Here is a 57,759-nt window from a genome sequence, read left to right as displayed (position 1 = left end):
TAATTACCGAAGCCGTTGTAAGAAATTGCTGGTGATGAAGAGAGGGAAAAGCCTTTTCGCCCTCTATTAATAAATGTAAGATCGATAAGTATGTGTACATAAATAATCGACCGTGCGCGGATGGATGTGCTCGAACGTTACGAACCCTGGCTGTAATAAAATAATCCTTACATGGTACATTTGGTTTACTGGCAACATTCCGAAATATCAATGATCGATCATGACGTTATCATTGACCATCATATTCGATGGTCAAATTCCATCAGAAACTGCCCTAAGCATCTCAAATATACGGATGTTAGTCATCCTTTACCATATAACGCTTTGTTTGATTGATTTAAACTGCCATGAAAATGGCAATATCAAGGTTTGACGTAGTATACAAGATACCACGGTGTTTTCTTCATCTTTGGCACAACAACCGCTGTCGGTCAAGACCTGCCTGAACCCATTAGTGAAGTGAGCTTGGCTTTCAGTGACTTATTGTTACCATAGCAGAATAGTCCGTCCTACGTATGGGGGCACGGTCTATTCGGGACTTGAAACCATGATGGACATGTTGTTTCGTCGTACGAGTTGATGACTGTACCACGGGACCGGCCCAAGCGTAACAACCACTACGAAGAAAATGCATAACAACGAGCATTGGAACTAGTGTTGGGTAAAGTACTTCCGCACAGTTCTAGCACAGTGTTAGCACTTTCGCACAGTGTGCTCTCTGCATAGTGCGCTTTTTCAGCACAGTGCGCTCTCTCAGCACAGTGCGTTCTCTCAGCACAGTGCATTATCTCAGTAAATCTGCATGCAGTGTGTGTTGCCTTACAGTGCGTTCTGACCGTATTAACACTTTAAGCGCCGTGTCATATAAATTCGCATGACGGTTTTGCTTTGCATCTGACGCTCAGTGATTCTCTCGAGAACGAATGAGGTAAGAAAGAGAGAACGAGAACGACATGTGCTACGCCATGAAACTTATTGCCATGAAACAAAAGAGTGATAATAGTCGCACGAACAATAGTCGCTCTCTTGTCATGCGCTACGTGCTCACTCGCAAACTGTGACGTCAGGCCGGCGGTCAAAGTGTTAAGCAAATACTAGCAAAATACATAAAACTTCTTGAGCTTTCTTTTATTGAATCTTGATTTTCGTCTTCCAGAATTAAATAAATAAATTTTGATTGATTAGTCAGAAAAGAAAGCTATTTAATTTAACCTTCACCCAGTCATCGCGGGCCGCATTAAAGGCTATTGAGGGACGCATGCGGCCCGCGGGCCGTAGTTTGGAGACCCCTGTTCTAGACGACCAACTTTTTGTACCGCGACAATTTGACAATATCATTTTTTTTTTTCGATTCATTTCCGCACTACAGTAGCGCACCCATATTTTGCGCATACGGCTCGAGCAAATCCTTCGACAACAAACACAATACACTCACCTTCTACGATAAGCTCGCTCAATTGCAACACCACAGCGCCAACTAACACTATGCAACAAGCACCTACTGATCGAGCGGCTTGTATCACTGTGTACTATCAGAATGTGCGTGGCCTGCGTTCTAAAGCCGATGAGTTCCGTTTGTCGGTTCTTGAGACGGAATACGATGTATTGGTACTCACTGAAACTTGGCTCGATCCCTGTATTCCCACCGCTCTCCTTCTAGGAGATGAGTATCGTGTTTACCGATGCGACCGGGATGCCACTAACAGCTCTCACTCTCGTGGGGGTGGTGTTTTAATTGCATGCAACGTTTCTCTTCTCTCTTATGTGCTTCCTACGTTGCCGCAACTGTTAGAACTCACTTGCGTATGTATTCAGTTATGCGACCACCGTTTGTTTATTGCCGCTGCCTACCTGCCTCCTAACCATAGCATGAATGAGGAGAAAATAAGTGCATTGATCGACTTCGTTGCTAATATCTGCACTACTCTTGGTCCGAGAGACAGGTTCATGCTTATTGGTGATTTCAACCAGTCTACGCTATCCTGGACATCGGCGTCAGAGGAAAATGGAGCTGCTTTTGATTTCTATGAGCCTCATGCACGCTCCGCGCGCAGTGTCCAGTTCGTTGATGGTTTGCATCAGAGTGGACTATACCAGCTTAACTTCAATACTAACTCATCGGGGCGAATACTTGACCTAATTTATGCAAATTGGCCAGCTGCATCTACATGTTCTTCAATACGTGTCTGTGAATATCCCCTTACTACTATCGACGAACACCACCCTCCGCTTGACTTTGATTTGGACAACGTAGCCCCAGTTACGATCGCTACAGCCATTGATGCTGATAAAAGGCTGAATTATGCTCGTGTTGACCTTCCAAAATTGGAGCGATTGATTTTATCTTTTGACAATTCTTTTAACTGTTCGGACTATTCAACCATTGACGATGCCACAGAGGCTTTTTGTGAGTTCATGAGATCTGCTATATGTGAATGCACTCCTGTTAAAATTCCTCGTCGTGGACCACCATGGGCTGATCGCACACTAAATGCATTAAAAAAAGAAAAAAGAAAAGCCTATTCTGATCAACGAGCACAACGAAACAGCACGTCACGTCTTTATTACAACAGAGTTCATTCTCTCTATCGCCGATATAATAGATCCTGTCACCGAAGTTATTTGAAACAAACTGCACGTTCCCTCTGCAAGTACCCTAGGCGCTTTTGGAGTTATATGGACAAAAAACGAAAATCTGCTGGGCTACCAAGCATTATACGTTATGACGGTGACAGTGCCTGTTCCCTGCCAGAAATGTGTAAATTATTTGCCTTGCGCTTCAAGGACAACTTCGCTTCTCAAACTACTGGTCCAGAAGATGTGGCCGATGCTCTCTCTAACACACCTGTTGGTGCACTGCTCCCTTTGCTACCAGTCATCACTGTCGATACGATCATCTCTGCCATCAAACGTGTCAAATCCTCATATACCCCTGGCCCAGATGGTATACCGGCCGATATCCTAAAGTGGTGTGCTTCTGCGCTTGCTCCCTCGCTGATGAAGATTTTTAAGGAGTCCCTGAGATGTGGAACCTTTCCTGCCACTTGGAAATCTTCCTGGATGACACCCATCTACAAGAAGGGCTGTAAGAATGATGCTGTAAACTATCGTGGCATAACCTCACTCAGCGTGTGTGCAAAGGTGTTCGAAATGCTAATCTACGAGCCATTGTTGGCCTCGGCCTGCAACTATATTAGTGTGAATCAACATGGTTTTGTACCCAGGCGATCTACAACGACTAATCTACTAGAATTTGTTAGCAAATGCCATAAATCTATCGATAACGGTTTACAACTAGATGCTATTTATACGGATATCAAGGCAGCATTCGACAGTGTATCGCACTCCATCTTGCTAGCGAAACTCGACTTACTTGGTCTCCCAAACCCTATGATAATGTGGCTTAGATCGTACCTTACAGATCGTCAATATTCTGTGAAGTTAGGCCCGTACATGTCAAGTCCAGTGCATGCATCTTCTGGAGTCCCGCAAGGCAGCAACCTGGGTCCTTTGCTGTTCCTTCTTTTCATCAACGACGCCACATTGATCCTTCCGGCTGATAATCATCTACTGTACGCAGATGACGCGAAAATTTTTCGTGTTATTCGTGAACCAGAAGACCACGCCCGACTGCAAACTTCCTTGCATGAGTTCCAGTGTTGGTGCAACCGTAATGCTTTATCCCTATGCACACATAAATGTGAAGTCATCACTTTCACTCGTTCTCGCTGCCCATCATTGTATGAATATGCGCTTGATGGACAGTCCTTGGTGTGAAAACTATGTGTTAAGGATCTAGGTGTTTTGCTCGATACAAAACTATCATTTAAGGATCAGCTGGATCATGTAGTAGCCACCAGCAATAGAATGCTAGGACTAGTTATCAATATGACTCGCGAGCTTAATGATATACCTTGCACCAAGGCGCTCTATTGCTCACTTATCCGGTCGTTGATGGAATATGCAAATATCGTATGGTGGCCAACTGCAGCGCGTCCGTTAGCTCGATTGGAATCAATCCAGCGCAAAATTTCACGATTTGCACTTCGCTCATGGAACCAAAGGCTCGATTACCGGACTAGGTGTTTACTACTCGGGCTACCCACCCTAAGTGAGCGATTACGAAAAGCCAGGTTGTCGTTCATCACGGGACTTCTCGACGGCCGTATTGACTCTCCGTCACTACTGGCTGCCATCAACCTGTACGTTCCGGCCAGGCCGCTCCGGACTCGGGCAATGTTGGCCCTCGACGACCGTAGAACGCAATTTGGCTCCTCTGACCCGTTCCTACTTATGTGCCGTGCTTTCAACGCAGTCAGCGACGCTTTTGATCCGAGGATTTTGCCAACTGAGTTTAATGATCGTGTTTCTATGTTAAATTTGGTTCCATAGTGCACATTTTTATGTTCTATGTTATTGTAATCCATTGTAAAGAACTCATTGTAAAACATTGCTAAAATGGTTCGAGAGGGCATTATTGTCCATCGATAGACAAATAAACAATAAAACAATAAACAATTTACAACTGAGCACGCAACGTCAGTTTGGAAAAGTTGCCAGTGGTTGTGCAGAAAAATATGAATAATTCACTGTTAGTAGGGAAGTGTACCAATTATTATATTTTGTCATCAAGATACCGATTTTACGTCTGTAAAAATAAGTAATGGGTAAAATTTTAAAAGTCTATATGTTTTCTAGAAGCCTATAAGGTGTAGAACACGAGAGTATTTTTTATTTTGACTCAATATTTAACGAAACAATAGAAAATTTCGATTAAAAATTGCGTCTCAAGTTAGTTATGGCTATAGTGTTCCTAGTAATTCGCCATAGCTGTACCAATTGTGGTTTTAAGCCAAAACTTGTGGATATTTACACCGAAAATCTATTTTGGCCATTGTTTTAACTCAAATTAAGTAGTAATAAGTTCACTCAAATGTCCGTTTTGTACCACTATTTGTATTGATATCCACGCTCAATTAATCGCACAATTTATGGGGCGATACAGCAATTTACCCCCCCCCCCCCCCCCCCCCCCCACTCCACTGTTGTATCTGTGGCTGAAACCAGTTCGTCTAAAATGTTATGGACTTATTCTACTGATAAAACTTCATATTCCTTCATTTGGGAGCTATACCGAAACTAGCTACCGTTTCAGCACGAGTCACAGAGGAGCGCAAATCAGGGTGGGCTGTTTAAATTGATTTAAATCGTAGAAAAATTGTAGCCATTGCCCAACTATCTTCAAAGTACTTCTGGTCAAATATGCTTTATTATCGATCAGAGAAGAACGCACTTGGCAATAGTACGACACGAGCGGCATTCAGATTACACCTTTTTTCGTGAAAGTCACTCAAGACTGCGTTATTTCGATGAAACTTATGCTCGATGGATGTAGGGCTGTTTGTTATAGGCCCTAACTGTTGTTATAGGAAACTGTGAACACGATTGCCAATTTGAGCATACATCATTGAATAACCATGGCAACGCCATACACAAATAAGAGGGACACACATACTAAATGTTCTGTGTCTTTCTTGTTAGTATGGACCTACCATTCACTTTCAACCTCGGTAATTTGAAACCCCCTCTTACTCGACAGACCCATCGCCTCTCAAATAAGAGAGAGTTGAATGTTATACTTTATACAGTCCAAACTCACTGGCTGAACTTCGATTCCCTGCCAGCTATTTGCTTTTTAGTTGGCACGTTTTTCCATACAAAAAAAAATCATTGAAAGAACTTTTTCTGGGCATGCCATGAGATTTTTGAGAATTTTTCAGAAACCGGTTTTCCCATACAAACGCATGCTTTTTAATTGAACTATCAGCCAACTATTGAGCGTTCAACTAAAAAGCATGTCAACTAAAAAGTGTTCAACTATTTATATCTGACTGTATTTCGAAAATAACAACGAGAAACCCGCATTTTTTCACTTGTCAACTAAGCACTACGAACAAAACCACACTTGTCAACAAAGCATCCATAGCATGCCACGATATTTGGTACACCGAAGGATAGTTGTACCAATTATGGACATACCGGAAAAAAGGCATATTTTCGCTGAAATTTAGGTAGATTTTGATGTGTAGTCGTTAAATAACTAATATTTTGCACCAAAATGATGGTTTAAAGAAAAAATATGGTTAGGTGCTTGAAAATCGCTAATATCCTGCAGTGCTGCTCTAAGCAAAATGATAAGAGATACCAAAAATCTTGGCAACACAATTTATAAGGGTGATATTTAACAAACGACAGTGAGCAGTACGGAACCAATGAAGCACAAATGTGTTAAAATGTTCATATTTGAAATGAAAAATCCTTCCGTGGGTTTAGAGTGCAAATAGACTGTTTTATAGCAAAAATAGTATTCGTTATAGCCATAATTGGTGCTATAGCCACAATTGATACACTTACCCTACATGAAACAAACAATGAAAACACTAACAATAAGTGGACTTAGTTTATTTGCTCTTTTGTTTCGTTTTTAGAGAGCAAACATGTATCAGGAAGACTCTTTGTTCTTCATACAGCAAAAACAAATGCGTGAATGCTTATGGGACCGACGTGATTTACACTATAAAAATAAAATACAACAGGCCGACGAATGTGCTTCAATTGGAGAATTTAATGGGAAGCTCGTTCCGACACTTCAAGGATGTTTACAAAAACAGCGAACAAACGGGATCTGGTAAGTTCATTAAGTGTGCTAAAGAAATAGATTACGTTACTGTAGGCTAAACAAAACAATTGAGCACCTTGAAAACCATGCCTGGCAGTACTATGTATTTCAGTAATTTCATAATCGCAATACTTTTTTTTCAATCGAAACCGATCCAATGAATGGTTCCATTGCACTTTCTTTGGTGTATAACTGGCCGACTGCTCTATCGATTTAAGAGTATCACAAACCGTTATGGTAATTTTATTCTAACCTACCAAAAAGCTAACAGTGTGGAAAAGTGGGATAAATAGCTAAATTGTATTAAGCGATAAATTCGTGGCTGCCCCTGCACCGTTGCCCGGTAAACGGATTCCCAACGGATGCTTCCTCCAGACCTAGCTTCCCGCCCTTCAGCAGATGATCGGTTTCGCATTCCTCCTTCTCGTCGTCGAGGTCGAATGATTTGAAACTAAAGCTGGGAACGTAGCTGGACTTGGAGCGAAAATTATGACGTCTCCTAGGCATCAATGGATAAGGAAAGGATGCACACCATTACGCATGATGCATAAACATTATAAAAAAAAACAACTTTTTAACGAAATAAGCAATTTCTATCCAGCTTCCTAGACGATGTTTAGACTAATATTATTATTTTATTTTATTTTAGCTGCGCAACCCAATAGGAAAAAATGGTCTGCATATGATGCAATGAATTTCATATCGGTGACCAACGAATGTGCAACTACAGTAGATACGTTGGTAAGTGTATAAAGTCAATCTTGTTTATATTTATTTTAAAAAAGAAGGTAGAACTAAAGAAGAAAAGAGAATTTTTTCATAGGTTAACGGATACGCTGAATCGTTCTAGATATACACATACTTTTACACTTATAGTTCACGGTGTGATATTATCCTTTCTCTCCCTCTCCATTCGGCGTAACTAAGCAGCCGGATAGGTGGTATTTGCTACGGGTAAACGATCCGAATGTTCTTAAGGAGAGGAGTCGTTTATCTTATTGGTACACATACACTTGCTGTATGTTGTGAATTTATGTATTTATTTTGTTATTCAAGTAGTGACAGTCCAGCTGTTTTGCGTTACATATTCATAGAATGAATTCATTCCGTAAATAACCCAGAAAATCATTATGATTAATAATATGATACCGACGAAAAACTATTTGCAAGATACATTGTAATATAATTTACTCAACTACATATAAAGTATAAATACTAAATTATCACTAGCCTCTTCGGATAAAGTTCTGCAGGTTAACTGCCGCAAGCGTTACTTAGCTGGCTATGCCTGGTTCCAACTCCATAGCCTTTCTTAATACCCTAAATCTTGCGCTAAAAATCCCAAATGCTCTTTCTACAACGCGACGAACTCTAGAATACAGTTCGTTAAATTTCCGCTGACTTTGATTGTGCCGTTCTGGGTCGCCTCCACAGGGTCTTATACAATAATCTGTGAAAGCAAACGCACTATCACCGAGTAACATAAAAGGCACTCTTACATGTTCTCCTTCTCGTATTGGTCATGGTTCAGGTATATGTATCATTCTTTTTTCTAATAGCTCATATAGCCGAGAATGCTTTACCACCCCACTATCCGAAATTCTTTCCTTTGCACCAACATCGGCAAACAAAAAAACCGTTGGCGTCAACAACGGCAAGAAGCACAATGCTGAATATTTTTTAATTAATATAATCACTTCCACTCTCACTCTCATTTGACTTGAACATGCTTTCCATCAATAGCTCCGATGGCATTAAGGAAACCGTATTGTTGCTTAAAATCATTGGAAATTTTCAACCATTGATTCTCATTGATTTCTCATTGAACTCATTGATTTGATGAATATATCCATAGTAAATTCATATTATCTATATCATCCAGCTTAAAAATCAAAATCGTTTTAAAAATTGCAATATAGACACTCATGAATATTTTTTAGAGACCTCTACGTGTAATGCCGACTTCACAAGAACGCCATCTCCGGAGGAATCGCTAGAAATTGAATGGCATTGTCCCGAGGAAAACTTGATAGAAGGAACATATACAGAGGAGCAAATGACCAACACGCAAGACTCATTGCATCGTTCGAGTTCGGCTATTCAGGACCCACAAATGGCCAACGAGTCGTCGCCTTCGTCACCAGCCAACAACGAGCAAACCGCTGTCCTTGAGCCACCTTTGCTCGCAATTACGCTTCACCAACAGGCTGGAAAAACGAAGAAGCGTCGGGTAGAGGCAAATTTGACGTACAATGTAGAAGTCCTTCAGACGCTAAAAACAGTTTCATCAGTTTCACAAACTCTCTTGAATTCAATAAATGACGAGGGCAGTGAGGAAATGCGTTTTTTTGTCCGAGCTGACAAAGAAATTGAATCATGGTCTCCAAAGAGGCGTAATAGAATAGTAGCCCGTGTTGGTACTATGCAATCTATTGAACGCACGGCACGTTATGAAAATTATTGCAACTAAGAATAAATTCCAATAAATCCCAAAAAGATTTGGGATCCTTCAAAAGTAATATTAATGTTTTTTTTTTTAATAAAATTCGGGCTAAACTACTTTCGTTCATTGATCAAAACATATAAGTCTTTGTAAACGAATATTTGCGGTACATACACACTACTTTTTTTATTGTTCTTCAGTGTACAAACGGACGCCTTTTCTTCTTCTGAATACATACTTATCTTTAACATACATGTACATAACTGCCAAGAACTTCGATAAAAGCATCGCAAATCTCTAGGATAAACGTAGATATTGATTATGCCGAAACCTATTGGATGACATACAATACAGATATTAGTTGTTGGTTATAAGATTTATTTTACAGGAAACGCACTCGATGCGAGGCAATCGGAATGGATTCCCATCTGTGGGTGCTCCGAGTTTACTCCGATCTGGTCCGGTCTGGTTGTACAGTCGTCAACTCGTACGAAGAAAAAAATGCCCGTCATGGGTTTAAGTCCCGAATAGAGACCGTGCCCCCATACGTAGGACTGACTATCCTGCTATGGTAACAAAAAGTCACTGAAAGCCAAGCTCACTTAACTAGTGGGTACAGGCAGGCCTTGACCGACAGCGGTTGTTGTGCCAAAGAAGAAGAAAAAGAAGTCACTCCGATGGATGCAAGAAACCATGATCGACTTGTATTCCAACTGTTGTCTTGCAGTAACGGAACCTACTTGTACCTTTAGGGTCTCTGGAAAGACTCCGGCAATATTCTTGTTTGCAGTTGTACAGAATACAGTTGCCAGCGAACGAAGCTTCTACGTTGCTATACGATTTCAAAATATTTTGAAGTCTTTCATATTGCCAACAACATTAGACCATTGACTAACGGATGACTCCAACCTGGCAGACAGGTTGATCCGGAAGTCAGTAAATATCTACTTATATAAACATGTCAATAGCTAAATACTTACGTTGAATGTATACTCCAAACTTCTATAGTTGTCTCCATTTGCCAAAAATCTTTAAGTTATTATCAAACGTTCTCTAGCACTCATAGCATTTCTCATCTCCGTTTCTTTTTTGCAATCATTGGAGTGATTAGAGCCAATAAATAATCAAAATCTTCTATTGAAAGTCGAAGGAAATTTACGACAGTGTTTTCCAATTCTTCTTCTAATATTTTGTTGTACTTATGTCTTATGTAGTAATGAAGATGTACTACCTCGTAAAATAGGTCGCATCCACAACCGCTTTTTGGGTTGTCTCAGTTGCAGTGTATGCGACCGAATAAAATTGATCCATGCAGCTGTATATCCCAGCAAAACATTTGTTAGATTCATTTTCCTGCTAAGTATATTTTAAATTAGGAAAACTAATACAACATTTCATTAGATGAGTTGTGTCTACGTTATATCTGCTTATACCGAACAATCAATTCAAGATTGGAAAAACAGCTTCATCACAAGTGAATACAATTTGACAGCTCTAAAACGATTTGCGACATTTGCTTTCTAGACGTCCATAGCAAAATTCAGCAACATTTTCGATATTGACAGCAGATTTAGAACAAAGACCTGTCAAAAAAATTGTCACCGAAAATTGTCGCGGTACTAAAGTTGGTCGTCTAGACCAATGCTGGTGTCGATGTCTCGCTCGCACTAGTGCAGCGAGTGTTCCTCATGCACTTCTTTCTTACTACCACACAAAATCGGCAGTACAGATCAAGCCTTCGCATTTTGAAGCCGCGAGCGTTTAGGCTTAAGTCTCGGGCGCCTGATGTAATATTAAGTGAAGTGTTGAAGTGTTATTTATTTAAATTCAAATTATTACGGCTTCGGCTGAATTTTCAGGCGTTGAAGTGTTGTGCGCATTGAAATAAAGTTGCTTTAATCTTTTATCATTCTTCATGTATAAGTGATTTGCGCTGCTTTATTTCCAAGTTATTTTTTACAGTATTCAACATAAACAACCAGAAACAGGCAGTAAGGCGGGTGCGCGATATGGCATTCTACTATGGCGGACTATACGAATTCGACCGAACCTCTTCTTCCTGTTTCTACATTTCTACGACATCGGTTGTTGAGCCAAAAAAAAAGAAAAAAAAAAGAAAGAGTATCATTTATTAGCTAAATACAGTTGGAAACAACAAGAAACCATTGAAACCTGCACCTCTGATACTATGGATCAAGACGAAGTTCGAAGTATTGTAAGATTAAGAATTAGACTTAAGTATAAACTAAGGATGAATTGCAAAAGTATGTGTAAGAGAGGTAACGCGCTAATGTGTAAGGGCACCGCCTTTACGACAGAACGAAATAAGGAGCTAACGGGTACAGTTCAGTAATGAATTTACTGTAGTAACTCGTCGGAAGAAAAATAACTCCATTCGAATGTCTACCGAAACATCCACCGGCCTGCCAGTCCATCCACCTGCAGTACCTATCGCTCCATTGGCACATCGAAATGAGTGTACATCCCCTGGACCAACTTACAAACCACTACCAATTGTTGTGAAAACAATATCCATTACTGAGCTTCGACCGGAGCTTCTATCATGCGGGTTCAGGCCGACATTCCGGCTCAGCGGAATTGGTACTTCAATCATCTCGTGTTAGAAGACTGAATATGAAGGTGTTATAAAATACCTGCATGAGCGCAATGCTAAATTTTTCACCCATGATGCCAAACAACACCGTCCATTCAAAGCCGTTCTACGAGGACTTCCAGAAATGGAAATTCACGTAATAGAAGAACTCCGGGGAGTACACCAGCTTGACGGCTTTGAGACGCTTGAAATTAAAAGGCATATTAATACAATTAATTCCAGATTGTATCTTGTGCATTATAAGCGTGGAACCTGTTCACTTAAAAAATGGAGATGGTCCGAACCATTGAACAAGTAATCATCAGATGGGAACCATACCGTGGAAACAAAAAGGGTCCAAAACGCAGAGTCACCGATATCAGAACTTCGGTCACGGTACGCGGCACAGCTAAACCAATCCACGATATTCTCTATGTGCAGTTCAGCCCATCACTGACATCTGTCCAACCGAAGACCAACCAAATGTTCAAACTGCGCAGGCCCTCACCAGGCTGATGATCTAACCTTGTCGAACCAAGTATGTAGAGATTAGACAACAGGCGACTCGTCGTCCGACAAAACATCAGAACTTGCCAATCCTGGGAATTCGGACTATAAATTTGAGACTACTAGCTTTAGCTCCACCAGCGATAACATCTACTCTAGTGACACCGTCTCCCACCGTTCGACCGTCCTCTCCTCACAATAGTATAGTGTTACCAGCAAATCGTACTGTACCAGAAGTAACACGCTCCCCACCTGGCTTCACCACACTCGCTCAACGTTTAGAGAATGCGCGAAACTCCCCAGATGTATCAACGTCTGCTGCTGATGGGGAACTTGTTTCTATGGAGGAACTTTTTAACATTTTTTTAAAAAGATGATATCGAAAATCCTTCTATGCCGCAACAAGACTGAGCAACTCGCCGTTATCGAAGAATTATTCATGCTTAATGGATAATCTTTGAATTGCGCTATGGAACGCGATGTCTGTGAGGGCTAAAAAAATCCTATAAATGATTTTCTTCATCGTTGAATTGATTTCTGATCAACACTGTGATCTTGCAACCATTAGCTGAATTGTATTCAGATCACTTCCCGATTATAACTAAGTTTGGTTTTGAGACATCCCGCGCACCACCAGTGAGTCGCTAAAACTATTAAAATGTTTATTGGGACCGATTTGGTGCATTAGTTGACCGAGGCATTTCATCAACCAAAATACTTCAGGCGCCAACGGCAATTGAATCTGCCATTACTATGTTGTAGAACTCCATCAAAACAGCGATAAATATGTGTCCTTCAGTGGCCATTTTAACGGTAAGCAAAGTAAGCAATTGCGGGGGGCCCCGTCGATGAGCGGCCCCGTGTATCTGTATCCCAGCATCTATAAAAGTTGGTCGAATACGGCACTGTATTAGCGAGGCGGGCCCCGTGGATGATGGACGTTGGGGCCCCGTGTTAGACGAACCCTAACCACCATCATCACTTCTCCCCCTCCGACAGCAACAAAAATTAAGTTAAAATGTTACATTATTCAAGACGGGTGCTGATTACCCCTCGGTAACCATGTAAAGACGGCCTCAACTAATCTTACTGCTTAGGGCCCCCAACACTGTAAGCCCGCCACTGGTGCTTCTATTATCAGAGTACGTGGAGGGCTTATCACCCTGGATGATCATACTCATCAACTGAACCAACGACGAAGTACACTTCGACGTCAATTCCTAAGAAGTGGAGACCAGCAAATAAAACAACAAGCGACTATGCTCTTGCACATCATGTCAGACCGAGTCGCTATAATCCGCAACACAAACTTTGCAAGGTAAGTTGAACAACTCCCAGCACATTAACCAGCCTTTTGGAAGATGCCAAAATTATTGAAGGAAAAACCTCGTCCGATACCACCATAAAACAGCGCGATTGATACAGGGTTTCACAGTTTATCTCAAGACCGCGGATCTATCTTAGTCAATGTCAAGACTGCGGTATGATGCTTGAAAACGTTGATGATACCTGAATTCATCGGATGCAATGCTGAATCTGCGGCACATTTCTCGAACACATTGTTCCGCGCCGAGGACATGCAGTCGAATATGTTTTTACACGTATAACCTTTGTGTACATCAGTGAACTGAAAACAGCTAATTTTTTTTTCGTGTTTTTATAGACGATTTTAGTTAGAGGTTTATTGCCAATTGTATCATACAATTCTTCGAACCTCATCCAGCGTGGGGCCTTCGTGATTAGACGCAAAAAACGATTTAATCCCAAGACTTTGTGGATGCTTGTGTAACCACTACGTTGTCATACAGGGATGCCGTACGTTGCCGTTGGTAAGATTATCTGCTTATGTACAGCAATTTTGTTTTTTGGACACAGCCGGGAATTACGATTCAGCAAAGGGTAAAGTTTTTTTCAGTAGTGTGATCATTCGAGTTGAAAGTTCTTTAATGTGATGGTTATATAGGAGCTTATTATCAATGATGAGACTCAGATATTTCACCTTCTGAAGCTAATGGATTGATATTCCACCCACAATCAGCTGTGGGTTTCACTAGTTTATGACTTGGGTAATGAGGGACAATCATGGTTTGTGTTTTGGTATTATTAATTCGGATCTTCTATTCAAAAGCATAATCTTGCAAGATGGCCAAGGATCGTTGCGCACTACGCCTTAGTTTTGCTGGTGCTTTTGATTCTATGGAGGAACTGTCTTTTGATGCAATAGCTGTGTCGTCTGCGAACAGAAACAACTCAATGCCGTTCGGAAGAACAGGGATATTCGCCATAAACAGCAAATATAAAAGCGGCCCCAGAATACTGCTTTGTGGTAGGCCAGCTGGAACACGTTGCACCTCAGACACATAAGGCCCAAGGACAACCTGAAAGGTGCGCTGATGCAAATAATTCTTGATCATCTTAATCAGGTATAATGGAAGTTGGTACTGAAGGAGCTTGTGGATGAGCCCATCATGCCATACGTTGTCGAACGCCTGCTCTACATTTCGCATCATAATTTCAGTGGATCTTGAGATACGCTTATTCTCTAATAAAGCATTTTGTTGGTGTATTAGTTGGTGAGTTGTTGAATGACCCGGCCGAAAACCAAACTGTTGTGGTGGTAAGATTTGAGACTCGTTGATAATGGTTTGCAGTCTCCAGAAGATAATCGTTTCAAACAGTTTGCTAAAAGAGCTCAGCATGCTGATCGGACGATAGCTGGAAGGTTGTGTGAGATCTTTACCGGGCTTGAGAATCGGGATCACTTTACCACATTTCCAGGATGGTGGGAAAATATTTTGTTCAAGGCAACCGTTGAATATATTCATCAATAAAGACAGAGCGCGGCTAATTCAGATGGTTATGGCAGATGTTGGAAATACCATCAAAGCCTGGAACTTTCATGTTCTGAAAGTGTTTGACGGCGGCTTTGATCCCTGTGAATATAACATATTGTTCAGGTGGTACACTGGTGGACATAAAAATAGGAACTTTTTTCTGTGACCGAAAGACATAGTTCTTGTCAGAAATATTTGGTAGCCCTGAAAAGGACTGTTTAAGTGGTTGTTGGGAGGAGGTGTTGCGGTGTTCCACTGAGCAAAAACACATTCTAACGGTCAATCTGGTGACCGTTATTCGCTATCACTTCCTGACAGCGTTTGGCCATATCGCCGATGAGCTTACGGCATTCGCATCTGGGTATGCGTTCCCACATAACCTTGCAGCGTGTCCATAGATCATCGGCTGAACGTGCAGGCTGGTTCTTAAGCTGACGCTTGAGAGTTGACCACAGATTTTCAATCGGGTTGAGGTCAGGACTCAACGCAGGCCACATTTAACTGTTCGCGATGTGTGCTTAGTGTCGTTATCATGCTGAAAGATGTAATGCTCTTCGTCTCCGAATTGTTGTCGGGCGTATGGCAACATCTTACGACTAAGTATTTTTCTATACCCTTCCGAGTTCAGTGTCCCGTTGATACGGAACAAAGGACCCGTGCCGTGCCAGGAGAAGCAACCCCACACCATTACGTGGCCGCCTCCGTGACTAAGGGTTTTTATCGTATTTTTCGGATGATACGCCTGATTAGGAAAGCGCCAGACGTATTTAATGCCGTCCGAACCATCCAGATTGATTCTGGACTCATCCGAAAAAATGATTTTGCTCCACCAAAAGATGGATGCAGCTAAATGTTCTTCGGCAAACCGAATGCGCGCTTCTACGTGGTGCGGCTGCAGCTTACGAACCTTCCTCGGTCTCCGGGCACAGAACCCAGCGGCGTGTAAACGGCGAGACACCGTTTTCGCCGAAACTTGTAAACCAAGCTCCTGCTTGATACGAGTGCAAGTTTTGAAAGGATCCGCCCTGATCATCTCAACAATCTGCGCGTCAACGTCGGCCGTTGTTTTTCGGGGACGACCTGTCGATTTACCCGTAGCCTCGCTACGAATGGCGTTGTCCACAAACGTCCGCGAACGGCCGAACGCCTTGCAGATTGTCTTGATTGGCACGTTTCACAGTTTATCTCAAGACCGCGGGACCCCTTCCCGAATCTGTCTTAGTCAATGCCAAGACTGCGGTATGATGCTTGAAAACGTTGATGATACCTGAATTCATCGGATGCAATGCTGAATCTGCGGCACATTTCTCGAACATGCTGTTCGCGCCGAGGACATACGGTCGAATAATTTTTTACACGTATAACCTTTGTGTACATCAGTGTATTAGAAACACGCAATTATGTGTCTGAGGTGCAACGTGTTCCAGCTGGCCTACCACAAAGCAGTATTCTGGGGCCGCTTTTATATTTGCTGTTTATGGCGAATATCCGTGTTCTTCCGAACGGCATTGAGTTGTTTTTGTTCGCAGACGACACAGCTATTGCATCAAAAGACAGAGCACCAGCAAAACTAAGGCGTAGTGCGCAACGATCCTTGGACATCTTGCAAGACTATGCTTTTGAATAGAAGATCCGAATTAATACAGGGTTTCACACTTTATCTCAAGACCGCGGGACCCCTTCCCGAATCTGTCTTAGCCAAAGCCAAGACTGCGGTATGATGCTTGAAAACATTGATGATACCTGAATTCATCGGATGCAATGCTGAATCTGCGGTACATTTCTCGAAACACACTGGTCCGCGCCGAGGACAAGCGGTCGAATATTTTTTTTACACGGATAACCTTTGTGTGCATCAGTGTACTGAAAACAGTGAATTATTTTTTCGTGTTTTCACCAGAAAAGATTATTTAAACAGTTCAAACTACTTTCTCTTTTCAACCTTACTAAAACCGCCATTTGGGACAATTTTGTCCCATTCGTTATGTGTACATATTTAGACATGTTTATTATTTCCTAAGGGTTTCATGTGGCAAAATAATTAATAAACTCCATAATTAGGTATAATAAATCTTTATAAGACGACGAACCAGTGCTACTAATAAAATTGCGCTAGAGTGTACGGTAGAATGCTTTTATGGACTAGCCGATTGAATATAGCGAAAACATAAGCACGTAGTAAGCAAGAGTAAAAGCATGTATGTAATTGAATACTTTCGCGCACTTTTATTGTTCTATTCGTATTGACATGCCTTGTCACGAAAACGCGTACAAGCCAGTGCTGCCAGACTTGCAGAAGTACACGCGTCACTCGTTGACAGCAGGGATGCCAGCCATCACAATCAATTTTGCTTATGGGACAAAAATGTCCCATATGGCGGTTTTAGGTTGAAAATGAGTTTTTTTAAATACCACATGAGGTACAATTTTGTTCATAGGTGCACTCAAAAGATTGTTAAAAATAAATAAAAGTCAGAAATTTTCAATGAGTTCACGATGGCAAGCGGAATAACACACCTTTCTCGAATACGATGGGACAAAAAAGTCCCATCGGCGGTTCTAGTGTTAAGTTAAGTATCGCAGTTCCGTGGTTCCGTTACCCGTAGCAAAGACTGACTTTCTGAGTGCTTGGTACTTACAGGGTTTTCGATGATATCATTGACATGATCAGCGAATTGTTGATTCGTTCGAGCATATAATTGACTCTTTCAGCGAAATATTTTACTGTTCGAAAGCAGGTGTTGACATCTTCGGCGATACTATTGAGCTCTCGTTTGTTTTGTTTACACCCTGTGCCGAAGCGTGTTATTTTTCATTCTTAGATGTCCTAAAACTAGCAAATAGCCATTCCCCAAGCATGTTAATAGATATATCAGTTAAAACCAGCACATTTTTACGTAAACCGTTTACCTTCTGATGGGAAAGATCCAAGCTGCAGTCCAAGGGGTACGAAAGTGACAGCGAAAGTTAAAAACACCAGATGGCGCTGTTAAACAGACAATGACAGAAGGATAACCCTTAAGGCGAGACAACAAGCGTATCAAAAATAGGGCCAATAGGAAGAAAGTTCGGCAGCGGTCGCGAAACAGGTTCATGTGAGGTCAAGGCTAATCAGCTGATCGAGAATAGGCGCCATCGAGAAGGACAGTAGCAAAAGTGATTCCAAAGAAGAAAGACTAATTTTTAAACTGATCGGCGAAAATCCATACGCGAAACGACAGTTCTAAGAAAGTCCAAATAAAGCTACTCATATACTGTTACACACGTAACAACAGAGTATCTTCCGGTAAACTAATGCAACTAAAAAATTGCGTGGATAACGCAAACCATCTTTGGAGCCTGGTTCCACTACAATTTCATCCCGGCTGAAAAATAATTTTCAAATGAGAATAATCTGAAATCTAAGATGTTGCTGCTGCTTGATAATTGCACTCCTCTTTACGAAGTGAACCAAGAACTGACATCAGATAAAGGCCATACAATTTTCACTTTTTTATGTCCCTTAAATCCCATGATACAAGGAACAACTGAAAAACCGTATAGCCCTCATAGATATCTATGTAGTTCTTTCTTCATCAGGACATCCAACTATCGCTTTGCATTTCTAACTGCGCTATTACATCGTTTTTTCGTTTCAGTTGCATCCAGTGTTACAAATTTACTTCATAAATAGTAAAAGATCGTCACGTGGATCTTGTATCCATGATTTCTATGAATGATTTTGATGTAATAGCAACAAAATTATCAGCGAAGAAACGAACCCGGGTAATCTAAGCACACATTATATTGAGGAAAGCAAAAGTAATTACAATTGAACGAAGTTCAGAAAAGCTTCAGAATTTTAGTTGACCTTCAAATGTTTACTTAGAATTGAATAGTTATCAAAAGCAACTTAACATTGTTTACATGGGCTCGACAACACTGTATATGGACTTTGGAACCGTCGATCAATTCATGTGCAAAAATACAAATTAGATCTACCAAGAAAAGGAATATTGGTAACGGAGGTTACATTTTATTTAAGAAGAAAATCTATACATCCAGTGCAAATATATATATTCAATATTCATAATATTCAAAATTGATGGCAAATAATCTTGAGTCTATCATTATAGAATAGCAGGAGAATCGACTGATTTGATGGAACCAAACCGCAAGCTAACATAAACTATACTGCGATTGTTTTATACACGCAGATGGAAAATTCCAATTCGATTCCGAATGGTTCTGTAAAAAAAAAAGAATTTAAATTTCCCCTATGAAATAATCAAAACTATTTATGATAAATTATTAATTGATGATTAATTAATCTGAGCCATTCTTTTAATTGAGTGAGTGAGTCAATTCCCATGATACGAAAAAATCTACTCTTTTGGAGTTGTTCATTTTAAACCTAGTTCCTTTAAAAACCAAAACCATTTTTTATACCAGCATCGTTCCAAAATAAAAATTCCTTACTGCGAATAATACAGTTATTTACTCACTTGAATAAACCAATTCATTTCGGCAAGGAATTAGCAGTGTCATTCTGCAAATATTCTACTCCGAAAAGATTCAAATCCGCAAAGATTCAATCCCTCTAAGATTTAATTACAAAGTTAAAAGTTAAAAGAGTTACAAAGGAATAAAAAGATTCAATTCCAAAAAGAATCGCAAAGGAGTAACAAGTTTCAATTCCGTAAAGAGTAGCAAAGGAGTAAAAAAATCAACTTCAAAAGAGAGTCAATTCTGATTGAGATTAATACGGGAGTCGTACAGAGCAAAGCGCAGTAAATTAGTGAAATGGAAGAACACCGGCAGAGAGAACTGAAAATGAGAAGATTCCTCTTAAAAACAATGCTTTTACGCCCCAAACCAAGGATCACAGTGAAAAACGAAAAAGTTATATGCAGGTGACGTCGGTGTCTGACAGTTGCTAATCGAAAGCGAATTGTGCCGAATCTGACAGTTGATAATCGAAGGCGAAAATTGTGTTATTAAATTGGACAGAGTAGCTTACACCATCTGCCGTGTGAGCAAGTGGTCAACAGCGGTGTCTATTCAAAACTACTATTGTTATAAACAAGTGGACAGTTTATTGGACAGGAAACCCTGTAATGTTCGATTACGTATTAATTTTACTCCAAAAGCTGTTTACACGATTTAGATATTCAAGATCGTGTAGTTGGGAATCGTTGGAAATGTGTGTGTAACGGGTATCAGAAAGTAATTAAAAAATACAGTAGAGCGTCGATTATCCGGGGCTGGATTAACCGTTGGTCGGTCTCGTAGTACAGTCGTCAACTCGTACGACTTAACAACATGCCCGTCATGGGTTCAATCCCCAAATTGACCGCGCCGCCATACGTAGGACTGACTATCCTGCTATGGGGGGGGGGGGGGTTAGTCAATTAGTCAGTGAAAGCCAAGCCCACAAGTGGGTACAGGCAGGCCTTGACCAACATCGGTTGTTGAGCCAAAGAAGAAGAAGAAGAAGAAGGATTAACCGGCGGGTGGCTTAACCGTGCGACTAAAATTTACAGTTGTTTAAATGTGGAGAACATGAGTAGCGATTGACAGGTTGGTAAAAATGATTTTTCTGAGCTTATGTCAAGATGCTTTTTTAAATTTATATTAAATGTGCATCAAACCGTGAAATAATACTTGGATTATGTTAATACATGATTTTGTATCATTCGATTGTTTACATTCCGAATCAATATAATAGCATGTTAGTTTCACGTGAGCTATTATGTTGTCTTCTGCGGTTTGATGCAAGCCTATAAGTCACATTGATTTTGTTGAGGAACCTTGATGATACACCTGTGTTGAATGCCGTCGGCGAAGAAAGAAACAGCTTTCAAACGTAAACAAACAGTTTACTATGCTCTTGCTTTCAGCAATCCAATGGTAGCGGCACACGATTCGATCGTAGTGGCATATGATTCGACCATAGTGGAATGCGATTCAACCGTACTGGCACGCGATTCAACCATGGGTGCACGCATTCGATCGTAGTGGCATGCGATTCGAAGCAGGCGGTTTGCGATTCGATGCAAACGGCACGAGATTCGAACGTAGATGGAAACAGGTGTAAATTATAGCCATGTTGACTCGGCGCTCTAGCACCAATCGAACACAACATCGAACATGAAAAATGTATGGGATTAAACTTGTTCGATATGTTGGTTATCAAATCGAACAGGGAAAATCTCATACAGTTTTCATGTTCGTTGTCGTGTTCGATTGGTGCCAGAGCGCCGCTCGACTTGCAGATGTTAGTTATATGAGTGATTTGATAACAAAACAGGACAAAGGTTATTTCATGCACAGATAAAATAAACAATTTATTCCGCTTTCAGTGTTTTGTACATGACAAAATAATTAGACCTGTTGCAATTACGACATCGAATAATCACAATCATCGATCATCATCATTTACCGCATTTACTAGCATGGAAAATACCAGTGTGCCAAAAAGTAAGAGAGTGGTGTTGTCTGTGGAAGAAAAGTTAAGCTTCATTCGTAAATTTGAGAAAGGCATATCAACATCAAGTCTCGCCCACGAATATGGCGTATCACTACAAACAGTACGTAACATTTTAAAACAAAAAAATCAATTGCAAACTTTTGTGCAAGATTGCGATAGTTTGGCTGGTCCTTCCAAGAGAAAAAAAACCATGAAGATGTCGTCGTATAAACATCTCGATACCGCCGTTTTAACCTGGTTCAAAGAAAAGCGTTCAGAAGGTGTGCCCATAAGTGGTACTATTTAGACTGAAAAGGCAAAAGATTTTCACCAAAAACTAGGGTATCAGGGGAACTTTGAAGCTTCGACTGGATGGCATAAGAGGTTCAAATGCAGTTGCGGCATACGAATGCTCTCGACGCAAGGAGAAATTTTGAGTGGTTGTGTAGAGAATGCCGAAGATTTTTGTCAGAATTTCCAAACATTTCTCGAAGAGGCAAATTTAACCTTAGATCAAATTCACAATGCAGACGAGACAGGACTATACTGGAAATGTCTACCAAAACAAACACTGGTAACTGGTGCTGAAAAGTTTGTACCCAGATTCAAAGAACCAAAAGAAAGGCTAACTGTATTGTGTGCAAATGCGTCAGGAACGTATTAGATAAAATTTGTTGTGATAGGGAAATCAAAGAAGCCAAGAGCGTTTAAAAACATAAACACAGATGATTTACCCGTTGTCTACTACAACCAGAAGAGTGCTTGGATGAATAAAAACGTATTTACTGAAAACAAATGGGCTCCAGAAGTCAAGGCGTTTTTGGCATCAAAAGGCATACCTCAAAGAGCCATTTTACTATTGGATAATGCTCCATCACACTCACAAGAGTCGCTTCTCAACACGGATGATATATTTTCGATAAAATTTCTTGCGTCAAATGTGACCAGCCTAATTCAACCAATGGATCAAGGTATGATTAGTTTATTAAAACGATTTGCTGCTGTTTCGAACGATGTGCTAGATTTTCGGAAAAAGCTCACGATTTTGGACGCTGTATACGCTTTATCGAGTGCATGGAATAAAGTAGAACCCATCACTCTGATACGATCCAGGAAATACATTCTGCCAACAATGATTTCGGTAGTAGATGATGAAGAAGAGAATGAAAATCATGTACACAAAATGTATGCAGGGCTCAAAACGTTATCATGTTTTAGCGAATCTCTTCTCATTGAACATGTAGAAGAATGGCTACTTGTTGATGCAGATGCCCATGGCTTTGAAACTAAAAACGATTGTGACATTGTAGCAATGGCAAATTAGGAGGAAGATTCGAGTGGATCTGAAGAAGAAAATATTGCCTATGAAAAAAATTGACTTCAAGACAGCGAAAATTCATGTAGACGGCCTTCTAACTTTTATGGATCAGAAAGGCTTTGAATATTGCGACAAAATAGCCGTATGTAAGATAATAACTGATATCAATCAGATGATACAGTCTGCCCAAAAACAATAAAAGATTACGGATTTCTTTGATCATAATAAAAATTCTACTTAACATGAATATAAGCAACGTGCATTCCGACAATACAGCAATGAATTGAAAATAAATCTTAGCTTGGAATGCCTATATAAAAAATCTCCGGTGTTTTTGTTTACATTCTAGCAGATTTAAACCCTTAAGATACAAACATTTTTGAGTTTCCGAAATTTCTGGGACTATTATCCGTGCAAATCGATTAACCGGAATCCGTTCGGTCCCGAGCATGCCGGATAATCGACGTTCTACTGTACATTAGTTTCTCCTCAATGACAACTTTTAACTGTCAAAATCAAAATCGTCATATCTGGGAATCGTCGTATCTGCGAATCGTCGAAACTCGGGGGACGCTTACGTTGTTTACGTTGCGTTGTTTTTTTACGTTGTTTTTACGTTGTTTTTTTAGTGATTTTTTTTACGATAGCAGTTTGAATTAGCAACTGTTAATTTTCGTTTCATACATGATCTTACGTTTTCGGAATATTAATCCCAGTAGATTACAGACATTTTCATGTATTTCCGGATCTAAGTTATAAAATAATCGATGCAAAAACTAATAAAACTGCTATGCTTTGAAATTAAAATTGATTGCAGGTTGTCTTATTTTGTCGATCACTGTATAAGAAACATTTACTTAGGCAGCGGTAATCGCTGATGCGGGCGTGCGTGCGTTTTCTGAAAATGTATGGAATTTGACACCCGCAGCGGGTGACAGTTTGCAATCGCATGCGTCAGAATCAAACAATTTTGATTTTTTCGCACGCACACATCAGTCATTACCGCTGCCTTAAGTTGAAGCAGAACATGTGTGTCTTTTTCTTTCATCCAGGGTATTGCCCAATCCAACGTGGTTAAAAGAGGTGGGTAACATTAACCGTAGTGATTGTAGTAGCCAAAGCATAATCGATTAGTGGTGGGAGCTCAGAATCGAACCTACCAGATTTCGCGATCAGAATCGGCTTCGGAATCGGAATTGACCTGGGAATCGCAATTTGCCCCGATAACGGAGTCATAATTGACTCAAGAATTAGAATTAGCTCATGTAACGTCCGGACTAATATCGCCCACTGTGCACTCAACCCGAACCCCGAACGCAGCAGTATAAACGTATTATACTTTGACCGCTGGAGCACCCGGTGTCCAAGATGAACTGTCATAGAATAAAGCTCTTCTTGGCGCGACATTGAACTGAACAGACGTAAGCCACTGACTTCTGCGTCTAATTATTTATGTGCTCTTCCGAATCGTGCTATATATTATTGAAACGGTCAATTAACCTTCTGCTACCCGTAGAACGCTTGGTCGTTACACTCCGGAATGTGAATTAGTTCTTGAATTTAAAATATAAGTTTTAAAAGCGAAATCAGGCCGGGAATAAAGATCAGGCCGATTTCGCTCAAGCCGTGTATAAGAATGATTTTTTTACAAGTAAATTTTGATTTTATGCGGTTATCAATACGTAGGTTTTTTTTTTAGTTTGACATTATTACGGATTGGACGGGGCAGAATAGAAAAATAAAACTTAATGTATTATTATAGGTTAGGCGCTCACAAGGAATTTCTGAACACGTGGTCTCTGACGAAAGGTTGTGAGTTGTTCACAGATTATAGGTTACGTTGTCACACGCGGTTTTTCACATCCCGATTATTATTTAAAGTCTTTTTTTTTCGTAACACGCTTAGCTATTTTAACACGATATGAATACGATGTGTATATATATATATATATATATATATATATATGTATGTAAAAATAAATTTATAAAAAAAGATTTATAATAATAAAATAAAACATTGAAATATGAAGGGTTATAATTTTTTTTTTTTTTTTTTTTTTTTTTTTTTTTTTTTTTTTTAGTTTAGCATTTCTTTGAACTGACCTTGCGTTTCACATTACCAACCTTTTTTTTTCCAGACTATTGCGCTGCTTAGGTTGATCTTCACCCGCGATTGCACTGCTTTTTTTTTTGCTTGTCGAAAACTACTCGCCGTTCGCCACTCTGCTTCAGTTGTTCTCTCATAGGGTCGTCTCCGGTCACACGAGGTCCGATTTTGGCACGACACGGTGCACTTTCACGGCGACAGTATCACGTCACAGTGTGTATTGAACACACTTTCAGTCGTCTTGTGAGAGAGCGAGGATTGTAACGGCACTCGCTGGATCACAATTCTCACACACTACGGGGCTATTGCAGGCGTTCATCTAATACGGCTGTAATTCGCACTTTCGGTCGTCGTGTGAGGGAGCGAGGATTGTAACGGCACTCGCTGGATCACAATCTCACAAGTACGGTGTTGTTGTAGCCGTTCGTTCAATACAGTAATACGCTTCTGGTGTCATACAGCACAATGGCGCGTGCCGTATGATGCCCTAGCGTTGCACGTACAATGCGAGGGTTTTAACAACTCGCTATATATATTTTGCTCTTTCGACCACACTCGATGGTATTTTCGACCACAAGATGCGAGGATTGTAACGTCACTCGCTATGTTCGTCTTCTCTTTGGTGGTATTTTCGCTTACACGAGGATTATAGCGACACTCGTAAGATACCACTTCCGTTTTTCTTTTTTCTTACACGTGGTTTTGCTTTTCGGTTTTAAACTGGCAGGATCGCCATGTAATGTTGTAGGTGTACGGACGTGTGTTCAGTCGAACGTCCAAACGGAAAAAGAGAGCCCGCTCGGGTTTATTAATTTCTTTTATACAAATTAACACTAACACTTACAGATTAAACTTAACGCATCTAACTTAACGAATCTAACTTAACGAATCTAGCTTAACGAACCTAAATGACCTAATTAGATAAGAACGCGGCTACACTACAGATTGAACCCAAATGCCTTTTTTATGGCGATGCCGAAACTAATTCTGTTTGGAAGCCGATTCTAATTTAGGAGCCAATTCCGATTCGAAAACCCATTCCGATTCCGGAGTCCATTCCGGAACAAATTCCGTATCCGGAGCTGATTCCGGAATCTATTCTGGAGCCGATTCCGGAACCAATTCCGGAGTCGATTCCGATTCTGAAGCAAAAATCGATTCCAGAAACTGATTCCGGATCTACTATCCGGAATGGATTCCGGAAAACTGCGGAGCTAGCCGGAATCGATTCCGACAAAAATTTCATTTTCCCATCACTAGTATGGTTCATACAACAGTTCAATTGGCATGAAGGAAAAGAATGTGCTCTTATCTTTTTGGTGAATTGTTTTTCTTCAAAAATAACCTAAATGCTGATATACGTTTGCGACATAACATGTTATTACGCAGTCAGATAACCGTTAGATCATAAAGATATGAAAAGAGTTGATTTGAGATACAACATTTATAAAAGAGTTATTAGATGTGAGCCCAACAATCAACTGTTAATTTGTAGCGCATACGCTTAATGCGTTTGTGATGCCAATATCGATCAATTATTAACAACTATGAGGGTCCTTTCCGTCTTAAGTTGATAGGCTGAAATTTCAGCATGTCAGCTGTTAGCATTGTATATCACTTTTCGAGCTGCTATCAAAGTGGGTATAATATACAGGTGCGCTTATTCCAAGATGTATGAATTTAGAAGGCTGATTTTTATCGCCTCTGCTTCTGAATGAGGATTTTAAGAGTGTTTTGTTTAGTCGTCAAGCCTCCAGAAAGTTGGTTTGCACAAAAATGTTCACCCATCGTGTCAAAAAGTGATATCCTAATTTTGTTATATTAAACATGCTATAAGACCACCTGGAATACTTACACATTGATTCTGGATTCCATCACCAGATCTCTTTAATGCGCCTTGGGATAAATGTAAACACCACCTTGTTTTGCCACTTTTCGAGCAGATACTCGGATCTAATTCTAGTTTTGAGGCTAGAATAATCTAGACTGAAAATTACAGACTAGTTTTGTGTGTGGTTTTATACAGAGTGTTTACATGAATTCAGCCTCCATCAGTTAAACTGCATACAAAAAACTTACTAGAATGATAAAGGGCCCCATGGTTATGTTTCAACGACTGTTCATTTTTAACTATTTCTTTGGTAATGCCGACTAGTATTAGTCGCTGGTTCCAGGCGTTCAGAAGGTTTAGTGGCAGTCAACGTATGCAACTTACTAAACACGATATAACAATAAAAAAACATGAAAAATATATTTTTAGTGTAGGCTACCAATCAGCGCAACAAATATTCAAATTTATTATTTACAAAATTGTACGAAAAATTTGCTTCAAATATCATAAAACTAAGAAATAATGCTATTTTGACACTTTCAGTGGCACCTTCAACATGTTCAGCCCCAGGGCCTGTCAGTGATCTTTCCCGTATGTCGATGGCAGGCCCTGGGATCTGCCATTGGTCTTGTGCTAGGGAAACAAACAATATTATGAATAACTGTACTCTTCACACATGAATAGCCGCAGTCGGCAAGTAAAAGAAAAATATTCTAAGAATAATTGCAGTTGATAAAAACGTCATCCCACACACAACAGTATTGATGAACAAAGTAGGCAAAATATAACATGAAACTCACCACAAAAACAAGCAAAAACCGTGGTACAATCCTATCATCAAGATAGACTGGTCGATGCAACACATCAGCAAGCATAACAACAATAGTTTGGTCATACTACAACACTTTATCGAAATAGCCGATTAATACGAAAACCACTACAAAATTTACACCGATGGTTCCGTTCTACCACCCAACGCCGGTTGTGCAATATACACACAAAATAGAAACCTAAAACTCAGACTACCCTGTCACCACTATCTTCTCAGCGGAAGCGATAGCTATCATCAAAGCAGCCGAAGAAGTAGCACCTCAAAACACCGAGTGTGTTATTTTCACAGATAGCGCATCCGTCCTAAAAGCAATAGAACACGGACATTTCAACAATCCATACATCCAACATATAGAACAACTTCCCAACATCAAATACATCAGCTTCTGCTGGATCCCCAGCCACAAGAAGATTCCAGGAAACGAACAGCCGGATAGACTGGCCAACGAAGCCCGATTGTTACTCGCAGTACAAAGCAACAGATTGTCCAGAGCCGACTTTTGTCGTTGGCTTCACAACCAGACTAAAATGCACTGCACGATATAATGGCAACAATCCCACAACAAACAGCTTAAATATATAAAAACAACAATAGATCCATGGACAGACCACCCTTCACGAAACCATCTGAGAATCTTCACCAGGTTAAGAATAGGTCACACCTAGTGTTGGGCATTGTGCGCGAGTGCGCACTGTGCGCTCAACACACCTCATTGTGCGCACTGCACAGCACACTTTGTACTGTGCGAGCACACTTCGCACAGTGCGCGCACTTCGCACTTTTCGCACAGTGCGCGCACTTCGCTCTTTTCGCACAGTGCGTGCACTTCGCACTTTTCGCACACTTCGCACAGTGCGGGCACTTTTCGCACACTCCGCACAGTGCGCGCACTTTTCGCACAGAGTGAGCACACTTCATACTGTGCGAGCACACTCCGCACAGTGCGCGCAAGCCTGCGACGCGAATAACAGTTTTCGCGTGAAACCAGCTGTCTGTTTTATTGCACAATCGCAAAGCGGTGGCTCCGAGTACAAGCACAGACACGTCTCATCTCAGCCAAATTCAAGAGAAACCTCAACCCACTGGAGCGTCGTTTACCTACGACATTCACAGTTCATAGTAGTTTTAAAGAGACGCGTGCTTGGTGTCAGCCGATTTTTCCTGATAATTTCTCCGGCTACGAACCGCTGTGTTGATATTGTGTTTCGGGGCCTTTAAATTTTTGTCTGGGTGTGTTGTATCCTTGTGTTTGTGTTACGGGTTTTCAATGGTGGTCAAGCGCAGCATTCTGTGCATTCGATTCTCGCAGCAAATGTCTCCGCGCGGTTTCGGTGTGCTCGTGCACCGGCCAGCCACATTTGCAAAGAAATATGTTGTTTCTCGCTCTACCCAATGCCTTGGGCCAACGATGATTAAATTGTATCGATTTCAGCAGTGCGCGCGTGTTTCAGCGTTCTGCGCTTTTGCCATGCGTAAAAGGGTGGAAAAGAAGAGCGTGGAATGAAGTGCAGCTCGTGGAATGAAATGGCCCTCAACATAGTTATTTTTGAAGCAATGCGGCCAGCGAGTTGAATAGTTTGGAGGCCCCTGCTTTAAAGGATTGTATGTCACATGTATGTAGGTGTATGTGAAATCGATGGGGTTTCCAATATTTGCATGGATCTACACATGCTTTCTGTTGGGACCAATAATAGCCATCGTGGATGGGCGGGGGGGGGGGGGGGCTTGAAGAGGTCAGGTGTCCGCCAAGTTCATCCACTGTTAGACGAACCCGATTGCTGAGTAAATGAACTCTAAGAGAAAAAGCTGACACTGGTCGTGTTTTCGTGGTCTTTGTGTACCTACCACCATAGTACGAAGTGTGCTCGCACAGTGCAAAGTGAAGCAAGTGAAGCTTGCACTGTGCGAAGTGTGCGAAAAGTCCGGACTGTGCTCGCACTGTGCGGAGTGTGCGAAAAGTGCGCGCACCGTGCGAAAAGTGCGGAGTGCACGCACAGTGCGTAGAGCGCGCACAGTGCGAAATGTGCACCGCACACTGAGATGTGCGTGCGTGTGCGCACAGCACACCCAATTGTGCTCTTTTTCCCAACACTAGTCACACCCGTCTCACACATCGCCACTTTTAAAACAACGAGAGCCCTTCAAACTCCCTATATAGCGCCGCAGACATAACAGTCAAGCACTAACTAACCGAATGCCCAGAATATGAGAACATCTCAACCTACCAACCTACCAACCAAGAGCCAAACTCAACCTACCAAAGAAAATCGAACAGCTTCTAAAAAACGACACAACTATAGAAATGAAAATTGTTAATTACCTGAAAGAGACAATGCTACTGAATCAAATATAACCATCGAAAAGAAGCGAATGAACTAGACCTCAAAGTCTCTATAAAAATAAGAAAAAGAAAGAAAAAAATACAGTTGAAATTATAGCGAAAAAACTCCTTTTTTGTACATGCATCTTTGGATCAAAATCCACTGCTTGCGCTGTAGATGCCGGCGGAACGGAAAGTTGATAAAAACAGCGCCGGATTGAACCGGGCTGAATATGTTAAAGCACTGTCAGATTTCAGAAAACGTAAATATCGGTTTTGGCGTTTTGTGGTGTAATACAAAACACACTTAACATTCCACTCTCGTTTTTTATTTACATTAATGAAACATCGAAAATTGAATCAACTTCTATTTAGTTGGCACTAAATAACTGGCGCGATATAAAGATACTTGATATAAAACTGATACAACTTGATATCAAACTGATACAACTTGATATCAAACTGATGAAGTAATCGACAAACCAATTTGTTTATAGACTATTTACCTGTTCTGATTGCCTTGATGAACTTAAACAGCTTCACGGAAAAGCGTCGCTTCATCGTTCACACACAAAAATGCACCGCTCCAGCTATTTGGAAAATACCTTTAGTGGCTTTCTTAATCCACAAAACGGGAAACGTTTACCGAATCCATCCTCTTGCTATACATTGTACCGAGCACTATTGTTACAACTTCTCGAATCAAGCAAATTGCAAACGGCGAATAAGTGCCCACATGACCCACATGACTAAATCTGCCAGCTGCCAGCTAAATCAACAAATCTTTTCGTTGGCCTGCTGAGTAAGGCGGCGCTCTAGCAGCAATCGAACATGACATCCGACACGAACAAACCCATATAATCATATGGAGGTGCACTGTCAGACACAAACAAACAAACAAGACAAACGTCGAGTCGAACATGTCAGTTGATTCTGTCTGTGAGAGCGTTTCTACATACACCGAAACTGCAGGTGAGAGATGGCTGTGAGAAAATTGACAATCGGTTTCTCACGCCGGTGTGTGTAGAAGCTCTAAAAAGCCCCGAGATGAGACTTTTAAAATGATGTTGAAAAAATCCATTTGAATCGCTAAAATGAACTCAAAAAAGTTTCTTTTACTTTTTAATAATATTTTTACGATTATTAGACGGCAAAAATGTAAACTATAATTGAACGTTCGCCATAAACTGCCAATTCAATTTTTTCTCAGCTCCATCGTTCTTTGCATGCCGAAGAGATTTCTCTAGCCGAAAATGCTGTGAGTCGCTGTCAAAGCATGCTGTCAGTAACTTTCTCAGCTGATTTCTCGGTGTATGTAGAAACGCTCTGAGCGCGTTTCTACATACACCGAGAAAGCAGCTGAGAGATGGCAGTGAGAGAATTGACAACCAGTTTCTCACGCTGGTGTGTGTTGAAGCTTCGGAAAGCGCCGAGATGAGGCTTTTTAAAATTGTGTTGTGATGATGATGATGATGATGATAAGTCCCAAATCTTACCCCTACACAAGTTTGAGAAGGACGAAAGTATCTATAAGATAATTCTACTCTAATAGTTGTTATGAAATAAAAAACGAGCAAGTGGTGGCTTCGGAATACTCTCAGAGGAACCGTCCGAGTCATACACACACCCAAGATGACCAACATAGTTTCATCAAGAAAAACGGGTCATACTCCATCGAATACAATAGTATTCCCTAGCATCCTTTACGTAGTTCGCCAAGAACCAATACATGGATCCGGCGCACCACTTATCAGGACACAACTGCGACATGCATATGGCCAGTTCCACTAGTGCCAACCGCTGACTCCAGGGTCTCTGGCACCAACGGCTGGCTCCAGGGAAATGTTGTAAAAATTTGAATCGCTAAAATGAAGTAAAAAAAAATTCTTTTACTTTTTAATAACATTTCTACAATTATTAGACTGCAAAAATACAAACAATAATTGATCGTTCGACATAAACTGCCAATTTAATTTTTTCTCAGCTCCATCGTTCTGTGCATGCTGAGGAGATTTCTCTCACCGAAAATGCTGTCAGTCGCTGTCAAAGCATGCTGTCAGCTTTATTCTCAGCTAATTTCTCGGTGTATGTAGAAACGCTCTGATGTTCGATACCCACCTGTGCTGTGAGTACCTTGGCTGTCAAACGCTTCACAGCTACAGTAGATAGAATTCAATTCGGGACATTTTTAAGTTTGTTTACGAAGTTTGTCTCTTTTTCTTCTTAAAATTGCGTGAAAAATATTTAAAATAGCTATCAATAATTATTGTTAAACTTTTCAATCAATTATAACATCAAATATAAAGGATCAAAACCTATTAAACCATTGTGTGTACATAATCCATGTGTATGCACTGTATGTGTTTTGGCATGGACGTTTGTTTACATTTTTCAATATTAAATTTGAATGATTTCTATGTTATTATACATGTGAATAACTAGTAAATTATGAGTTGAATCTTCCCCTTGTAGGTGGATATTCATTTAAACTATGAAAATGCTTCATTTTCGAGACGAAAAGAAAGGCGTATTGCAGTGCATCATGACAGGTCTATAAGACATAGAACAGCTGACGAGCACCTATCGAACAGAGTCGTGTTTGTTTGTCTCGTTCGATTGGTCCCAGAGCGCCGCCTAATCCGAACGAACTTGACAGTTTGCACGGCCGCACCAAGGTGGATAGAGGAGATCAGGTGATAACCCAATAAATAATCCCGCTAAACAAAATCAATCAGTCTGCGAACTCCCATAGTAAAAGCGGTGGCAACGCTTTTTCGCATGCGATTTTATCGGACGGCCTGTCAAATTTTTATATGGGATTTGACAGATAACGCCGGACGACGAAATCGCACGTCCGACGTTATCTGTCAAATCCCATATAAATCTCGTCCAAGGATAATGTATTTAGAAGGTTGATTTTATCGCTTTTACTGGGCGACATTGTGGGGGACATCTGTCACTCTCTGCATACAAATTTCATTACCCCGCGCCAGCCCTCCCCGATTTTTATACCGGAGCCCCCGGAAGAGATATGTCAAGTCGAGAAATGTCATTTTGCTCTGAACAACTTCACCTTGTCATTTATAACACCTTGATCTCGTCCGATAAAATCGCATCCGATAAACGTTGCCACCGCCCTAAGGCCCGTGTGTGTGCTTCAGGGCGGTGGCAACGCTCATCGGATGCGATTTTATCGGACGAGATTTGTATAGGATTTGACAGATAACGTCGGACGTGCGAGTTCGTCGTCCGACGTTATCTGTCAAATCCTATACAAAAATTTGACAGGGCGTCCGATAAAATCGCATGCGAAAAAGCGTTGCCACCGCCCTCATCGCATGCGATTTTATCGCACGTGCTGTCAAACGCTTTTTCGTATAATATTGCAATTATTTGGATGATTTTAATAATACAGTATAACTTCGATTATCCTGGGATGGATAAACCGGCAAGCGGCTTAACCGTGCGCATAAATCTGACAGCTGTTCATGCGTACGTCGAAAGTTTGCAGCGATACTCAAGTGGGTAACCAGTTTCTTGTGCAGCTCTACACTCAAGTGCCACAAATCCACAAAACGACCACTAAACGGCTTCTAAACGACTCAAGTTCTCTACCTAAACGGAATATAGAAAGACTTCGTTTAGCAGACGGCAAACGACTCATGCATTCTAAAAATAGCGAAAAAGCTGGTGGCGCTCTCTGTTGGTGGGATACCCCAACCAGTTGAGCTTCATCGCTTGGAGGAGAGCTTTCTCATTTCCTCTGTACTGTTGTATGGTTTCGCATTGAAGTTATGCATCGCTAGAACCAGAACGGCGATACGATTGTTTAAATACAAAATCCAACAGAAACCACCAGCACTGACGCAAGTGAGATTTGAGTAATGGTCGTTGGTGTTGATACCCGTGTATCTGACCACACGACCATTCATATAGATTTTTGCTCAGAAAGTTAGAAGGCTATATAAGTCATGATAAATTGAAACTTGTCGAAACACATTGCAAGAAAAGGATAGCAATATAATGATGAGTTGTAATACGCCATCTATTGTTCAAACCAATGAAGCTGTGGAGCTTTCATTTTTGTTCTATGGATATTCAATTTTCCAGTCGTTTAAGCTTAATCTGTGGCGCTTGGGCAGTGTCTAGTGGTATTCTCGAAATTCATTTTTGTTCATGAACAGTTGTTAAACCTATAGTTTTTGAATAAAATAATATAATACTAATGATTAATCGATTAATTTCATGTGAATTAATCATAAAACTAGTGAATTGCATATTTTTTATATGCGTTTGACATTTCTTGAACCATTATCCGTGCAAATCGATTAACCGGCAACCGTCCGGTCCCGAGCTGCCCGGATAATCGACGCTCTACTGTATAACGATTGTGAAAAATTAATTTGAGATTGTTCCTACAAAACACCACACATTTAGTTTGACAGATAAAATCGGATGCGGCGTCCGACGAAATCAAAACAATTTGATTACGTCAGATCGTCGCATCCGATTTTATCTGTCAATTTAATCATGCAGTTTATGTAGGAACAATATGAAATTATTTTTTTATAATGATAAAACCATTCAAATCATTAACATTTTCGCAATATGAGCCGAAATAGCGTTTGACAGAAGCGTCCGATAAAATCGCATCGGATGAGCGTTGCCACGGGCCTAACCGTTCACCGCCCAAAAAGACATACAGCGACAACGTCGCGCGCGACAAAAAGTAGCTCAATTTTGCAAACAGAGCTACTCGTCTCGCGCGACATTTTTGCTTCATTCGAAATAATCGAATTATCTAGTTTGTTTACAAGCCAGATTAATGCCAAACGCAAAAATAAAAAATAGATTAGAAAAAATAGAATAGAACATTTTTTAGTAGGGTCGAACATGCTTGTGAGAAAACCTCACGAATGTTCATCTACGTGGTACAACTCGTTTTCTTTCCCGAAAATTACAAAAACTTGTGCCGGTTATGAAAATAAATGCGACTCGTTCAAATGTCCGTTTGCTACTGTATATTCAATTGTCAAGAGTTCATTACATAATTCATTTTGAGTTCATTCTGTTATCCTTATCTGTGCCTATGAGTTCATTTCCTATCCTATTTCTAAATTGAGTTCGAATTTCGAATTCGAACTAATAAATTCAAATGATCAATCTCCAACAAACACATTGTAACCTATTTTTGTGTGTTTTCAAATAAAAAAGTTGGTTGATTGTGTCAAATGAACTACTTTGATCTCCACAAAGTGAAATTTTGAGCTATTCCTCGCCACGCGGGACGTTGTCGCTCTATGTCAATTTGAACGGTGACATGTTCGACTCTGTAAAAATGCGGAATTTTCGGAACGGAAAAGACGAAGAATCGGAAGGTGTGCGCTGTTCTGATTCTCGATCACGAATAGGCGAAAGGCCATGAGAGTGACAAAATGCTAACAAATTTTTCAAAACGTGAGCTTTTGTAAAAAATTTGTAACCTGGAGCAGCGCGATAAGTAAAATATAAGGAAATAAAGTTGACACAAGTTGACAAAAAATGACAAAATTTTACGTTCGCGAAAAAAGCGTAAACAAACAGCTATTTGGCGCAGTTGTGACCCATTGCTATGATTATAATGCTAAAATGCATGATTCTAATTGATTTACGTATCTATTTCGCGCTTCTTAAAAGAAATATCGATGATATTCAGATGTTGGATCTTTTTTTCGTTCTTGTGCATGTTTTTGGTGCGGCAACAAGAAAAGCTCTTTTTTGCACTTGACAAGCAATTTTGACAAACTTGAAATTTTTTTCAACATTTTGTCACCTCCATGGCAACTTGCTAAATGCCGTTTTATTTTGGCGTTTATGCGTTCGATACTTAAATATTAACGTATGACCGCAAACAAGGTGTTCATGTTTTCGAGATGTATTCACATACAATTTTCGCTTGCTATAACTCGATGTTTAATTCTGTCGCCAACCACGAAGCGAATCGGACGTTATCGATACGCGCTCCAGGTGGATGATTACGGCCAAAGTCAAGCCACTGACCCCGACCATACACACCACGAAGATTTGCGTACGCTTGGTTGAACGTGAAGCGATCTGTGCTTGCTGTGCGTAAAAGTTGTACAGTGTTAAGTGTGTGTAGTGTGTTTAATTGTCTGTGCGTTACCTATTAGAGAGAGTTGAGCGCATCGACGATACAAGTGCGTACGGCTTGCATCTCTTGTGCGCTCGCATCTCGTGCGCTCGCATCTTATCGTGTGCGCTCTCCTCTCATTTGTCCCGTGCTTGGTAAGTGTTACGCTCTTATCCTGTTATCCTTGTTCCCCATACAGTTAATTCGTTGGCTAGGGCTCTCCCATGGAGGCGGAGCCCATGGATGAATCCGATGAAGGCTTCATTACAGTGAAGCGCAAAAGTTCTGACCCAGGGCAGATGGCCAAAAAAAAAGTGTTACATGAACCTTTGGCTTCAACATCGCGAGATGATTCTGCTAAAGCGAATTTAAAATCAAGGGCCAAAACATATCATGCTTCTTTTAACGGGGCACATAATGTTTTTTTTATGCCTCGTACCAAGCCGCTTGACGTTAGATCGATCACAGCATCGATCTACAAAAAATACCCGGGTGTTTTGGACGTCATCCGACTGCATCCAAAGAAGTTGCGTGTCACCGCAAAGGACCGGGTGCAGGCCAATACAATTGTGGCCGATCCGGACTATACGGAGGATTACCGGGTTTATATTCCCGGTGGATTGGTGGAAGTCATCGGTGTGGTAGATGACTTTGAATACCCCTTAGAGGATATCCTTCAATACGGACAAGGGGCATTCCTTTACCAATCCTCGCCTCGTGTCAAGGTCCTCGAAGTGAAAAAACTGTACGCTTCGAAAATGGTTGACGGAAAGAAGGTGTTCCGTGAGACTTCCTCACTCCGGATCACTTTCGAGGGTACAGTACTGCCGAACACGCTGTACTTCGAGGGTCTGCGGGTACCCATCCGTCGACCCTTTGTTACAAAGGTGGCTACCTGTTCTAAATGCAGCCAGATTGGACATTCCGAGCCTTACTGTACCAACTCTGTTAGGTGCGGTAAGTGCAAAGGACCGCATTCTACGGCAGAATGCAAGGCTGACACCCAAAAGTGCGTTCATTGCAAACAGCAATGGCACGAAGTGTCTACTTGCTCAGTGTACCGCAAAACGCAGGCCGAGCATAAAAAAGCCGTCCTTTTTAATTCAAAGAGGTCATTCGCCGATGTTTTGAAGAAAACCTCAGAAGTGAATCCGTTCGATACACTCTCACTTCTTGAGGGTAATGAACCGTTGCCCAATCTGGCCCCTCTAACAGGAGTGAAAAGATCGATTACACCGAGGGTGTCAATCAAAGGGATCCGGAAAAACAAAACTGTTCCCCCTAAAAAGGCACCTCGACGTCACGTTGATGCGACCCAACGCCAATCCCAGGGTCCCATGCCCCCACGTGATGTTCGTACTCGTCCACCTTCCCGTAACCCTCCCAATCCTAGCAATCTGGCTTTCCCCAGTGAACCCAGATCCTTCTCCAGGCAATCCCTCCCAAGCCTGACAGAAATCTTACAATCCCTCCTAGACTCCCTTTCCCTCCCGGAACCCCTATCCGGGCTAATCCCTTTGGCATTTCCTTTCCTAAGAGGAATGGTCAGGCAATGGTTATCAAAATGGCCATGTCTCAGTATGATGGTCCGCTTGGATGATTAATGCCTCCAATGACCACTATACTACAATGGAACTGTAGAAGTTTTTTGGGAAAAATTGACTCTTTTAAAGTATTGATAGGGCAACACAATTGTAACGCATTTGCCCTAAGCGAAACTTGGCACTCACCCGACAAAAATATTACCTTCCCGGGATATAATATTATTCGTCAAGATCGACATGATCCAGCTAGTGATAGGCGTGGTGGGGGAGTGTTAATTGGTATTCGAAGTAGTCACAGCTTCTACAGAATACCCCTCCCCACACCCGAGGGAATCGAATACGTCGCTATACAGACAAAACTAGGGGATCTTGACGTTTCTATTGCTTCAATTTATATCCCACCGGGAGCCAATCTGGACCCAAAGAAGATCAACAAGGATCTTGAAACCCTAGTAACGGTACTACCAAAACCGTTTTTCATCCTGGGCGACTTTAACGCCCATGGATCAGATTGGGGTTGTACGCATGACGATAATCGTGCACCAATCATTAGGGATATCTGCGACACATACAGTTTGACGATTTTAAACTCTGGCGAAGCAACTAGGGTGCCCTCACCTATGGCACGACCCAGCGCAATAGACCTATCTCTTTGTTCATCGTCTTTAGGGCTGGATTCTATGTGGAAGGTAATCCAAGACCCGCTTGGCAGCGACCATCTGCCAATAAAGATCTCGATTATCAAGAGGAGTCGCACAGTTGATCAAGTCCCCGTTAATTGTGACTTAACGAGGAACATCGACTGGACGAAATACGGCAACCAAATGACCGCTTTGCTAAGCCGCGTAGAACCCAGTTTCTCCGTAAATGAGGAGTACGCAAATCTCGTTATGGCGATAAACGAGTGCGCCCTCGGTGCCCAAACGAGGCCGCCCCCCCAGGCAAGGATTTTTAAAAGACCACCCACTCCTTGGTGGGACGCGGATTGTAAAGCGGCATTCTCAGCGAAGCGGAAGGCTTTTGCCAGGTATAGAGACACCGGCTCCATGGATCTATACATCCATTATAGAGGCCTGGAGCGTAGGTGCAAAAACTTGCTTAAAGCAAAAAAAAGGTCATACTGGCCGAGGTACAGGCGGTCCCCGAGATACACGGTACCTCTTATACGCGGATTCGGAGATACGCGGTTTTCTAAAATTGACAATTCTTTGAGCAAATTGTACTGATTTGACACATCAATTGCAAATTGCCAAATAATTTCCGTTTTGATCGAATGTTAAAAACTATTTCAAAAGGTTTAAAACAGTTATATTCAGTCAGAATCATATCAAATAATTCATAAAGTGACTAAAACCGCCCCCTACTTGCAAAATTACACGAAAATTTGTGATATTTTAGCTGGAAATCACGAGATTCGACTTACGCGGAAATTCGAGATACGCGGTATTTTGCGGCCGTTTTCGGTCCCCATTAACCGTGTATCTCGGGGACCGCCTGTATGTCAAAAACCTCAAGCCTTCCACTTCGCTAACGGAGCTTCAGAGCATGGCGAAAAGGATGCGCAACAGCAATGCAACAAACGAGAGCGAAAAGGTTTCTGGGGCATGGCTAGAGCCATTTGCACAAAAAGTCTGCCCTGATTTCGCTCAAGCACCACCATTTGAACAGAGTGCTCATGGGAGTGATCCGCAAATGGATTCACCGTTCACAATGGTTGAGCTATCGCTTGCTCTGTACTCCAGCAATAATTCGTCTCCAGGACTGGATCAGATTCGGAACAAATTGCTCCATAATCTGCCAGATCTGGCGAGGAAACGGCTGTTGAGATTATTCAACATTATGTTGGAGCTTAACACCGTCCCGTTGGAGTGGAGAGAAGTGAAAGTAGTCACCTTGTTGAAACCTGGCAAACCGGCATCAGACTATAATTCTTATCGACCGATAGCAATGCTATCTTGCTTGCGAAAACTATTTGAGAAAATGATTCTTTTTAGACTGGACAATTGGCTTGAATCCAAAGGCCTCTTGTCAAGTACCCAATTTGGCTTTCGCAAAGGCAAGGGTACCAACGATTGCTTGGCGCTGCTTGTGTCCGAAATCGAGATGGCTCATTCTCGTAAAGAAATGATGGCATCTGTATTTCTTGACATCAAGGGGGCTTTTGACTCAGTATCAGTCAATGTTCTGTGTCAAAAGTTATCATCTGCGGGCTTAACCCCATGACTGAATAACGTCTTATTCAACCTCCTTTCGGAAAAGGCAATGAATTTCGACAATGGCCACATGAAAATTCGGAGAGTCAGTTACTATGGACTACCACAAGGGTCCTGTTTGAGCCCCTTGTTGTATAATTTTTATTTCATTTCATTTCATTTCATTTCATTTATTAATACAATATCCGCCATCAAGGCTAAATAAGGCAGACTTAAAACTAAATAAACCCTAACAAATAAACAAAATAATTCATGAAAAACTAAGCCTAACTAAACTAGTCTAGACCTAGCAAAAAAATTAAAGAAAAAAAAACAAAGGTAGAGCGTAGAGACTATCAAAACTTAATGAAACTTAGAAGAATAATTAAAGAGAATTAGAAGAAAAAATACGGTTACGGAAAGAGTTGAGAGAGGAGTCGAAATCAAAGAGATAGTAAAAGTGATAGTTTATGTGAACGATATTGATGCATGCCTTGCACCTGGCTGTAACCTAAGGCAATTGGCGGACGACGGTGTTGTATCAGTCGCCAGCAACAACATCGCCGACCTTCAAAGTCCTTTGCAAACCACACTTAACAATTTAGAAGTGTGGGCCACAAACCTAGGTATCGAGTTTTCTCCAGAGAAAACGGAAATGCTGATATTCTCTTTCTTTTACAACACTGAGAGTAACAGACGCTTGAATTTGGTTGACCCAAAAGTCGATATCTTTTTATATGGTAAAAAGATATCCATTGCCAGATCTTTTCGATACCTAGGGGTTTGGTTTGATAGCAAAAATGTATGGAGGACACATATTGACTATCTGGTACAGAAATGTACAAGAAGAATCAATTTTCTCAGAACGATTACCGGACTCTGGTGGGGTGCACATCCCAAAGACGTCCTTAACCTATATAAGACAACGATACTGTCCGTCTTGGAGTATGGTTGCATATGCTTCCACTGGGCAGCCAAGTCGCATCTAATCCGACTTGAGAGGATTCAGTATCGTTGTCTTAGAATCGCACTAGGTAGCATGAAGTCGACTCACAACATGTCACTCGAAGTGATGTCCGGAGTGATGCCGCTAAAGCTTCGTTTTGAGCTACTATCGCTTCGCCTTTTCGTCCGCTCTACAGTATCAAATCCCTTGATAATCGAGAACTTTAAAACACTGCAAGAGATAGGTTCTAAATGCAAAATCATGAAGGTCTATCGTGATTTTGTTTCTCTACAGGTGCACCCTAGTAGTTTTCAAAACATTAGTAGTGCCAGCTTACCAGAGTCCTACAGTTCCATTTTAAGTGTAGATACCTCGTTGAGGGAGGCAATTAATACTATCCCTGATAATCTTCGCTGGATGACAATTCCCAACATTTTTGTGGAAAGACATGGCCAACCAAATGTAAACCATTTTTACACTGACGGATCCTCATCAGAGCAGGGCATTGGTTTTGGTGTATATAACACGTGTACCGAAGCATATTTTAAATTACGCCAACCATGCTCAGTTTATGTAGCGGAGCTCGCCGCAATCTTTTATGCCTTACTGTTGATAAGTGCATGCCCTCCGGATCAGTATGTAATTTTTTCAGACAGCCTAAGTGCTCTTGAAGCATTAAAATCCGTGAAGGCTATTAAGAGCCCAGACTATTTTGTAAAAGAAATTCTAAAAGTCCTATGCTCCCTGTTTGAAAAATCGTTTCGAATATCCCTGGTATGGTTGCCTGCTCATTGCGGCATCTTAGGAAACGAGAAAGCAGACCATTTGGCCAAGAAGGGTGCTTCGGAAGGGTCCTTTTACGATAGACCTATCCTCCCTCACGAGTTCTTACGGGCCCCACAAGCTTTCTGCATTGCACGCTGGCAGGGCTTGTGGGACACGGATGAACTTGGGAGGTTCCTGTACTCGATCTCTCCTAGAGTTTCTTTGAAACCTTGGTTCCGCGACATCTCTGGAGAGCGTGCATTCATTCGAATGATGTCTAGACTTAGGTCTAATCATTTCGCATTGGGCGCACATCTCCAGCGTATAGGACAGGTCGACACAAAAGCATGTGGCTGCGGCCTTGGATTTCACGACATAGACCATCTTCTATGGTCTTGCGTGGAATACGAGGCTGCACGACCCACTTTGTTGGATGCAGTCGAAAAACTGGGAAGATCTCCTGGTGTTCCCATCCGGGATATACTAGCTGGGTCAGACTGGAGCCTTCTAAGGATCATCTTTGAGTTCTGCAGGGCTAACGGATTAACTGTGTAATATTCCTATAACAGAGCTATTGTGGCTGGCTGTGTATTGGTTGGTCGTTGTCGTTGTCATGCACTCTCACGCCGATGGCATGGATCGCGGGGTGCTATGGAGGGACTTGCTCCCTCGTAGCATCTTCGCGGTTTTTGGCAGCGGGGTGCGGTCATGTATCATCGTCGTGCGGCTTGCTCTTGCATGGCTGGCTGAATGAGTTATGTATCCCACTCCCACTCCATCTGTTTGTCTTTGTGCTACATGTTGTAAATCGCTAGTTTGCTTGTGATGAATGACTGTACGTATGAATGAATGAATGAATGAGCGTGGTTTGTATGGATCTTGGGTCAGCTACAGCTTGAGACAGAAGGTCTTTGCATGGACGAAGTCCTTGTAAAGATAAACTATTCAAAAAGAGTTCCGCGAGAGTTCTCAAAGCACCTCAACTCTGCTACCAGAGGCAAGAATGCAGAATGATACAAACTAACCATCCCAAAGAGCCCTGGAATATGGATTGGATTAAGACCCCTGCAATGCCCACGGACAAGAGCTACTTCAACGGACAAGAACGAACCAGAAGAATTCGAGCAAGCCTTGGAAAATTTCTTTTCCACAGGATAATGACGAAGCATATGATCTCGACCTCTGCCCCCTCTTATTGGACCACTCGACAAGGACAAGGATCGGATTTTGACAGCAACGTCCGAGCACACCCGGGATATGGTGCCCTCCTAAAGCTGCGAGAAGGAAATGTCTCGCAACAGTCATGCATTAAAGATTAATCTGAATTTATATGTACTCTAATTTTAAGCAATACGGCAAAGCCGTCCCTACTGAATAAAAAAAAAAAAAACTCGATGTTTGTTTTGATTGCTTGTGTCTGACAGTGCACCTCCATATGATTACAGCAATTTTCCGCAGTAGCATACATCGGGTTACGAGCGGCGACGAGCTAACAGATCGAGAACAATGGAAATTTGTAGCTGTCATTTGTAGCCGCATACATGAATGCAGCGTGTAGGGCCAGCTTCAGATTGCGCATATATTCGTTTTATCAAAACATATGTCATTTCGCGTAGCCAACCCTGAGCTATAAACGTCATTTCCATACAATTTCAGATTGCGCATAAATTTTCAAGATTATATGTCCGAGATATAAATTTTTTTTTGACAGATAAATACTGGCGTCCCCCGAGTTAGGCCCGTGTCTGTGCTCCATCGCATGCGATTTTATCGCACGTGCTGTCAAACGCTTTTTCGTATCATATTGCGATTATTTGGATGATTTTCATAAAATAACGATTATGAAAAATTAACTTGAGATTGTTCCTACAAAACACCATACATTTAGATTGACAGATAAAATCGGATGCAGCGTCCGACGAAATCAAAATTTTTTGATTCCGTCGTACGACGAAATCGCACGTCCGACGTTATCTGTCAAATCTCATATAAAATTTTGACAGGCCTTCCGATAAAATCGCATCCGATGGAGCACAGACACGGGCCTTACGACCCCCTTGAGTTACGACGATTCGCAGATACGACGATTTTGATTTTGACAGTTAAAAGTTGTCATTGACAAGAAATTGATGTATTTTTTTGAATATCTGGGCTGATAACCGTTATACATACATTTCCAAAGATTCCACAACTACCCTATCTTGATAATCTATATTGTATACGGTTTTGAAAATATAACTATTAAATTATCGAACATTATTTTAAATAAAATACACGATATTATAAATTCCAATACTTCAACTTGGATATAATCTTTAAATTCATATATATTCGACATACGACTTTTTCGACTTACGCCTTGCTTGGGACATTTTTTCGGTCCCAAATACAGTCGTATCTCGGGGGACACCTGTATATCAAACCGATCCGTTTGACAGATAAATATATGCGCAATCTGAGATTGCGCATCGTCTATTGCTACGGTTATGACCAAAGTGGGTATAGGGACTAGATGCAAGGTGGAATGTATAATGAGGTGTAGTTATAGCGGTTTCGGCGATCCCCCCCCCCCTGGGCTCCGATTTTGACAGATGGTTTTCCGCTTGTATATGTATTGATGGATTGTTTACGTTTTGCATGGTCAATATTTGGTGGGGATCAATTTGGGTGAATATTTTAGTTTATTAGAACACTGCCCGTGATTTAACCGTAGAGTTGGCAACCAGATTTACATACGTAAGTTGGCAACCGGCATACCCGGGTATTCCACACGTTTTGATGCAAAAAATTAACGATTTTCATAGGTAAACAATGCTTTCTATATTTTAATGCTGTAAGCAAGTAATGCCGACCATATATTCTCTTCTATTTCATTTATTCATTAAGTTTTTTTCATTTTAATATAAAAATAACGGTCATATTGAAATTAGGAATCGCTTGAATTTGACTCGAAAATAAGCACAATACGAAAAGAGGAAGAAGAGAAACGTCATTCTCCATACAAAATGTATGGAATACCCGGGTATGCTGGTTGCCAACTTACGTGGTAAAGTTAAACAAAAATTCAAAATAAAATACTTACAGGATGTTTAAAATTACAACTCATGCACCAAAAAATCATAAATTAAAAGTTGGGAGGCTACGGCAAATTTCAGGTCAATAAAAGCAATGAATCAAAAGTTATGGCAGTTTAAAGTTGAAAAAAATACCCGGGTATCCGGTTGCCAACTTAAAGGTTAAAATGGAAATTTTCCTTCGAGAACTTGAAGCGTTCGCCAAACGCGGAAAACTAACTGTCAGTTTTCTTCGTCGATTCTTTTTCAACCTAGCTGTCAAAACGGGCAAGTTATAATAATTGATGGATTGTTTACGTTTTGCATGGTCAATATTTGATGGAGATCAATTTGGGTGAATATTTTAGTTTATTAGAACACAGTCCGTGATTTAAAATGCTACGATGAAACTATTGAAGCTTTTTCATCCAGCTGTCAAAACTTTCCCACGCTTTTTGATCAAATGTTCTGGATGGCTCGACCTCTGTATTATATGGACTTTGGTAGCATACATTGAGGTTTTAGTTGTTGTGCATGCAGTGGTCTGAAAGCATTTTCGGCCATTTTTACATCGTTTGTTTATAATATTGTACTTTAAAAAGTTGACGAATATCAAGAAAAGATAGAATTATTGTGAAATTATCAATTACAACAAGATCAGTGCCCGAAATTACGACGAAATCTTGTGCAGTTCAAGAGGGTCAAAGCTAAGAGGCCAGATTTCTGATTGTGGTCATTTTTAAGTGATGAATTACTGAAAAAACTACTCCATGCCACGTTCATGAGAAAGAAATGTATAGTTAAACTAAGTTTTGAGCACAAAATGCACAATTAGCCCTAAAACGTGTACCCAAGCGCCACAGATTAAGCTTAAACGACTGGAAAATTGAATATCCATAGAAAAAAATGAAAGCTCCACAGCTTCATTGGTTTGATCAATAGATGGCGTATTACAACTCATCATTATATTGCTATCCTTTTCTTGCAATGTGTTTCGACAAGTTTCATCTTATCATGACCTATATAGCCTTCTAACTTTCTGAGCAAAAATCTATACGAATGGTCGTGTGGTCAGATACGTGGGTATCAACACCAACGACCATTACTCAAATCTCACTTGCTTCTGTGCTGGTGGTTTCCGTTGGAGTTTAGTATTAAAACAATCGTATCGCCGTTCTAGTTCTAGCGATGCATAACTTCAATGCGAAACCATACAACAGTACAGAGGAAATGAGAAAGCTCTCCTCCAAGCGATGAAGTTCCACTGGTTGGGGTATCCCACCAACAGAGAGCGCCACCAGCTTTTTTGCTATTTTTAGAATGCATGAGTCGTTTGCCGTCTGCTAAACGAAGTCTTTCTATATTCCGTTTAGGTAGAGAACTTGAGCCGTTTAGAAGCCGTTTAGTGGTCGTTTAGTGGATTTGTGGCACTTGGGTATGGTTGTTTGGAATCGTTTGCAAACGCTTTTTCATCTAACTGTCAAAAATAAGCTTTCAAAATGGTGGAATAAAATGGAGCTATGCATCGACCTCTGTATTATATGGACTTTGGCTCTAATGTGTAAATTAACATACAGGTTGACAGGGCCAAATGAGCTACTTTGATCTACGCGGAATTAAATTTTGAGCTACTTTTTGTCGCGCACGACGTTGTCACTTTATGTCTATTTGAACGGTTATCTGTCAAATTCCATTAAAATTCATCCGATAGAATCGCACCGGATCAGCTACCACCCCTGTTGTCTATGAAAAGTTAGCCATATTAACATAACGAGTATTGTTTTATCTATTTATTTATTTATTTATTTACCAACACATTAATGTTAGGAGATTCGGGATTCGGAAAATGCGATGATTCAATCCCTAGAAAGATTGAATCGGATCGATTCCCGTTTGTAGGATTTGAATCCCTGAAAGATTCCACTGCGATTCGATTGGGATTCTGATTGGTATAAGGATTGGGATTGCGATTCGTTTGGGATTGGTATTCCATTGGGATTCGGATTGGGATAAGGATTGCGATTCGACTGGGATTGGGATTTGTTTGGGATTCTCATTGGGCTAAGGATTGCGATTCGATTGAGTTTGGGATTTGTTTGCGATTCGATTGGGATTCGATTGGGGTTAGGATTGGGATTCATAAGGGATTGTGATTGGGATTCGATTGGGATTTTGATTGGGATAAGGATTACGATTCTATTGTGATTCAATTGAGATTGGGGTCCTGATTTCGATTGTAATTCTGATTGAGATTGAGATTCTGAATCGAATGGGATTGGCATTCACTTGGGATTCCAATTGGGAATCTACTTGGTATTGGGATTGCGATTCGGTTGTGATTAGAATTGCGATTGAGATTGGAACTCTGATTAGGATGAAAATTTGGCCCAAACAGCAATATTTCTAACACTCGCAGTGTTTTCATGCTGCACCCTTGAAATGCTTACTGTAGAGTTGCGTGCAAGTTCAGCAAGAGAGAGAGGATCGCATGAGTGGATGAGCGCTGAGCGCACTGGCTCAAAGAGAGAATTCCCTCCCGACAATGGCACTCAAATTCTCTCATTTTCTCATGCCCTCTCTGTCACATTCGTAGCTCGATCTCCCTCTTCTGGGACTTAGCGTTCTGAGCATGCGGTTTTTGCAACGGTCATTTCGTGCCGCTTCGATCTCATCACCTTCTTTCCCCTCCCACCCCTCTTTTTGATCCCCGCTTTGGGGCTTGCAAATTTTTGACATGTCAAATGAGAGTGAAGCTAAAATGTAAACAACAAGTATTCGCGTGTGCCGTGATTTTGTAAGTATTTTATGCAAATTATATGATGTTTATCATTAAAAACGTTTTGTTTTGTAGAATAAACATAAAATCAACCACGGAAGTATGATTTAGTTGTGGTGGAAGCGAAAAAAAAATGCTTGGAGCATGGAATAAAACCGGATGAAATTTCTAGCCTTCACGCACGATGCCGACGCTGAGGTAAGGTGTGCTTGTGTTTAATTTCGATTATTGTTTCATTTTAGGGTGTGCTCCACAGCTAGTAGCTCCCACATTCGAACCGCTCATGGTAACCTGCAATTATGTTATTTTTAGTTTTTCATTTAGTTTCAATGTAAAGTAATAGTTGAAAAACATACAATTTGATTTCATCCAACTTACAGGTTTTACAGGTGAACAACAATTAGCAACTCCCGATCGAATTGCACACAACAACCACCCACAATCACAGCTGTAAAAGTAAGTATATGAGTTTTGCATGACTTTAAAATGTCTTATTTTTAATATTTATCTCCATACTTACAGGTAACACGGATAGGTAGCAAGGAAATCAAGCTTGTACACAGAAATCTACACAAAAACTGGGTTTTATAAGCGCACGAAAAGCGACGCGGCTATCTTTGAATAAAAAGTAAACAAAAGAGTTTCGTTTTAATTTAATTTTGACAGCGGGTGTGGTGATGGCTTGAGCGATTTGGAACAATCATTCTCCGGACAGGATTCGATCCGATCCGTGACGTCACTGAGCGCCGGTTCATTTAAAGCTTCTTCTCTGAGTTCTGCTTATACCAACAAGCAAAGTTGAAGCAGAGAAGAAGCTGTGGCGGTTTCCATACAAACTCTCTCTGAGATTGTTGAAAGGGTTGTGAGGGAGAGGAATTAATGAGAGCGTATATAATGTCCCTCGAGTTCAATGAAGTGTTAGATTTGTTCGATTTTAGTATGTCTACATCTACGTTCAAGGGGAAATTGCGTCTACGTCACATTTAATGTTAGCTTATAACTAGAGGTCTATTTATATGTTATAAATGATCATTGTTATACATATCTTAATTTAATTATAAGGTTGCCGATTAGACACAATGGTCCGTAGGTTGTGTATGAAATAAATAAATAAATAAATATAAGCAGGTGCTCAAAGCAAAGAAGGGGCTTTTTAGGAATAAACAGTTGGACAGACAACTATTGAACGCACCGAACTAACGGACAGGATTCTACACTTACAAACGGTGCAAGAATGCGATTACGATGCTCTGTACGTCCTGGTTGGTAATGTCATAACCAACAGTGTTATTAAGAACATAATTGTGAATAAGAGGGGAATGACGACGACAAAAAGAGATGACGCTACATTTACTAGGACAGAGCTCTAAGAAGTTTGACGCACACCAGGAAGAGAGGGAGTTAAGAAGGGATTGGAGTGCGCTGCAATCATCCTCTTGCATCACTGGAACAAATACACTACTCCGTGCCACTGAAGCGTTTGGGCGTGTTTCTTCGTTGCTCCTGTGTGCTGTCTGTTTTTGGTGTGATTTTTGTTTGAAATTGTTCGCTTTTGAATTTGTGAAGCTGTTCCTGTCGCAAGTTTTGCTGTGTTGCTGTGTTGAAGCATTTTGTTCCTGCATCGTACGAGAATTTCTACGAGAACGCGTACCTGAATTGTATTTTCTACGTGATTTGTGTTTCATCGGCGACTGCGATTCAGTGTTATTGTCCCTGCTTCATACACTCAAAGAGTAATTTGCACCAGCTCATCAATCAGTGTCCTCTCCGTTCACTCTCATTGCTCACCTAAGTGATCGATACTCTCTCCCATAATGTACTGTGCAATCTGCTCTACTACTATCAACAAAGATCCAGCAGAGAGGTGGCACGTAATCGTGGTCTCTGCTGAATGTGCGAGAAATGCCGTGACTCGAGATCAGATTTTTTCTCATCAATTTCGTGCTTGATGAATACACTGAAAGATGGGTTGAGAAATGCAATACGAAGTGAGCTTGATCAAAGGATATCTCAGCTGGATCCAAATAGAGTGATGCCGCAAGAGCGTGAGAAAATCGCTCCGACTGTGAGTACCATCTCTCTCACCGATAAAACATTCCACACATCCACCGATACTCCTATGTCACCAACACCAACTCCCGTCAAACAGAACTCATTACCACACTCACAATCGCGTATGCTCTCTGATAATGAACACATTAATCCAACACAAGCAATTCTTCACACCGGTACTGCCAATGATCACATCAACACAGACACCATACAATTCATTCCTGCACCTGAGCCAAAAGTTTGGATGTTTGTAACTAGGATTGCACCCACTGTAACTGAGGAGAACATGAAAATGTTCATACTAGTGTAGCGCCTGCAAGATAGGCAAAACGCGCACAGAATAATTATAGCTAGCTAGGTTTAAATTATACACATATACACTTACACACATACACATAGTTAGATTTTAATTATGCATATATATATTTACACACATACATCTACAATTAAGGTTACACGTAGGATAGAATAGAATAGCATAAGATAGGAAATAGAAAATAGTAAAATAGGCGATAATTAGGATTAGCCAATGAGGAATAGGATTAAGGAATTTTGGCGCGAACGAGTGAGTATAAATTAAGGATAAGTTGAGGTTTAGGATTATTAACAAAAGTCCGATCTAAGAGGAAACGCTGCCCGAGTTAACATAGAAGAAATAAACTCCAAGTAACTACACAAATTCAAGCCACATTATTCTTTTGGGTAGTTAGAAGATTTCATATCACTACATGGCGACCGTGACAAGTGTGAAACTGTGATGCGAGACAAAAAAAAAAACTCGCGTAAATACGAAGTTAATTCGCGAGTGCGTAATATTCCTTCCGGTCAGAAGAGTATTCTAGTATCTGCGTTGATGTTTAGCGTGATAGAGTGAGAGAGTAAAGACGAGAGTGAAGCGCAACGCTACAATTGTACGATAATTCGAACTATCGTTATTCAAACGCAGTGATAAAATATAAGGGTTTCCTGAAAAATCACGCAAATTGCACAAAAACTCCTGTCGGGTATCGTCAACGAACCAAGGTGCAATGAAAGAGAGAGTGTATCCCGGTTATAAAAAAAAAGTGGCCAGGAAAAGTTAAATGAATGCTAACAAACATTCGGTGTTAAAAAACAAAAAAAAAAAGCAGCGATAGTTAACGGGACCGTGCGTAAAGTGATCTAAGTGCAGTGACCTCGATCGGACAAGATTATCGCACGTACGAGTAAGCCACATTTCGTACCATCGGCGATAAGCATCACAGTTTGAACCGGCATGACCTTTTGCGACAAGTGACCAAGTGTCGTTTGCACGAGAGGGACATAACGTTGTTGCGAGAAGAAGGAAGAACGGAGCAGCCGATATCAAACGGCAATACAGCGTGCGGTGAAGAAGCGACGGCGAAGCAGTGAACTGTGAGAGAGCGAGCAGCGATTTGCAGTGGATAGGAGCGACGGTGCAGCAGTGTGCTGTGAGAGAACGAGCAGCGATTTGCAGTGGATAAAGCGAGATAACGCTATACTTATCGATCGGGCAGCGGTACACGGAGTAAGGATCAAGCGAAAAAAAAAAGGGAGAAAGTAAGGTAGGCTACACACTCAATATAGTTGCAATTTACTCATTTAAATATTTTTTGTAATTGCTCAATTAAATTCTTTTTTATGAAACGTACAATATTACCATTTTCCATTACAATATGCACATACTATTGGGGGAGTTACCATTGGTTTAAAAAAAAAAATAAAAAAAAAATAAATAAATAAAAAAGTAATATTACCATTATCTGGGTATCAAAAAAAAAAAAAAATTAAATTAAAAAATATATATATATAATATAATACATAATATATATATATATATATATATATATATATATATATATATATATATATATATATATATATATATATATATATATATATATATATATATATATATATATGTATATATATATATATATATATATATATATATATATATATATATATATATAATTACTATATATATAGCAAAACATCTCGATCACATCTCATTCAATGCTCTTAAAAATTAATCAAAATACTATAAGGCTTAAAAATATTGAAAAAAAAATTATCGTGTGATAGAAAGTTTCGCAGATGTTTGCTTGATCATTACAGCGGTTCCGCTAAATTTTGTTTTGATAAGATCAAGTATTACCTAGATTCAATTCAGGAAACTGAACCCGTTTCAGAGCTAAAACGAATTTTGAAGGAAGCGAGTGACACATACGCCAATATCCAATCGCGCATACAATTTCATCAAACAAACAAAATTCAAGTTAAGTTTAAAACTTTGGCAAAACTAGCTATCGTGTTCAACCGTTGGAATCAAAACAAAATGGAAACTTTCGATATCAAAACAGCCACCGCTTTGGTGCAAATATACGATGGCAATACAGATGGTTTGGAAAATTTTGTGGACTCTTCAAATTTATTAAAGGAATTATGTCCAAAAAATCCACAAATGTTGGTAAAATTTTTAAAAACAAGATTGATAGGAAAGGCGCGTTTAGGACTGCCGCCTAATATTGACGATTTTGACTCGTTAATAAATGATATACGGTCCAGATGTCAAGAAAAACTTAATCCAGATAAAATAATAAGTCAATTGAAATCTATTCGCCAGACGGATACTAAAGCTCTTTGTGATGAGGTTGAATTACTCAGCACAAAATTAAAAAACGTTTATTTGCAGTTGCACATTCCCGAAAAAGTTGCAAATGACATGTCATTAAAGCATGGGATTAATGCTCTGATTGAAAAAGTTCATAATCAGGAAACAAAAATTGTTTTAAAAGCAGGTCAATTCGCATCTGTTTCAGATGCTTCAGAGAAAGTATTAGACTACGAAAGGAATAGCAACGGTTCACAAATATTAGCCTTCAACAGAAACTACTATGACAATAGAAAATTCGTTCGTAATAAATACCCGCCGAACACATACAATAGATTCCAGCCAAACTCAAATAATAGATGGTTTTCCAATAGATCTCCTCTTGGTAACAATCAGGCAACTAGCAACAGATTCCAAAACCAAAGATATTCTAATAACTCTTTCAGAAAACAATTTCCAAATACAAATACTCGTAGAGTCTACAATACACAAGCTGCAGAAGAGGAACATTTTTTAGGGGTACCACAGGCGTTAGAAGAAATCATTCAACCTACAAACGATGGTCAACATTAGCGATAAACTTAAATGCTAATAACTTTATCAAAATTAAAGTAGAAATGGCAATGGGTGAAATAAGCATATTAATTATCGACACGGGAGCAGACGTGTCATTGTTCAAAGTTGATAAAATAAAACCAACACAGCAAGTCTACGCGCAAAATAGGATAAACTTAACAGGCATAACAACCGAATCGGTATCAACATTAGCAACTACTAGCACTAATATAACATTCGGAAATGCTTCTATTAACCACACTTTTCATATCATTCCTGCAGAAATAGATATCACAGCGGATGGTATTTTGGGAAGAGATTTTTTCACTAAACATAGATGTGTTATAGATTATGAGCACTGGCTTTTAAATTTCAATTGTTACGGTGTTACAATCAGCCACCCTATTGGAGATAGTATCAATGATGGTTTCATATTGCCTCTACGCAGTGAGGTTATCCGAAAGATAAATTTGCCCGACCTCGTTGAAGACTCTATTGTCCTTGCGAGCGAAATATTACCAGGAGTATTTTGTGGCAACTCTGTGGTATCAAAACAAAACCAATATGTAAAATTTGTAAACACCACTGAAAGTAATGTGTATATTGAAAAAGATTCATTTAAACCACAGATTGACCCGCTGAAAAATTATATTCAGAAAAATTTAAAATTTAAAAGCACTAAAGCAAATGAATCTAAAATAAAAACATTATTGAGCAAAATCGATAGTCAGAATGTTCCTAAATATATAATCCCTCATTTAGAAAATATATTATCCGAGTACCACGATATTTTCTGCACCGATAATGATCAAATCCCAATTAATAATTTTTACGAGCAATCGATACAATTGAAAGATAACGTACCATGTTACATTCCGAATTATAAGCAAATATATTCTCAAAGTGACGAGATAAAAAATCAGGTTGATAAAATGCTTAAAAATAACATAATAGAGCATTCGGTTTCTCCATATAATTCACCAATCTTATTGGTACCAAAAAAATCTGGAGATAACGAAAAAAAATGGAGATTGGTAGTAGACTACAGGCAGTTGAATAAAAAAATAATGCCTGATAAGTTCCCACTACCTAGAATCGATCATATCTTAGACCAATTAGGAAGAGCAAAATATTTTACTACTTTGGACCTTATGTCCGGGTTTCACAAGAACTCTAGAAAATATACTGCTTTCTCAACTTCTTCAGGCCATTATCAATTTACAAGACTCCCTTTTGGGCTGAATATAAGCCCTAATAGCTTTCAACGGATGATAACGATAGCAATGGCGGGACTTACTCCGGAGAGTGCTTTTGTTTACATAGATGATATTATTATAACGGGTTGCACAATGCAACATCATCTAGAAAACTTAATGAAAGTATTTAACAGGCTAAGAAATTATAACATGAAGCTAAATCCAGAGAAATGTAAATTTTTCCAAAACAGTGTAACCTATTTAGGTCACAAAATAACAGATAAAGGCATATATCCCGATGAGTCCAAGTTCGAAACGATAAAAAAATACCCAGTACCAATAAATGTGGATGAAGTTAGAAGGTTTGTAGCGTTCTGCAATTACTATCGCAAGTTCGTTAAAAATTTTGCTGAATTGGTAAGACCGTTAAATAATTTACTAAAGAAAGGAGCTACATTCACGTGGTCTAATGAATGTCAGCATGCTTTCGACACTCTTAGAAGAAGCCTTGTATCACCTACTATATTACAGTATCCAAACTTTGAGAAAGAGTTTATCATTACTACTGATGCGTCCGATGTAGCATGTGGCGCTATCTTATCGCAGAAAACAGATGGTAATGACCTACCTATTGCATACGCGAGTAAAAGTTTTACTAAAGGAGAGAAATCTAAACCGACTATAGAAAAAGAGCTAACAGCAATACATTGGGCAGTAAATTATTTCAAACCTTATATTTTTGGAAAAAAGTTTAAAGTACGAACCGACCACAGACCATTGGTATATCTATTCAACATGAAAAATCCTACTTCAAAACTAACACGCATGAGGTTAGACCTGGAGGAATTTGATTTTGAAGTGGAATTTGTGCAAGGAAAAACGAACACAGGAGCTGACGCACTATCGAGAATTGTCATTGATTCAGACAAGTTGAAGCTTATGCAAAAGAATAATGCAAACGAAACAAATGATAAATCACTACTAGCAGTGAAAACAAGAGCAATGACAAGACTGAACAATTTCAAGCCTCCTCCAGAATTAAACGAAGATGAAAAAGATTCCATAACTAAACCTACACTTTGGCAAACAGAAAACCCAACAGAAGTAAACAAACTTTTGAAAATCCTGTCAAAAACAGAATATGGCAAAATCAAAATAACAGTTTTCAATAATAATTACAACAAGGAGTTAGGAAATACAACAATTCATTGTTATGAAGATGGAAGTCAGGCGCTAGAGTCTGCTCTTCTAAAAGTACAACAAATAGCAAAAGAATACAATCATGACAAAATTGCAATTTCATTAGAAGATCCCCTATTCAGGCAATACTCTTTTTACACCATAAAGGAAATCGCAGATAATGCCATTTCCGGTTTAGAGATCATTGCTTTTATTCCACCAAAATGGATTTCAAAAAAGGAGGAAATAGCAAATATTTTAGAAAACTATCACATGTCACCTTCGGGAGGACATGTCGGACAGTATCGATTATACCTCAAAATTAGAGAAAAATATAAATGGAAGAATATGAAGGAAGAAATTAAAAATTACGTTAGAGGCTGCAAAGTATGCAAAGTGAACAAAATCGTAAGACATACAAAAGAAAAAAGTGCTGTTACGACTACACCTTTAAAGCCTTTCGAAGTAGTCTGTATAGACACAGTGGGTCTCTTGCCGAAAACCAATAAAAATCATAGATACATCGTTACAATGCAATGTGAACTCTCGAAATACATTGTTCTTATTCCAACAGAAAACAAAGAAGCGAACACGATAGCTAGGGCCATGGTTGAGAACTGCATATTAAAATACGGGAGGTTTCTTGAGATGAAATCGGATCAAGGCCTTGAATACAATAACGAGGTATTAAAAAAGGTAGCGGAGTTGCTGGGGATCAAGCAGACTTTTGCCACTGCCTATCACCCAGAAACCATAGGTTCCTTGGAAAGAAACCACAGAACACTCAATGAATACTTAAGAGCATTTACAAATGAGCATGGTGACAATTGGGATGATTGGCTAAAATTTTACGAATTTAATTATAACACAACACCTCATACAGATACGAACTATAGCTCATACGAATTAATATTTGGAAAAAAAAGCAATTCTTCCCCAAGATTTATGCCATGGTAATATTGAACCAGTATACAATTATGATGCATATTTTAATGAAATTAAATTCAAATTGCAAAAATCAAACGAAATAGCGCGTAAAAATTTAATTGAGCAAAAAGAAAGAAGACAGATTAGAGCAAATAGTAATGTAAACCCCCTTATCATAAAAATAGGAGATGCGGTTTATCTAAAAAACGAAAATAGAAAAAAATTAGATCCGATATACTTAGGACCGTACATAGTAGTAAAGTTAGATAATGTTAACTGTACAATAAAGAATACAAATACAAACAAACTAAGTACAGTGCATAAAAATAGATTAATTAAGGGATGAAAAGCATACGCTTTTCATTTCTAAAGGGGGGAGGTGTAGCGCCTGCAAGATAGGCAAAACGCGCACAGAATAATTATAGCTAGCTAGGTTTAAATTATACACATATACACTTACACACATACACATAGTTAGATTTTAATTATGCATATATATATTTACACACATACATCTACAATTAAGGTTACCCGTAGGATAGAATAGAATAGCATAAGATAGGAAATAGGAAATAGTAAAATAGGCGATAATTAGGATTAGCCAATGAGGAATAGGATTAAGGAATTTTGGCGCGAACGAGTGAGTATAAATTAAGGATAAGTTGAGGTTTAGGATTATTAACAAAAGTCCGATCTAAGAGGAAACGCTGCCCGAGTTAACATAGAAGAAATAAACTCCAAGTAACTACACAAATTCAAGCCACATTATTCTTTTGGGTAGTTAGAAGATTTCATATCACTACACTAGGAAGGCTAAAATGCACTGACTGTTCGGTGAAGTGTGTCATACCAAGAGGTCGTGTTACAAGCTCTCTAAAGTATGTGTCCTTTAAGATCGGCATTCCATCGGAGTTTGGCGAGCTCGCTTTCTCTCCTTCAACTTGGTCATGCGGATTTGTTTACCGCCAGTTTGAATTTCACCAACGTACACAGAAACAATTCACACCAACACTCCCGGTATCTTGCTTTCCTGCTTCAAACAATTCAACTGCCAGAAGTTTCTGAACTACTAATTTTATGCATAATGATGTCAACTGCATAAATGTGATCCCACCAACACACACAACACAACATAGTCCATCACCGAGCCATCATCTTAAAAATGCAAACTCACCTGAAACTCACCTGACTCAAAATAATTCCTCCGGTTCGACTTTTTTAAGCCAACATTAAGTCATTCAACTTTACCTATGGAGCCAGTACTAAACACATTCAATATCTTTTATCAAAACGTGAGAGGCTTACGTACTACAACCTCTGAATGTTTTGCTAATACTGCAATCGCCGACTGGCATGTTATCGTTCTTACGGAAACGTGGCTAGATGACAGCTTTCCATCTGAGCTTTTGTTTGATAACAACCGCTTTAATACATTCCGTACAAATCGTTCTGCAGCAAACAGTAACAAATGTAGAGGTGGTGGTGTCCTCGTTGCGATCAATGCAAATTATGCTTCCTCTCTGTGCTCGACAAACACATCTACAATTGAATGCCTTTGGGTTCGAGTAAAAGTTCTTAATGTTTCGTTAATCATCGGATCATTTTATTTGCCACCTGATCAATCAGCCAACATGGACACCATAAATGCATTCTGTAATTCATTGCACTTAACGAGAGAGAAATATAAGAATGACTTTTTTATTCTTTTCGGGGACTTCAATCAACCTAATCTTAAGTGGGATATCAACGGCGAATTTCCGACACTGAATCTTATGCTTACCCGACTATCCCCTACCAGTCAAGCTCTACTCGATGAACTAAGCTTTGAAGGTCTTCGCCAACTAAACACTGTTCTAAACCACAACAACAATATGTTAGATCTTGTGTTTGCGAACGACAAAGTTACTGAATACATGAG

General features: G+C 40.1%; 3 long non-coding RNA genes across 6 annotated transcripts; 1 reads left to right on the top strand and 2 right to left on the bottom strand.

Moving 5' to 3' along the window:
- Window positions 1-5,691: 5,691 nt before the first annotated feature.
- On the bottom strand, window positions 5,692-30,838 carry LOC133395076 (uncharacterized). 3 transcript variants are annotated; one of them, XR_009767186.1, is made up of 3 exons: window positions 30,419-30,838; window positions 29,913-29,983; window positions 5,692-9,453 (listed from the first exon to the last, which is right to left on the bottom strand). It is a non-coding gene; the product is annotated as an uncharacterized LOC133395076 (long non-coding RNA). The 3 variants fall into 3 exon arrangements; XR_009767187.1 differs by lacking the exon at window positions 5,692-9,453 and adding an exon at window positions 9,460-11,195; XR_009767185.1 differs by lacking the exon at window positions 5,692-9,453 and adding an exon at window positions 26,579-27,393.
- Window positions 30,839-47,073: 16,235 nt separating this feature from the next.
- On the top strand, window positions 47,074-47,971 carry LOC133391465 (uncharacterized). Its single transcript, XR_009764963.1, has 4 exons — window positions 47,074-47,336; window positions 47,394-47,516; window positions 47,699-47,774; window positions 47,841-47,971. It is a non-coding gene; the product is annotated as an uncharacterized LOC133391465 (long non-coding RNA).
- Window positions 47,394-47,959, bottom strand: LOC133391466 (uncharacterized). Of its 2 annotated transcripts, none has more exons than XR_009764965.1 (3): window positions 47,839-47,959; window positions 47,675-47,766; window positions 47,394-47,609 (listed from the first exon to the last, which is right to left on the bottom strand). It is a non-coding gene; the product is annotated as an uncharacterized LOC133391466 (long non-coding RNA). The 2 variants fall into 2 exon arrangements; XR_009764964.1 differs by having other exon boundaries at window positions 47,697-47,766.
- Window positions 47,972-57,759: the final 9,788 nt, after the last annotated feature.

This window comes from Anopheles gambiae, chromosome 2, assembly GCF_943734735.2.
Source record: "Anopheles gambiae chromosome 2, idAnoGambNW_F1_1, whole genome shotgun sequence".
NCBI classification, from domain to species: domain Eukaryota; kingdom Metazoa; phylum Arthropoda; class Insecta; order Diptera; family Culicidae; genus Anopheles; species Anopheles gambiae.
The sequence above is the reverse complement of the archived record's forward strand: the minus strand, read 5'-3'. Positions and strand labels throughout refer to the sequence as shown.